This window comes from Leopardus geoffroyi, chromosome X (genome assembly GCF_018350155.1).
Source record: "Leopardus geoffroyi isolate Oge1 chromosome X, O.geoffroyi_Oge1_pat1.0, whole genome shotgun sequence".
NCBI lineage: Eukaryota > Metazoa > Chordata > Mammalia > Carnivora > Felidae > Leopardus > Leopardus geoffroyi.
Window position 1 is genome coordinate 37429959 of NC_059343.1, and position 72089 is coordinate 37502047.

Sequence of the window (72089 nt, forward strand, 5' to 3'; positions counted from 1 at the left end):
AAACCTGGCAAGCAAAAATTAACCAGATGCATAAAGAGACAAGCCCAAATGCCTTGGAATGGCATCTTTAAAAGGTTGAAAGAAACCCACCACCATCTTGGAATTCTGTACTCAGTGATCATTTCCTTCAGTGATAAAGGTGACAAACACATTGTTTTAGCTATCTATTGATGCATAACCATAGCACCACAAACTTAGTAGCTTAAAAATAACATATATTTATCATCTGATAGTTTATTGGGTCAGGAGATTGAACGTGGGTTAGCGGGGTCCTCTGCAAGGCTGCAGTCATGTGTTGGCCAGAACTGGGTTCTCGTTTGAGGCACTACTGGGGAAGAATCTGTTTCCAAGCTCGCCATGCGTTTTCATTCAGGCTTGAAGACTGAGGGTGTCAATTTTTTGCTAGCCTTCAGCTGGAGGCTAGAGGGTTTAAACCCATGTATCAAGAGGAAGGCTGAAAATCAATGAGATAAGCATTCATCTCAAGAAATTAGGAAAATAAAGGCAAATTAATCTCAGAGAAAGTAGAAAAAGAAAATAATAAAAAGCGGAAGTGAATGAAATAGGAAAAATACAATAGAAAGTATCAACAAGGATAAAAGTTGGTACTTTGAATCAAATAAAATTGATCAAAATCATAAAAATCACTGTACCTCCTACAGATATAAAATAATTCATAATTTCAAAATTTTAGATCAGCTGGAAAAATTTATAGAAAGATACAACATTATAAGCCTGACACAGAATAAACAGAGAACCTGATGAATACATTTTTAAAAATGGAATTTATAAATTTTTCTACAAAGAAAATTCCCAAATGACTTCATTAGTAAATTCTACTCAATTAAGGGAAAAAGAATGCCAACCTGTCAAAAATTCATCTGAAGTATAGAAAAAAAATGGAACATTATCTAACTCGTTTTGTGAGAGCAGGAGAACTACAGATACTGAAATCTAACAATGACATGACAAGACATAATACTTCAGGTCAATATCATTGGAGAACATACACGTAATATCATATCCAAACAATCTGATAGCCATTCAAATTTACCAATATATAAAAATATAATATATCCAAATCAAGTTGGGTTTATTCTAGAGAGGCAAGGTTGACTTAAAAATAGATCACGAAGCAGTGCATTTCACCACAGTAACAAGATTAAGGACAAAAATCATATGATTGTCTCCATAGATGCTGAAACAAATTTGATAACATTTTGTATCCATCTGTGGAGGTAAAAGCTCCACTGAGTGACCTAGTAATAAAAGGAAACTTTCTTAAACTGATGAAGTTATCTACAACAAAAATAGCACTTACAACAAAACTCTACTTCATCATAAATTACTGAAAGCTTTTACTTTGTGATGAGAACAAGACAAGATTGCCTGCCCTCACTACTTCTACTGGTCATCGTACCTTAATGCTCCATCAAAGACTTGGAACTGACATAGAGAACAGAAATAACCGAACTTTACAAGTGTGCTTGGCTCTACTCTTTGGGGGAAAGGGCATGACCAGGACTATCTTGTTCTCATTTTGGTGTATCTTTCTATTACATTTTGTGTCTCCTGAAGTTAGTTCTATGCAAATACAATAGAGTATCTGGTGGAATATCTAAAAATACGGTTAATGGCAATTTGAGTTGACTTCTAAGGGGAGGAGACATTTCGAATGGGCCTCTCTTTAATCTAACGGGGCTTTCTGAGGCCTAGAGAAAACCCCTATTTGTGCCTTATCCGGGCCAAAGTTGCTAAAGTATCTTCTTTTGCTTTCAGTATGGTTGAGAACAAGGTGGAGTACTGAGAGAATACTATTTTAGAAGACATTTTCTCTGGGGCTATTTTTTTGGTTAGGATGAAATCACCAGGACACCAGCATATGTTTGGGTACCTAGGACTGACTGATGAGTATTGTGACTCACGTACTCTTAAAGAAAATAACATGCATCCAGCTCTTACACGCATAGGAAAGTGCCTAAGCCTGGTAAGCTTAGCGTCAACAATTGGGATGGTGACAAAATAATTTATTTTAATAGTTGCAATTAGAGATGCTTGCGTGGCTCAGTCGGTTAAGTATCTGACTCTTAGCTTTGGCTCAGGTCATGATCTCTCAGTTTGTGAGTTTGAGCCCCACATCGGGCTCTGCGCTAACGGCATGGAGCCTGCTTGGGATCCTCAGTCTCTCCTCTCTCTCTCTGTCTGCCCCTCCCCTGCTCGCTCTCTCTCTCTCTCTCTTTCTCAAAATAAACTTAAAAAATTTACGATTACTAGACAACTTAAAGTAGCAGGGACGTTAGTGTTAGAATTAATGAAGGTCTTTGCATGTTAGACTGACAGGCCATGCAGATACAAAGGAAGCAATAGATGTAATCTACACAGACATCAGTGCAACTCTGATTATATTAAAATGATATTCTTTGCCAAAAAACAGGAAGATTCATCTGCTGTTCTTAGATATCTACTGGGAGGGTAATAGTCAGTAAAGGGTCATCGAGGTGGCCAGTGTGTACATGAAAATTATAAAACAAATAATGATTTGTCAAAGTCAGCATGACTATCCTCGGGAATGTGTTTATAGATCCTTCAGTGAATTTAGGATGTTTCCCTAGATGGCATTAGCATTGTCTCCTGTTTAGTCTGACGTAAGTGGTCACAACTAACCATGACAATTCTTTCCATTGATTTGGCTGTTGTCAAGCTGTATGTATGCAATGTCAAAAGAGCAGGGGCGCCTGGGTGGCGCAGTCGGTTAAGCGTCCGACTTCAGCCAGGTCACGATCTCGCGGTCCGCGAGTTCGAGCCCCGCGTCGGGCTCTGGGCTGATGGCTCAGAGCCTGGAGCCTGTTTCCGATTCTGTGTCTCCCTCTCTCTCTGCCCCTCCCCCGTTCATGCTCTGTCTCTCTCTGTCCCAAAAATAAATAAACGTTGAAAAAAAAAAAAAAAAGAGCAAAGCAGTTTTTAAGCTTAGCCGAAGTGGGTGATTGACTCACACCATCAGTTAGAAATATATATCTCAGTGTCTTCCACATACTGAAGTGCCGATCTTTTTTTTTTTTATTTTTTTTTTTTTACCGTTTATTTTATTTTTGAGACAGAGAGAGACAGAGCATGAATGGGGGAGGGGCAGAGAGAGAGGGAGACACAGAATCGGAAGCAGGCTCCAGGCTCCGAGCCATCAGCCCAAAGCCCGACGCGGGGCTCGAACTCACGGAATGTGAGATCGTGACCTGAGCTGAAGTCGGGCACTTAACCGACTGAGCCACCCAGGCGCCCCGAAGTGCCGATCTTTTAATTCATCTTACTTTTGCCAACACATACAGTGTCAGCCACACACCACTGAGAAGATGTGGGCATGGCCATGTGGTGAGCATTACTAGTAGTTATGGAATGCTTTTTAGATGTCTGTCTCCTTTGGGGCAGGCAACTAAGCCAAAGCTTCTCGAGATTTGATTTTGCGATATGATTTTAGGATTCCTCTTAAAATCATTCCTACTCCTCATTACACCTTGCCCCCAGTCTCTGTGTAAAGTTCAATTGTGCACCACACAAGGTTACCAGGGGGCATCATTCACATTGTGGACTTATACAGAATTAACTTGTATGAGAGCACTGCGGATGAGTGTAGACATTCCAGGACTCTTGGCTGAGCCCTGGGACAGCCAGAGAGCCCTCTATCCCATTATTCTTTACCCACACACCCCCACAAAGCCTCCACTCTCATGTTTACTCGGACACACCTGTGTCCACATGGTTGTGCCTTCTCTTGACTGTGTGTTGAGTGTCTGGATTCCCTCAGCAAGCAGTCCCCCTTATTCTTGGTCTTGTCACAGTCACCTCATTGTGGGATGGAATGTGTGCATCCCTTCCAGCTTATATACTGGGCAGGGTGTAAGTGCACAGTAACGCAGGGTGGGTGTGTACCTATGCACAAGCAACTGCTTTCCTCGGCTCTGGAAAGAGCACAAATGGAGCACATTTGAGTGGGCTTTGTTCAAATTTTAGTGGGATGCGTGTGTCTAGCTGATGACTTACAAAGCGGTTTAACTTATAACGTCACTGGATGCTACTGCTTCAGCCCTAGAGATCGTGTTCCACTCCTTCCTTGTCTCCTTCTCCTGGCCCCCGTCTCCTTTATGCAGAGGCATTTCTAGCGTCACTGAGGTAGCCTGGAACAATGACATCCCCCAAGGTATATACACTTCCTAATCTCAAGAACCTGTGAATATTACCTTATATGGCAAAAGATGTGATTAAGAATCTTGAGATGTGGAGTTTATCTTTGCTTATCCTAGTGAGCCTTAAATGCAAGCACAAGTATTCTTCTTTTTTAATGTTTATTTATTTTCAGAAAGAGAGAGAGCACGCAAATTGGGGGAAGTGACAGAGAGACAGAGGAGAGAGAGAATCCCAAGTAGGCTCCATGCTGTCAGCACAGAGCCCGGTGCAGGGCTCTATCCCAGGAACCATGAGATCATGACCTGAGCCGAATTCAAGAGTCGGATGCTTAACCGATTGAACCACCCAGGCCCCCCTGCAATCACAAGTATTCTTATAAAAGAGAAGCAGAGGGAGTTTTGAGACAGATAGGGTCACCTAATGTGGCTGGAGGGATCAACAGCTGGCTGTGGATGATTGATGAGACTGTGCATTAATACATGGGTTTGTTTTCTATCGTTGGATAACAAACTACCAGAAACTTATGGCTTATAATAACACACATTTATTATCTCAGTTCCTGTGGGTCAGGAGTCTGGGCATGGCTTAGCTGGGCCCTGTACCAGGCTGCAAACCAGGTATTGGCTAGAGTTGGGTTCTTATCTGGAAGCTCTACTGGCAATCGAGCTGCTACCAAGCTCTTGTGGTCATTGGCAGGATTCATTTCCTAATGGAGTGAAGACTGAGGTCTCTAGCTTCATGCTGGACATTGACTAGAGGCCACTGTCAGCTCCTAGAAGCTCCCCACAGTTCCTTGCTGTGTGTCTTTCTCCAAATTCTCTCTCACCACATGGCAGCTTACTTCTCCAAAGCCAACAAGGGGGGAAGATAGCAAGTTTTCTAGCATGACAGAGTCTTACATAATGTAATGCAATTACAGGAGTGACTCCCCATTACCTTTGGCATATTTTATTGGTTAGAAGCAAGTTACAGGCCCTGCCCACACTCAAGAAGAGGGAACCATACAAAGGTATGAACTCCAGCAGGCTGGGGATCATGGAGCCACCTTAATGTCTGCCTGCTACAATATACTCATTTATTAAGAAATTATCGAGGAAGAAGAACCTTTTTTCTAATCCACACAAACGTCTCTCACAGGTTAGTGGAGGCATTTTTTTTTCCATCCCAACCCTCTTTTTTGTTCTGGCCAAAGTGGTGTTAAAATAATAAGCCAAGGGACTGGAGTGTATTTTATCAGATGACAAAAAGTGACTAAAATCTGGGAGAATGTAATCATGGTATAGTTTTACAGGAGTTCCTTCCATTTTGATAACATTTACTAGAATGTGCCTGCTTTTGGAAAAGAGAAATCTCAATAACTAAACCACGACAACTGAAAATATCCCCTCTGGGCTCAAATTCTTTTTTCTTGTTTTCATCTGAAAAAATATCTCCCACACAGATTCTATAAAGTTGTGTATTCACCTTAGTGAATTTAGAATACAATCACTTTCTGATGAGGTTACTCATTAGTGTTGATCCAGTTTCTCTAGATTCCTCTAATTAGCAAGTATTATGAGCTATCTTGTGTTGGATAGGTAATTCTTGAAAATAACTTTATCCTTCTTCAAAACCTTCTTTATGGGGCGCCTGGGTGGCTCAGTCGGTTAAACGTCCAACTTCAGCTCAGGTCATGATCTCACAGTTGGTGGGGTTGAGCCATGCGTCTGGCTCTGTGCTGACAGCTCAGAGCCTGAAGCCTGCTTTGGATTCTGTATCTCCCTCTCTCTCTCTCTGCCCCTCCCCCACTTATGTGCATGTGCACATGTGTGCAAGTGTGCATGCTCTCTCTCTCTCTTTCTCTCTCTCTCTCTCTCGAAAATAAATAAACTTAAAAAACAAAAATAAAAAAAAACAAACCCTTCTTCATTCCCATTGGCCCAAGCAGGGATTAGGTGTGAGTTACTGCTTACCTTGACTGTTGCCACAGATTCCTGACTTCTCATTCTTGTCTACACCTCTCTGATTTGTTTCTCCTCTTGGCTTAAAGGCTTTTTGCAGTGCTTTGTTCCCTTCATCTTAAATTCTGTGCCCTTTTGCCTGTCCTCAAGGCCCTGTATGGTTCCCCTGCCAGCTAATCTAGCCTCATGGTCCATTTCTCCAGACTCTGCCCCAATAATCAGGGCAGCCATATTGAATGAGGATAGCATGTTGTTACATGCCATAGGCCTTTGTAGGTTCTGTTTCCTCAGCCTGAAATACAACTTCAATTCATTTCTTTAGTGCTTTGTCTTGTTTTGGTTATGAGTTTATTAACTTATATTATGAAACATTTCAACCATAGAGAGAAATATAAAGAGTAACATAATAAACAAGCACATCCCCACCATCTGTTTTAAAGATAGTGCTATCTTGCCATATTTACCTCAGATGTATATATTTTTTTTTAATTTTTAAGATGAACGTTTTCAAACATACAGGAAGTTGAAACACTAGTTCAACTACCCATATATTTGTTACTGAGATCCAACAATTGTTAATATTTTGCCATATTATTCCCTCTCTCTCCCATTTCTTCTATTACTACCTCTTTCCCTTCACACACATACATGAAACATTTAAACCTTCATTAAGTTGCAGGCATCATTCATGACACTTCACCCCTAAAAACTCCCACATACCTCTCCTAAAAATAAGTTGTTCTCCTACATAACTTTCATATCATTATTGCATCTAAGAAAATAAATAGTTCCCTTACCTCGGTGTAATATTCTGTCCATACAAAAATGGCAGTTTTCCCCAAAAGGTCTTTTTATCACTATTTTTTCTCCTACACAGGATCCAATCAAGTTTCACTCTTTACATTTTGGTTTGGCTTCCTAAAACTCTTTAATTCTAGAACAGCCATGCTTATGATTTGTTCTTAGGATATTGAGGTTTTTATTTTTTATTATTTTTTTTTTAATTTTTTTTTTCAACGTTTATTTATTTTTGGGACAGAGAGAGACAGAGCATGAACGGGGGAGGGGCAGAGAGAGAGGGAGACACAGAATCGGAAACAGGCTCCAGGCTCTGAGCCATCAGCCCAGAGCCTGACACGGGGCGGACCGCGAGATCGTGACCTGGCTGAAGTCGGACGCTTAACCCACTGCGCCACCCAGGCGCCCCAGGATATTGAGGTTTTTAAAGTTATCAGGACAGTTACTGGTGACATAGCTCACCATCTGGATTTCTGAATCATTTTCCTCATGTTTTTATTTAACATCTACCTTTATAACATGTGTCTCCTGAAAACTGAAAGTGTTCTTCTAACTCATTACCTTTTAGCCTAACGGTTTGGTTGTACACTGATGCCCGCATCAATGATATCATTTGTGGTTATAGAATGGTTATTTTCTAATTCTGCCAATTATTCTACATTTATTAGTCGCCATTCTGCTGCAAAAAAGAACATTCACTGATCAACGGGGAATGAATTTCAGCTCCTCATCTAGGGTGATTACTTCATTCTTCCCTTTTTAATTAGCAATTTTCAGAGTAAATCATCTCCATTGATGGCAAATGAGTTAATTTTTTCCCCTTTTTCTTATTTTGAGCATTATTATAGGCTCTCTTAATATGGATTTTCCCATTAGCAGACCCTGAGACAGGATGCAAGTACAGGTAGTTATTTGAGAGGTGATTTCAGAAACACTGGTAGGAGGGGCAGGGAAATGAGACCAGGAAGAGAGGGAAGATACTCAGGGAGAGCTGCCTACCCATTTCTCCCTGCAATGAGCTGGAGTCTGATCCTGCTGCAGAACCCAGAGACCAGTGTAGTACATGTGCCATAGAGTCATCTCATTTGAGAGGCATTTATCCACAACTTTTGTCAGTCATTCTTTGAAAGACTGCTCATCGGGAGCATAGATTCCTTGGCATTATCAGCCCAAAGGGCTTCGAGAGAAGCCCTCAGGCAAAGACAGATGGGTGCTGGCAGCCGAAGTTTACTGACTGGGGGCCTGTATGAGTAGGTCACCATCACTTACAGTCATTTGTTTTGAGGCTCAAAGTCCCAAAATTGACCAATGGGAACTCTTTGAATCCTGCTTGCCCTGTATCCTTTTGGCACACTTCCATTAGTTTTGAGCACATCCCTTCTGGCACACAATGAATCAGACTAACATTACAATCTCCCTGGCCCGGGGACACCTGGGTGGCTCAGTCGGTTAAGCATCTGACTTCAGCTCAGGTCATAATCTCACAGTTCGTGGGTTCGAGCCCCCCTGTCAGCGTGGGGCCTGCTTGGGATTCTCTCTCTCTGCCCCGCCCCCACTCACTCTTTCTCTCCCTCAAAATAAATAAATAAACTTAAAACTTCCCTGGCCCAGTCCTGACATTAACCATTTCTCCAAGGAGCTCTGATTCGTTTTAGGGGGGAAACCAAGATCTGAGAGCTAAACATGCCCATTGCTGCTGGATGTATGATCGCTTCTTGGCCCTTTTAGCGACCTACCTCACAAATTCACACTGCAGTTTTCTTTTTTTATTTTCTTTTAAGATTTTACTTTTAAATAATCTCTACACTCAATGTAGGGGCTTGATTCACCACTCCGAGACCAAGAGTCACATGCTCCACCCACTGAGCCAGCCAGGCACTGCCACATTGAAACTTTCAATTCAGATTTAACAATACAGATTTTTTTATTTAGTATCTTTGAACTTACCTTTGCTTTGGAAAATATGGTTTCTAATAACATTAACTTAAAATGTCAAAAGTACTATACCAATATTACTGCTCACTGAAGAAAGATTTTCATCATTTCTTTGCATTTCTCTTCGCTCTTACTATATCCCAATAAGGGTATACACGCAGAGCACCACATTCTACAACCACTTGCAATAATTTTCTCTCTCTTTCTTTTTTCTTGTTTAACCATTTTGACATACGTTTTGGATCATTTTCTTCTACTTGGTTTTCATTTTAGGGTTTTCCTGAATTCTGTTTTTGAATACAGCAGGACATTTACACAATTCATGCATCAAAATACATACAAAGAAGTACTCAGAGAAATCTGCCTTTTTTAGTTTCCTGGTTCACTTTTCCAGCAGTCATTTTTGCATATGTATTTTCATTTCCCCTTCTTTCGTATCCATATGACAGCCTACTATATATAGTGTCACATACCTTGCAGTTTTCTCTTAATACTATATCCTGGAGGTTATTCTACTTCGACTCGGAGAACTTCGTCATTATCCTCCAAGTTGTAGCACACTCCATTTTGTGGCTGCAGCATGGTTTTATTATACAGCCACTACTGAAGAACATTTGGATTGATTCCAACCTGTATGTATGTGTATGTGTGCATGCATGCATGTGCACGCTCGTGCACATAAGCGTGTACATGTGTGTTTATGGAGGTGGAAGGTATGACTTCAGAGTAGATTCTCTGATGTGGGATTGCTTGTTCAAAAAGTAATTCTGTGGGGCGCCTGGGTGGCTCAGTCCATTAAGCGTCTGACTTCGGCTCAGGTCATGATCTCACGGTTTGTGAGTTCCAGCCCCACGTCAGGCTCTGTGCTGTCATAACAGCTCAGAGCCTGGAGCCTGCTTCCGATTCTGTCTCCCTCTCTCTCTGCCCCTCCCCCCACCTCTCCCTCTCTCTCTGTCTCTCTCAAAAAAAAACACATTAAAAAAATTTTAAATAATTGTGTAAAAAAAGTAATTCTATAATTTGGTAATTTTAGGTGACAGTTCCATATTCCTTTTAGTAGTTGTGCATTTTATTCTCTCACTTTATTGGCCATAGCCTCACTGGTAGAGTGTGTTGTTTTTGATCCACTTGTTTATTCCGGTTATACTCTCATACTGTTTACAGAGGTAATGTCGCATTTTTCTTGCCAACATTCTTTTGCCTTCCAAAGTTTCCTTTTACCTAATTGCTTTGGCTAATACTTCCAATGCAATGTTAAGAGTAGTGGAAATAGTGGCGCCTGGATGGCTCAGTTGGTTGAGCATCGGACTCTTGTTGATTTCAGCTCAGGTCAGCATCTCACAGTTTGTAAATTCAAGCCCCACATTGGGCTCTGCACTGACAGTGCAGAGCCTGCTTGTGATTCTCTCCCTGCCTCTCTCTCTCTCTGTCAAAATAAGTAAATAAACTTTAAAAAAAAGAGTAGTGGAAATAGAAGAATGTTTGTACTGTTTCTAAGCTTAGTGGGAAGGCCTTCAATGATTCCCTATTAAGTAAGATGCTGGCTTTATTTAATTTTATTTTATCATAAGGGAGGGGCAGTTCCTATTGTATTAAATGTTTTTATAAGAATGGGTTTTGACTGTTGTCAATATTGTTAACATCTAAGCAGATAATGTAATTATAGAGATATGTTAACACAGAGCATTACATCAATGGATTTTTTTTTAAATGCTGAAACTTTCTTGCATTCCTGGAAAAAGTACTTGTTCAAAAAATATATACACTTAATTTATTATATGTAATATGTGTAATATGCATTTAATATTCTATATTAATCAATTAATATGTTAATAATATGAAAATATGTTTAATATTGCGTAGTTTCCTATGTCCTAATGTTCTATCTAGGATTTTTGCATCAGAGAGATTGGTATCAGCACCAGGTGTCAATGCTATATTCATCTCAAAATCAGACCTTAAACATTTTTCTAAGTTCTGGAACTTTTCTAAGTTCTAAAACTATTTTAGTAGCATTGGGATTATCTGACTTTTGAAGATTTGTAGAAATTCCCTGTGGAAACTGTTTGGTCTGCTGGTCTTTAGAGAAAAGTTCTGTAGTAACCTTCTCTATATGAAAACTGATCTTTTAAAACTTTGTGTCTCTACTGGCATCAGTTTGAAGGAATTATGCTTTTTAAGAAAATCACCTATTTTATGTAGGTTTTCAAATGTATTAATTTTCATAGAAATATACAAAGTAATCTCTTAAGATATTTTATAATTCCATTGGTTTCAATGATTATTGTCATCACATTTGATGTAGTTTCAGCCCTTTTTCTCTTGATTAGGTTAACCAGTTGTGGTTTTATTTTATATTGTAGTGTATTCGTGCTGTTCATTTTCTCAGTCCTAACTTATAATTATCTGGTTTTATATTTATAATTTCCTTCCTTCTGATTTCTTTGGCTTTATTCTCTTATTCATTGTCTATTTCTGTTTTCCTTCCTTTTGCATTTATTGTTAAATTAACTTGTTTTCTGTTTCCTTTTTACTGCTATAAATATTCAAGGCCATGAGTTTTCCTCTTAATGTTGTAGTTGAATCTCCTAGACTCTAATACATAATTTTTATTTTTCTGTCCCTCCCTTGAATGGTGGATCTATTTAGCATGCAAGACTTCCAATTAATACAAATAAAGGCAATAGTTGAGACATATGTTTCCAGGAATTAAGGCTCATCATCAACCTAGGCAAATTGCAAAGAAAAAGAAGATCTTAAAAGTAAAAAATGTTCGGGGGTGCCTGGGTGGCTCAGTCAGTTAAGCATCAGACTCTGGATTTCGGCTAAGGTCATGATCTCATGGTTGTAAGATCGAACCCTGCATCAGGCTCTGTGCTGACAGCACAGAGCTTGCTTGGAATTCTCTCTGCCTCTCTCTCTCTCTCACTCTCAAAATAAATAAAATAAAACTTAAAAAAAAAGTAAAAATGTTCTTTCATCTCTTACCTTTAAGATATCCTTTCTCTCCCCACTTTGCTTAGGTGAATGAGGACCGCTAATTCCCAGGAACATATGTCTCAATTATTTCCCTTGTTCAGAGTCAATGGAAGTCTCATGTACTAACAAAGTTGTGATACAGTTTTGAGCAAAGAGATACAAAGAGCCATGGAGTCTCCTTTTAATATGGGGCTCAGTATCCCTGGATTACCAGGCATTTTAGGAATATGTATTGTAATGTATATTTCATATATTTTTGAGGGCACAGATTTGATTGACTGATTGATTAATTGATAATTATTTATTTAGCTTTCTTTTTGTAATCTCAGCTCCTAGCAAAAATGTCTCGGGAGTGTTTTTCAAATTGTGGTATGAGGACCATGGAGATCAAAATCACCTACAGAGAGGAGAAGAGAGGCTGTTCAAATTCGGAGTGCTGGGCCCCATACCAGATACACTGAATTAGACTCTCTAGAGGGTAAGGCCTGGAATTCTGCATTTGAAATAAAATAACCAGGGAATTCTCTCTTTATTAAATGTTTATTTATTTATTTTGAGAGAGAGAGTACGAGTGTACCCTTGAGAGAGGTGCAGAGAGTGAGAGGGAGAGAGAGAATCTCAAGCAGGCTCCACACCATCAGCGCAGAGCCCGATGTGGGGTTCAATCCCACCGACCATGAGATCATGATCTGAACCAAAATCAAGAGTCTGGTGCTTAACTGACTGAGCCACTCAGGTGCCCCACCAGAGAATTCCTATACAATTTGCAAAATTCCTGGCCTATAATTTAGATCACTCAATAATCATTTGGTGAATTAAATCTGCTTACCTAAATGACAAATGCGGGAAATGAAGCATGTTGGAAATGTTAGATTCCTGCACCTTTGCTAAGACTTTTAAAATGGTTAAAGAATCCTGGCAACATCCTATCCCCCTGCCTGGTGGAAATTCAAATAGTTAACTTCTATAACACAAATCAACTTAAAATTATGGAAGGAGGCACTGGGAAATCACCTATAGATAGATGCTACCGCTAAATGTTTGGATCATCAGTCATTAGTTAATACTCGGGACATCAGAGTCCTTGGTTTTTCATTTTTTCCTTTGCTGTGAGAAAAAAATCCTTAATTCCAGAAATTAGCTGGGATCTCTTATCTGTTGGTGTGAGAGAAATTCAGTCCTAGCAAGTCTCACCAAAATTGATAAGCCATCGCTGATGTTTTTATTGTGGGGTGCAGCAACAGCCTGTTTCCGTGGAAACAGACGCCAGCTTGCTGAAAACAGAGGTAAGAACTTTAGCATTAATTACTATTTCAATTTGAATTCAATTTATTTCAGAATAAATCTGGAGACAACTTGGCAGTATTATTGTGAGTGGTGTAGACATGCCCCACGCCATATAAAACAGCTTAACAAATATAACAAGGCGCTGTGGGTTATAAAAGAGAACCAGAACTCAGTCATGAAGTAAGCATAAGAAAAGCATAGACTGAAGTCTTAAAAGTCAATTTTCAAACTGTATAGATGAATAAGTGACTTGTTTTTAATGAATCTAAATTGCCCTTGACAAAGCAAAATCATTATGGAATCAATCTTAATGTCCCTCCCACAAGCACTAAGGAAGAAAATACAAAAAGAGACAAAGGAAACAGAAGCCTGATTTTGGAGAGCTCTACGTTTGGCGCTATGGAGTTTGAGGCTGACAGCGTTGAGGTTCCTTAAATTATATTGCCTACCTTCAGCATCACTTTATTGCACTCCTTGGCTTCCTCAGCGTGTGTGTGTGTGTGTGTACACCAAAATATCAGAGATCGCTTATCAGTTTTGGTGCACTCAGGCTGGGACTTCCTGGCACCGAATTTCTCTAATACCAACAGATGTGAGATTCTAGCTTCTAGAGTAATTGTGGCATCTACCTATATATATTCAAGAGTTCTTACTTTGAAAGTAAATGTCCTTGGAAAGGGTTTATGTGTTAAGACATTATCCGGCTTGGCCAGGGAAGTGATAGGTTGGGCTTAGTTGTAAGTTGACTCAGAGCTAGAAGTGGGTACAGAATAAATAATTGGTGAGAGGTCAGGATGAGGGGCCCAAAGAAGAGAAAAAAGGAAGAGCAGAGTGTGCCAAAAGCAAGTTGAGACCATTAAACTATTTAACTGAAGCTCAACTCAGACTATAAAAGAATGTATATATATTTTTAAACCTAAAAAGCCAAGACAGAGACAATGTTGGCTAGCAGAATTCTATCAACTGGGACTTTTTAAAAGTCAGATTTCTCTCTAGAGAGGTATGTGAAAGGTGTGCATTTTTTGGTCACAGTTGCGAAACAGAGGACCTTGACCAAGCCAAAAGCCAAAGATTGCAAGATGGGAAACATTCAGGAGTGAGAATTCTAGAGTAGGCATACCGAAAATAGAAGAACATTGTTAGGACCACACCTAGATCCCCTCTGTTCCATGTACCGATTCTCTGAGCCTGTTCTCTAGCTTCTGAGTGCTTTAAACAGCTAACCTCAGAGACCCTCTTCCCATTACTGTGTTTTGGGTTAATGGAGCTGTTTCCTTTACATAGGGAGCCAGAAATGCCTACGAGTTTACATACCATGCCAGTACCTTCCCGTTGTGGGACTATGAAAGCCTAGATCCCTTTTCTTGGGGTGAGACGGACTTTGGGGTGTAATTAACAATCCAGAGTTCACTGCAGAATCAGGCTGAGGCTGGGACTTTGGCTGAAGTCTTATCTTTGCTTGGCTTTTACCTCTTCTTGCCCTGTGTTGTAGTCAGCCTCCAAAATGGTGCCCAACAACCCTCATCTCCTGATATTCATGCCTTTGTGTAGTCCTGTCCCACACTGAATAGGGCCAACCTATGTAACCATTAGGATATTGTGAAAATGAAGGTGTGTGACTTCCAAGGCTAGACCACAAAAGTTATCGTGTCTTCTACCTTGCTCTCTCTTGGGTTGTCCTTTTTAAGGGAAGTCATTTTTCATTCGAGGCAGACAGTCAGATAACTCTATAAAGAAGTCCATGTGACAAGGAGCTGAGCCCGCTCATCAGTAGCCAGCACAAACTTGCCATTCATGTGGGTGAGTCATTTTGGAAGTAGATCATCCAGCCCTAGTCAAGGCTTCATATGACTACAGCCCCAGATGACATCTTGACTGCATTTTATGAAAGATCCTGAGCCAGAACCACCCAGAAAAGCTGCTCCTAAATTCCTGCCCCTCGGAAAACGTGTGAGACAATAAATGTTAGTTGTTATTTTAAGCCACTATATTTTGAGGTACTTTTTAAATGTGGCAATAGAAAACTGATACATCCTGCTTCCCACCCCCCCCCCCAAACTCTCTTAGTAATTTCTCTGGGTACTATTTGCTTAATAAATAAATCTCATCTCAGCAACTGCTTCTGGTGAACCTTATCGAAGACATTTGGATTCAACCAACTCTGCCATCTATTAACTGTATGACCTTGGGCAAGTCACAATCTCTTTTGTGCCTCAGTAAAATTTTGTGCCTTGGATAATATGAGCGCTGACCTCTTAGAGTTGCATGAAGATTGAAGGGCTCAGGGTTTGTAAAGTCCATAGCAGAATTCCTGACACGTTGTTAAAGCTCATTAGTGTTCATCCTTATCATGGCAGTAGTATGGGGTGGCACTCGTCAGCCACGAGGTCTGACCAAATGGAATTTTTTTCTCATGGCCTCTGTGACCCCAGTCATCCATCTTGCTGGTTTGTGACCACAAGGAACTATGAAGAGGAGACCGTGGATGCTTCAGCCCAATTTGAGAAAAAACAATTCATGGCAGCAGGTCAATAGTGGTAGGTCAATAGTGTCATCTTTATAAATGAAATTCAGACCATTGCATTATTGTGATAAGATCTGCCATTTTACCTTAGGTAAACAAACCGTGTGTGCTGCCTGATCCGTCACTGTTCCTGCCACAAAGAAGGCATAGAACTGAAGCAGCTATTTCAACAGCTAAGTGACACTGTTTTTCTGTTGGAAACTGAAGACTAGACACTGCCCCTCCTCCCATAGCTTTTTAAATCCAGGAAAAAGTGTAGAAAGCAATATCCCAATTAAGAATTTTTATAAAAGGAGATTCTTTTCTTCCAGTATGCCTGATTCAAAAAATTCTCCATGTAATATTAACACATACATATGAATAGATAGTAGGCAATTGTAATAGACTGGAGGAAAAGATTATCATGTTCCGACAGAGAAGATATAATGAAGAGAAATCAGAATTCTGTGAGCAGACAAGGAGTGCGAGATGAAGAGATTCTGGACTTCAGACTCCAGTTAAGTAACGAATGAGAAAGAATTCTGCATTAATGAGGGGTCTAAGGGAAGAGCCAGATGAACTGGCTGCACACACAGGGCCTCCAAGAGAGCTCCCAGTTCCATTCATTTTTCTACCACGGCTGAGAAAAACACCTCCAGCAGTCCCAGTGAGATTTTAGAGAACGTTTCCTTCTGAATTTTGTTTTAACCTCCGCAGTCTATGTAGTAATTACCAGCTGTGAAGACTTGTTGATTATTTATTGTGAGACAAAGCACTTGGAGAATTTAAAGATGAGAGGTAGAAGTAGGAAGCGTGGTTGGAGAGAAGGCCAAGTACCACAAAGCGTTTTGAGACTTGACAGTATGTGGGTCCATAACAGTTTGCTCTATTTCCAGGATTCTCTGAGGAATACTCCCTTAAAACAGGCCCTGCTGGTTATGTTGGTTATTCAGAGCCTTTCTTGAGATTCCTGTGGAATTTGTGATGAAGCCAACACATGAAACTGTCAACTGATGCCAAGAGAGATGTTCCTTTTGGCTCAGTAATAGCTCTGTTTAACACATGTTGGCAAAGCCTGCCAATAGTCATAGAAATGATGCACTGGAATTTGAAGAAGGAACCTTCGATTGAGAGAGAAAGTCACATAAGAGAGCTTTCCTGAAGGTTCTTGGTCAGCTCAACAATTGTTCTTTAATGGTACAGGGAGAGGGAAATCGTGAGCAGCTCTGACCTTTTATCCATCACGATGAATTGACCATCCCTGGTTGCATCATTGACTTTCAAACTACTTGTTAAGCTCTTGTTTATACAGTACTCCCTCTAGCAGTTTGCACAGACTGGCTTAACTGGGCACTCTCACGCACTGTTGGTAGGAGGAAAAATGACTATAGGCTCTTGATAGACAATTTAGGAATATGTATCAGAACTTAAAATGCATGGCATCAGTTAGGGTCTTGGCACGAAACAAATGGCACTTCCAATCTGGGTGTCGAGAGCACACGGTACAGGCTTAGGGAAATCAACAAGGGATGATACAGTCCCTGTGGCTGGCCAGAGCAGGACACTGTTGCCACCCTAGGACTGACGGGCAAGAGGAGGGAGTGGTTGACAGAACTTGGAGCCGCATGAAAGGTTATGCCTCCAGGAGCTATGGCCTTGAGTAGAAGAATGCAGCCATATTTCCATAGTTTTGCTGGCAGGGAGAGTTCTGAGACAAACAAATACATCAAATTCACTCTCCTCCCTTCTAGCAATGTCTCGTCAACACCTTACAGTAGCAAAACTCAACCAGAAGCCAGAGGCAAGGAATGCCATGGTTACAGTCCATATGGGTTCATCTCCTTGGGCAAAGAACAGGGTGCAGAATGGGTCTTTGGGAACAAACAAAAGATCTAGCACATGCACATACCTTTTGACTCTTATTTTTACAATACTTTCTTTTTTTAACGTTTATTCATTTTTGAGAGAGAGACAGAGCGTGAGCAGGGCAGGGGCAGAGGGAGAGGGAGACCCAGAACTCAAAGCAGGCTCCAGACTCTGTGCTGACAGCACGAAACCCAACCTGAGGCTCAAACTCATGAACTGTGAGATCGTGACCTGAGCCAAAGTTGGATGCTTAGCTGACTGAGCCACCCAGGTAGACCTACAATACTTTCTAAAGAAATATTCCAACAGGCTTTCAAAAATAACCAGCATAGGGGTGGCTGGGTGGCTCAATCATTTAAGCCTCCGACTCTTGATTTCAGCCCAGGTCATGATCTCACAGTTGATGAGATCGAGCTCCATGTCAGGCTCTGAGTGCTTACAGCACGGAGCCTGCTTGGGATTCTCTCTCTGCCTCTCTCTCTGCCCCTTCCCCACTCTTGCTGTTCTCTCTGTCTCAAAATAAATAAATAAACTTAAAAAAATCAGCATAGCATTTCTTCATGAAAAAAACTGGAAAGTACCTAATTTTCCATTAAGAGGATAAAGGTTAAAAAAGGCATATTCATATTATGGAATACTATGTAGCTGTTAGGAAAACTAAGACAGAATCTATATGAGCTGATATGGAAACACGTCCAAGATGTAGTCATGTTTTTAAAAAAAGGCAAAACCAGCAAACAAATGAAAACCCAAGTTGCAAATCAACGTATAGAGCATGATCCTATATTTTTTTTTTTTTTTTTTGCTAAAGAAAAAAGAAAAAAAAACCCTAAGCACTGACATGTGCGTCTAAGTATTTACACACATACCTGATTGTGATGAGTAGGTAAAAAGGAAATTTTAGTATTTTTCTGAGATACATTTTTATTGTTTGAGTTGTGTGTGAGAACATATTTATGAATCACTGCTGTCGTTAGGTAAAGCGATAAGACAGAGCAAGTGAAAAACTTGGGTGAGGCATAACCTGTAACCCCATGGGAGGCAGAAATGAATCGCCTTCTTAATGCCTTTCCTTCCTTTTCTTCCTGCATCCACTCTGCTTTGTGGGCATTGAGAGTCTTTGATGTTCAGTCTTAGTCATGCCCTTTGCCAACCCAATGCTTGGCAAACCTGGACAACTAGGCTGCATTTTTAATTCTCCTTCAGCCTATGGGGCATAGAATATGCTCACTGATCCGTCTCCTTTCTCTTTGACCCTTACTACATCAGCTAGTTCCTAAACCCAAGCATAGTATGTGGAGACTTAGGCCCATACTGTAGCTGGAATCTTTGGCCTTCCAATCTGAGCCTCACGTCTTCTCTGTGGCACATTATTCCTGATTGCTGAAGTGTTACCATTTGGCATCCACACAGTTTGGGTGCTCCAGTTTACCACTGTTGCTTGCTGTCATTGTTTCCTTCTGCCATTTGGTTATCGAGCTTCTGATCACTTGCCCCTTTGGCCAGATGGAGATGCCACTGCCTTTGTTGACAGCCCTGCCGGGTATGGCCCCCTTTCTACCCCACTCTATGACTTTGACCTCAGAAGGCCAGGTCCAGAGCTCTTGCCTTGGTTTTCGAAAAAAATTAAGTTTATTTATTAAGTTTTGAGAGAAAGAGAGAGCGAGTTGGGGAGGGGCAGGGAGAAAGGGAGAAAGAGAGAATCCCAAGCAGGCTCCATACTGTCAGCACAGAGCCCGATGCAGGGCTCAAACTCACAAGACATGAGATCATGACCTGAGCCAAAACCAAGAGTCAGATGCTTCACTGACTGAGCCACCCAGGTGCTCCTCTTGCCTTGGTTTTCTGATGCAGTCAGGTTCCTTTGGGTCTGTGGTTGTATCCTGGTCCCAGTTTGCTTGGTTGGGACCTGCCTATCTTGCCTGGATCCTACTGATGTTTTCTCACCAAAGGACTTTGCCTTGCCTCCTATACATCCAACTTCTTCTGTCTTGCTCTAAATCAAACAGACCGGGGCTCCTGGGCCTCTCAGTCAGTAAAGTGTCCAACTTTGGTTCAGGTCATGATCTCACACTTGATGGGTTTGAGCCCTGCATCGGGCTCTGTACTGACAGCTCAGAGCCTGGAGCCTGCTTTGGATTCTGTGTCTCCCTCTCTCTCTGCCCCCCTCCCACTCATACTCTCTCTCTCTCTCTCTCAAAAATAAATAAACATTAAAAAAAACATAAAAAGAAAAAAAGTAAATCAAACAGACCACCTGGAGATACTCCCGGCAAATTCTTAAGTCTTATTATTTTTTTTAAGTTTATTTATTTTTTTGAGGGGGAGGAGGGGCAGAGAGACAGGGAGAGAAAGAGAATCCTTAGCAGGCTCCACACCATCAGCATGGAGCCCGATGTGGGGCTCAATCTCACAAAACTGTGGGATCATGACCTGAGCCGAGATCAAGAGTCTGACGCTTAACTGATTGAGTCACCCAGGCACCCCTTAACTCTCATTATTAAGTGATTCTCAAAGTGTCCGCCCCAGACCAACAGTGTCAGTATCACCTGAAAACTTGTGAAAGAATGCAAATTCATGGCCTCACTCAGGCCTATCCAATCAGAACTTCTGGGGTTGGGGCCTAGCAATCTGTGTTTTAATAACATGATCACTCTGCATGCCAAGAAAGAAATAATTTCTCAGAGGATTGAGTGATCACAGTGGACTGGAAAATGATCTGGGAAAGGTGGGCTGAAGAAGGCTGGTGGGATTTAGATTACAGGCTGAAGGATATTCTAGCCAGAAGACACGTAGATAAAATATGCATTTGTTTGTGGAATGATAGATAAACTAGACTTTTCAAAGCAAGGAAACCAGCAACATTGGGCTCCTAAACCTCGTTCTATGAGGTCATGGGCGCTCCTAGTGCTACTTTCATTTGCTCAACCATAATCTGGTTCCTGTAGCACTCAAACCCGTTGGACACCAGGCATCCACCTACTGACTTGAGCCAATCAGTTACTTCTCCTTTGGGTCATCTCTGCTGGTAAGAAGTGTACCTTCCAAATCGTTTTTTTCCTTCTCTCACACAGTTGCACTTTGGGGTTTGGTTATTCATATCCTCAGAGATTGCACGAGGTAAGAAAACTCAGGTTTAGAGCTCTCCTAGGATCAGTGTGTGCTTGGGGTGGGGTGTAAACCATAAGCTCCAAAATTCCACATGCATTCCCTCCTTTGGGGCCCAGACATCCCCCTATTCATGGAGCCCCAGGGCCTGCCTGAGGACCCCAGGGCTTCCTGAGGTGTGCATGCAAAATAGACCCAAACAGTGACACCAAGTGACACTTAATTTTTATTTGAGTTTGAGTACCTCTTTAAAATAAATGCACATAACATTTAGAAGCACCCCCAAGGGATTCATTTTAACTATCTTTTCATGGAAATAGCTAACAGATATTAGAGCTGAATATTTTAAGAAACAATTTCAAGGCAGGTTTCTTGGGTTTGTTTTTCCTTTCTCAAGGACATTGTTGTGCTCTGCGTAATTGGTAAATTAGATACTATGAAAGGGAAGAAGAAAAAAAGATCAACGAGGCCTGTGAAATGCCAAGAGGGCAGAAGTACTAGCAACTGATGGTGAGGGTTATTTCACGGGCTTGCATTGTGTGGGCACACTTCCTTTTCTAAGAAGAGCCCGTAAATTATGCTGCAGAAAGACAAAACAGGCAAGTGAGAGCATTTGGGTGTTGGTGGATGCTTTGCAAATACATATTTAAAAATTTTTTAATGTTTATTATTTATTTTTGAGGGAGAGAGAGAGATCAGGGGAAGGGCAGAGAGAAGGGAGACACAGAATCTGAAGCAGGCTCCAGGCTCTGAGCTGTCAGCACAGAGCCCAATGTGGGATTCAAACTCACAAATCATGAGATGTGGGATTCAAACTCACAAATCATGAGATCATGACCTGAGAGCCGAAGTTGGATGCTTAACCGACTGAGCCACCCAGGCGCCCCTGCAAATATTTTAAGTGCTGCATTTTTTACTCCTTTTCTTTTCCAGGGCTATCACCTTGGTACTATCATTTATGTGATATTGCCAGGCAGCTCTCTGAGGAATGACACCTTGTTAGACGGGGCTCCACTGGCAGAAATGTGCCAGTGACAGACATTCAGACTTCCGTGAGAACTCTCAACCACAGAGAACCAATATGATCCCCAGGGCTGGGATCAGAACAAGACCCACTGTGTGCTCATCCAGTACTGCCCGGTTTCCTGTAGTAGTCACAACAGGGCTTGTGTTTCTAATGACTCAGCTTTAATGCAACCAATGTAGCTCCTTTCAAGAACATTGCAACCACTTTTTGCAAGGAAAAAGAAGCTGCTAGAGAGGGAACCTCAGATACATGTGGGGAAGCATCAGCACATTGGGCAATCAGAGTCATGGCTGCAAAAGGAGATAAGGAGTCAAAGTCAGTTTAGGTTTAAGAGGACTCATGATGTCATATATTCGGAGCCAGTTCCCAAGGCCATTAATCCTTGCACAGAAGTTGTGATTTGTAAAGGATAGTTCCCATTTGCCCCAACTGTGCCCACAATCAGTGGATGAGGATCCAAGTGCCCTGACAAATGAAACAAACCCAGGCTGTAGTCAAGTTTACTTTGGGTTCATTGTGATGATAGGTTTTGACTCCATTCAGTTTCAAACTTGAAGAATCAGAAATTTTAATAATTTTTATTTATTTTGAGAGAGACAGAGAAAGCATGAGCAGGGGAGAGAGAGAGAGAGAGAGAGAGAGAGAATCCCAATCAGGCTCTGCAGGGTCAGCGCAGAGCCCAACGTGGGGCTCGAACTCAGGAAACTGTGAGACCACGACCTGAGCCGAAATCAAGAGCCAGAGCCACCCAGATGCCCCAAGGAATCAATAATTTTAAATGGAAGGATAAGCAATCAGATATGAAGTATAGACCCCTCTAAAGGTAACTTGATTTTTATGTGTCTACCTGTTCAATCAGACTGTGAACTTCTCTGGGTAGGGGTGTGTTTCATTCACCTCTATAATGCCAGGCAATAGCCCAGAGTCTGCCACATAAAAGATGCTCAATAAGAACATTTGTATCAATTAAACAAGTATATAAATAAATGAAGTAAAGAATATTGGGAAGAAAATATGCAGAGACCTTGCAAATGTTTTGGGCTGTCAGGAACTATACAAAAAATCCCTGAGATCTACCTGATGGTAGATTGAACAACTGGGTTAAATACTTGTTCTTATGACCCTTGAACTTTTGGGGAGCTGGGAAAAGTTTCTGAAGTGGAAGAATTCTAGCCAGGATAAATGTAATTTCCCCACTTTAATTCTAAGTAATGTTTTGCAAATTTGTCAGTTTCAGATTTACTGTGGACTCCTTAGGATATTGACCAGGCTTGTCAATATCTGGTAGGAAGAAAGCTCTTACACTTAGGATTTGTTTACTCCTTGCCTTATTCCAAGGTACGTGAAAGGGTGTACTTAAGGAAAAATGTAAGCAATAATAGGAATAATCTGCTGAACAGGGAAATGGATTAATTTATATGTTGAGATAATAATCTTTAAAATTCTTTGAAGGGAACGGTTCCTTTTTTTTCTGGTGCCAGTCTGGAGGTGGGGCGGGGGAGGAGTTCCCCACAGGGGACATTGTGTAGGGGTATTAACTGATAAGCAGCTTGTGCAGAAGCAACAGTCAAAAGGTTAGATATTTTTTATAGTCACCCATGCTAAAAGTTGAGAGCGTAACTTTAAAAATAAAAATTCAGTGAGAGCTATTCACCAAGAAGCTAGACACTAGGCTCTAGAACGAGGTGCAGTACTGCCTAGTGGCTAAGGTCCGAAGACCTGGAGTTGAACTTGTTTTGGAGAAGAAGTCCAGCTCTGCCTTTTACCCGCAAAGAGAACTTATGAAAATTCACCTCCAAAAGACTTAGTTTCCTCAACCAAAACAAGGATAATCATGTATTTCCTAAAGAAGCCATGATGTTTAAGGGAGGCAATATGTGAAAAGCTCTTAGCCTACTGACTGGCAATATAATTGCTCAAAAATGTCAGCTCTTAATATCCTCCTTCTGGTCTCAGTGATCTTGGTTAACATGTAGAATATCCAACATAGAAAAGAAGTAAATAGTGTATCCCGGGAATGTTATCTTTGCCCAGTTCTGCTATAAAAGGAGCATATTATAATTTATAATTTAAATTTACCTAGGCTGCATCACCTATTGTGTTGAACCATGTTCTCCAAGCATAAAATCTTCCCTCCTGGGCATAGATACTGAAAACAATTTATGGAAAATACTTTCAAGGCTAATTCCTGTGAATCAACACAGTACTTTAGGAGATGGAAATGCAATTTATTTTTTCTCAACAAGTAGCCTTAGAGTAACAAGTGTCCTTGGGTAACACTGAGCAAAAATCTCTCCAAGGCTCTATTGTGACTGGGAAGGTAAGAGCAATGGAAAAAAAAAACCAACAACAGTAGTGCAATATTCTATGAATATCACTCATGCTAAACCTTATTGACTCCAATTTTCTTGGAAAGTTTTATTTCATTTTAAAAGAATCAACCTCGGATTAATGGCAAACATGCCTGTTCTGAATTGCATCTTGTTTTTGTTAAATTGGGCTTATCTTCAGGTTTTCTGGTTGCACTGTAAAAAGCCCTAATGTCTATTTGTTACTGGTTTGGTGTTTTGTGTAGGTTATCATAGTGTATTTCACTGAATCTACAATGCCATTGGTTGTAAGACATGCCATTCTTTTATGTAATGGTAAAATGCTGCCATTTTAAGTGAGGGCATAAATCTGTATTATCACCTGGAATTTCTATTGATACCATCTGAAAGAAGTCTTCTAGACTTATGTGAATATAGATTTTATCATATATCACACTTGTGCGTGCATAAAAGGGGGAACATGAGTGAAATAAACTGATTAATATATTCCTAAAACATCTTCACATTTCGAGAAAGTCTTTTGAGTCACTTCTTGGCTCAAAGTTACTGGTGTCCGCACTTACCTTTCCAGTCATAATAGAGCCTTGGAGAGAATTTTGCCCAGTGTCACCCAAGGACACTTGTTACTCTAAGGCTACTGTTGACCGGAAAAAATAAATTGCATTTCCATCTCCTAAAGTACTGTGTTGATTCACAGGAATTAGCCTTGAAAGTATTTTCCATAAATTGTTTTCAGTATCCATGCCCAGGAGGAAAGATTATGTGCTTGGAAAACATGGTTCAACACAATAGGTGATGTAGCCTAGGTAGATTTAAATTATAAATTTTCCTTCACATAGTAATGTCCTCTGTGCCAGCTGGCACAGTGATGGTGCAAAAGTTTTGTACAGGTGCACTGCTCTATTGTCTTCAGAATTTTCTTCCAAAGCATTACACACATTCTGTAGGTGATGATTTGACCATACAATGTCCATGGAAGATTTTTAGACAGCAGCCAGGACTCGTATTCCTTACTCAGACGGTCTTTAAACAGCCTGTTGTTTGACCTGCCAGAAGGTTGGAGTTGTCCGGTCACATCACTAGGAAAACAACCAGGTTTTCCCATGTACGGATAATGACAACTGCATTGCGAATGCGGCCTGACAGCAATGGTAAGATGCCATTTATTATGGGCTATATCCAAATTTCAGAGATTGTAAAATATGAAACATTGCATCTTAATATCAATAAAGCATAGTAATGACAATAATGTTTTTAAGCAGACTATTGCTAATATTAGACTTTAAATATTTCCATGGCACCGCACGTGTCTCCTTCCATGTGGCTCTGTAGCCTAGCACACAATTCTATGCACAAAAGGACTCAATAAATGCTGAATGCCGGTGCCTAGATGTCTTCCAGATTTTTCACCTTTGTATTTCCACTGAGGAGCAATTTGCTGTGATGAACGATTGGAGTTGAGGACGGCAGAGGTCTGAATGTTTATTCCCCAACCCCCAACAAATTCATATATTCAAATCTGAACCCCCAAAGGTGGTGAGTTGGGAGGTGGGGCCTTTGGGAGGTGACTGAGTCATGAGGGCAGAACCCTCATGGATGGGATTAGGAGTTCTGAGAACTCCCTTGCCCCTGCCACTAAGGGAGGATATAAGAAGAAGGCAGCAGTCTGTGATCCAGAATATGACTCTCACCAGAACCTGACCACACTGACATTCTGATCTGGGATTTCCAGCCTCCGGAGCTATGAGCAACAGATGTCTGCTGTTTATAAGCCACCCCGTCTATCTATGGTATGCTGTTTTAGTAGCTTAAGCTGACAAAACTAAGGAAGGTGGCAAGCTTTTAGTTTAAGTCCTTCAAACAAGAGGAACCACATAAAACACACACAAACACACAAACACACACACACACACACACACGCATACACGGTTGAGTGCATTCATCTGATCTCAGAGTCAGGCATAAGGAATTTATGCCAAAGACAGCCAAGTGGAAGCAAAACTTCTTGGCTTGTTTTTCAGAGGTGTCTGTTCTGTACAACCCTTGTATCATTCATTATCTCCTCCCTGACCCCATCACTTCCTCCTCCTGTCCTTACTCTTCCCCTATTTTGTTGTTTTTCTTCCTATGTCTTTCAATCACTGTCTAATATTATTACATAGTGAAATATACGTGATTGGAAATACACTCTATCAAAGGAGAAACCATCTTTGCCAAGGTTAAGTCACATTCATGCTCCATCACGTTTATTTTTTGTATTAACCTAAATTAATTATGTTGATATTTTGCTCACCATTTTTGCACAGAGAGGCAAAATGTCCTGTAATATTTCTGGAAGAACCCAAAGGAGAGCAATTTCATAAGCTTACATTAGAAAATTTCAAAGAATTCTGGGTTCATCTGCTGAGTATTCATCACTCAACAAATACTTAGTTGACCACCTAGTATGTGCCAGATACACTGTTATAAAATTCCAATTATGAGCAAAAAGAGATGTAGTGTCCTCTGTCATGGAGTTTATAGTCTGGTGATTTCAAGTTCCATCCCTAATCTGATGAAACTCAATATTTCCACCTGAATACCACCTGAAGGTCAATTTGTCCAAGACTGGACTTATGAACCTGAATTTATGGTCACTCTCCACGATCTTTCAATCAAGAGAAGTAAATGTATCTATCTGTCTTCCAGACTTTTCTGTCTTAGTGAATGTTACCTTTATCAATACGGGGTCTCAAGGAAGAAACACAGAGATAGAGATTATGCTTCCCTTTCCTCACTCCAGTTTTGGATCTACAACCAAGTCCTGCTGATTTTTACCTCTTAATATCTCAAAGCTCTGTCCACTGCTCTCCATTTCACCAACCTCACCATCACCCTAAATTAACCCACTACCATGTTGTATGTGAACTGCTACAAAAACTTACAGACTAATTTCTAGACATCAGTGCTGACCGCTAGCCAATCCACTGGAGCCCACATGGACACAAATGTGATCATGTATTTTTTTCATTCATTGCTTTATCCTCCAAATCTAGAAGAGTATCTGGCAATGGTAAGCACTCTCAATATTTGCTGAATACATAAATAAACATCTCCTTTCCCCTTAAGATGTTAAAGACCAATACCTTTGACATGGTCTATGTGATGCTACATCACTTGTCCCTGTCTAGTGCTCCAGAAATATCTCTCATCAGTGTTCCTCCTCAAGGCTTCTTATTCTTTGTAACACACACAGTAACTCTGTGCTTCAACCAAATAGGGCTTTAAGCTCCTCAAAGAAGCCCTGCTCTCTGCAGTCATAGGATCTTGGCGCATACAGTCTCTTCAGTATGGATTTGTAGTCCTCCTTAACTTAAGAGTTCTTACCCTTCCTTCAGCTCTTAGGTCACATGCTGCCTCCTCAAAAAAGCCCACCTTTCTGCACCCCCAGGTTGCAACAGGTTTCTTTGTAATTTACCAAAAAGGCCCAACTCCTTTCTTTCGCAACGTTTTTCTCTATTTAGAGTTATATATTCATCAGCATAATCAATTGATTCATGCTTATCTCCTCATTGAAATGGTAAGTTCCAGGGGCACCCGGGTAACTCACTTGGCTGAGCGCCCACTCTTGGTTTCAGCTCAGGTCATGATCTCACATTTCATGGGTTTGAGCTCGGCATTAGGCTCCATGCTGACAGTGAGGAGCCTGCATGGGATTCCATCTCTCCCTCTCTCTCTGTCCCTCCCCTGCTCACACACACACACTCTCTCTCTCTCTCTCTCTCTCTCAAAATAAACAAATAAGCTTTCAAAAAAAGAAATGGAACCTCCACAAGCACAGGGAACCCCTTCTTTTGCTCGTGAGCATTTAGCACCATGCCTGGCCTGTAACTGGAACACTATAGAAGTTTACTAAATGAGGCAAATTACTTTCTTGAGAAACTCATCATTAATTGTAACTAAATGTATGATATTTCATAAAACTTCTAAATGTTATTGCAAATAAAATCACAGTTTAGGCACAGTTATGGTGTTCCCTACCTTTGCCATCACTTCTTTCCTCCTGTAGAGTGCAATCTGCTATGGAAGGTGTTGTGTGTGTGTGTGTGTGTGTGTGTGTGTGTGTGTGTAATTGAGTTGTTTATCACCTTCGGGAAGACAGTAATGAAAGTATTCATTTAGAATACAAGCTGTAAACAGACAGAATCCTGACTCCTTCTATGTTTATGGAGTTCAAACTTAAGAACTTTCTCATCTATAACTGTCACCAGGTAGCAAAACACTTTTAGTTCACATTTCAGGACCTAAGAGAAAATGTACTGAGTAAAAGCAAACAGAATCAGCCATGAAGTCGAAGGGCTTGATTTTGCACTCTGCCAAGTGTCTGAGGGGGGAATTATTTAATTCAGCCAGTGAGTCAACAAGTCAGTCTAATTCTCTAAATCTGGTTATTTTTCTTTGCAAAATGTACTTGTTCTCTCTACCACAAAAGCATATTTGCAGAAGGCGTTGACTATGAAATTCTCTTTGCCACAGTTATTGAAAAAGAATATACAAAGCCCATAATAATTAGACAATTGATGTTTTCAAAATAAGATTAAGGCTCTCATTCCCATTCAAAGTCATTCTTTGTCAACTAAGCTATAAAAATTCTCTCTACCCAGAAGAAAACCAAAAGAAGAGAACTTGTAAAGTTTCTCTAAAGTAAATCCTGAAAACTTATGACAATTTTGTCATTTGGTGATGTGTTCTTGCTGAAAATATTTGGAATTATTAAATATTATTTCACTGTATTTCAGAGTTGAAAGCCCCAACTGTTTCCCCAACCCTCCATATGTATCAAATTAAGAAGATTTTTTTATGTGAAGGTAAAGAACTATGTATTTTTCTTTGTGGGCATCCCAGGTAATCAATATGCTATGTAATAAGAATTTCCATATCACTTGACAATTTACAACACACATTGCCTAATTCGATCCTCAGAATAATCCTATGAAGACAACATTCTTATTCTCTCCTGCTATTCCCACATGGCAAAGCTGAAGGTGTCCCATCATTATCAGATAGTAAATGATAGAGCTGGTATTCCATTCATGTCTTCAGATTTCAAGTCCCATGCTCTTTTGCTCTATATCATCCTGAAGAGAAAAGCTATCAATATGTTTAAGCTGTTGAGAGAATAAGCCAGAATAAATTGCTAAAACTTCCAGTATCTTTAAGCTTCAATAAGGGAAGTCTGTGAAGGGTGATCGTAATTTTCAGAATAAGAAGAAATTCCCAGAATAAGAAGAAATAAATTTATCTAAAGATTAAGTCAAGACCAGTTCATTTACTGAGCTCCCAGTATATGCCAGGCACTGTTCAAGGTGCTGGGAATGCAAAGGTGGGAAAGACATGGCCCTTGGACCCTGCAATCTCACAGTCCTTAGGAGGAGATGAACGCATAAGCAAATAGTGCTAAATCAATGTGGTTAATGAAGTGAAAGGAATATGTAGGACTTTGAGAACACAGAGAAAACCATCTACCTTGCCCTGCAGTATGTCAGAGAGATGTCCTGACTGAAGATAGCCCAAAGGCCACCTAGACATATTCTCACGATGCTTTTGGACTGTCAGGTCTCCTTTCACTTGTTTTTGTATCCCCAGCATCTAATATATGACTGGGGCTCAGTGCATTCGTGTGTTTAACGACACTGAACTGCTAGGGTCAGAGATTCTGAGGACACTCATGAAATGCTGGTCCCCTCCCTTGGAATATGACTCTCAGGCCACATGATAAATGTCTTTTCAGTTCCTTAGTTTCTGATCTTTCTTACCATGAAAGATTTTCAAACAGTGATATCTTAAAAAAATTTTTAACGTTTATTTATTTTTGAGAGACAGGGAGAGACAGAACATGAGCGAAGGAGGAGCAGACAGAAGGGGAGACACAGAATCTGAAGCAGGCTGCAGACTCTGAGCTGTCAGCACAGAGCCCAACGCAGGGATTGAACTCACGAAGATGTGAGATCATGACCAGAACTGAAGTCGGCCGCTTAACCGACTGAGCCACCCAGGCACCCAACAGTGATATCTTAAGGAAACTTGTGACATTCCTTTCTTTTACAACTTTGGGCCACAGATTTTCTCCTTTTCCAAAGGTAGCCCTACGTGAGAGGCAAGCTCTCAAGGTTTTCTGCAGCCCAATGATCTGTTGACTCTTGGTCCGGATTTCTCTTACTCAATAGAAAAAAAAATGTTTTTGTGTGCTTCTTGCATTGAATGGCCTCACATGTTGTCAATGCAGTTGATAACACCATAAATTAAACGACCTCCAATTTAATCAGTTGCTAATTCCTGTCCATTCTACCACAAAATTGACTTCTGAATCTCTCCTTTCTCTCTCTCTCTCTCTCTCTCTTTTTTTTTTTTTTAAATTGATAGTAACTAGTCATCCTCCTTTGCCTAGAGTTTTGCATTAACATTCTAATCCCATGGCCACAGAGCTTCCAACGTGATCTCCGGACTTTCTTTTTCAAAAAACTTTGATAGCTCTTCACCGCTAAGGGGATAAATTCAATGCCCTTTTAGCATAGTTTTCCAGGCCTTTATGCCCTGAAAAGTGATTGGGTTGGAATGAATTACAGTGTATTGTTTGTAACCAGGGCAGTCACAGCCCATGATCAGTTAGTTCTTTCTCTAAGTTGAAGTCAATTGATAAAAACAGTCTTGCATATCTGAATTCCTTACCCCACCAAATACAGAGTTGCAAAACAGTTACAAGACGTCTCTGCCTGGATGCTGAGAAGATTTTCTCCAAAAACAAACAAACAAAAATTTTTAAAAACCCAAAAAACAAAAACAAAAAAACAAAAAAACCAACCAACCAACCAAACAAAAAAACCCCACACCATTACTCTCTTGGAGAAGTGGAAGCTATGAAAATAACAGCTTTTTCAACTGATGGAAGGCCCTATGCATCCTATGATGGTGATTTAGAAACAGTTATTTTACTAGAATTGAGATTATAACCATTTTCATGCATCAACAGAGGCTCAGGTATCAGCCTCTTAAATTCTATTGTCAACTCTACTGTCAGTTGAACCTTGCCTTTAGGTTCTCCAGGGTCTGCTGGAACTTTAACTGCTGAAAACTTTAGAGATATTGGCTCATTCAAAAATCCTATATATTCATCAGGGTAGGGCTCAGTGGTAGAGCTTTCGACTACAAAAATACTATGCAGGACTTGCTGTGCTGGTTTAAACACCTGTGTGTGTGTGTGTGTGTGTGTGTGTGTGTGTGCGCGCGCGCGCTCGCGCATGTGTGTGTAAATTCTGTTCTTCACACTCCACTAATGCGACCACTGCCTCCAACAATAAGGAAAACGTGTCTGAACTGTGGTCTAAGCAGTTGTGGTACATCGTACTGAATTCTCCACCTTCTCCCCTCTCCGTCAGTCTGGTTTACCTGTAGATGACAAAGAGATTCTTTCAATAAGGAGGAAAATTGTCTACTGAGTCAGACAAAATACACTGATTAAACTCAAGCCTCTTATTTTTGAAGCTGGAGTTTGTCTGGCACAACAGCTGGGGCTTAATTCAGAGGTGATGACACAGTGGTTTGGGTCTTGAAAAGTGAGTTATTAAAGTTCCCTTCTGAAAAATATCTGTTATTTCCGTTTGTTTCTATGCCTTGGCTCTTGTTTTTTTACTGTTCCAAGGTAATAGAAAAAAACCAGTAAAGGGTAAGATCAGTTCATATAGCTCTGGGAAATGTAGAAACGAGTGAGGTCTCTTCTTGTCTGTTATGCTCCTATGCTCTGCCAGCAGGATAACTGTGATGGTCTAGATATTTGATGCCTGATTCCTCCATAAATGCCTGCGAAGTTGATTCACCCATGGCAAGAAGGGGTTGTTGGTTGATATTGGTGAGAGAGTCTTTGTCTCTGATAGTCGCTATCCTGTGATCCATTCCTATAACCCTAATAAGGATCTCTCTTTGGATAATGAAGAAGTCTCCCGGCCCCCTGGCCTCCTTCACAAATGAGTAGAAAAGATAAAAGAAGGGGAAGAGAAGGAGATAGAAAAATGCAACTTGGGCCCTAAGAGCCTACCTCCAATTCTCTCTCATTGGTGCCTCTATGGGCTTCTCTTATCAAGCTTCCTGCGGGACTCCGGGACTCCGTGGAGTTTCAGGACTAGGGCTGATGCTGCACTTCCCAGGGAAACAGCCTGCAGCTTTAGTTTAGGGGCAGGGGGAAGAGTGGGCATAATGGCGGAAAGAGGAAGCAGATGTTTGTGTCAGATGGTAGGTCTGCTGAAAGGTGGAGCTCATGATTGGCACCAGAGGTAGAGCAGAACTTGAGGTGGTCAAGAATGAAAAACACCCTTGTGTTGACCACAGTAATTATCAGGTACTGAATAACTCACTGTGTGCTGGGAACTTCTCTAGATACTTTAAATGTGTTAACTGATGGAGTCCCTCAACAACCCTGTGAGTTGGTATGATTAATCACACAGTACATACGAAGAAATGGAGGTTAACTAAGTGACTAAATAGCTTGCCTAAGGTCTTATGACTAATAAGTGGCAGAAACAGGATTCAAACTCTCATATGACTATATTCTTAACCACTGTACCTTACACTGATCTTACATGGCCATGATCTGATTTTCCCCTTTATCAAAAAATCGGGATGATAACAGACGTTGCTTAAAACAAATGGGGTTTAGAAATCACTCATCAGAAACTCTCTGGCCACCTGGATATAGATATGCAAATATTGGAAATAACTAAGAAAGAATCTGCAAAGTGTGTGTATAACCATGAATATGAGCAGACTGTGGACGTCCCTGGGAATGAGTTGTCAGGGTCCACAAGCCTTTTGCTGCTAAATTCTGATCACTCTGATCCATCCAGAGGCTCCTAGTTAACTCCATTAACTCCTTTATTCACTTATCTATAAATTCATTTCCTCAACAAATATTTATTGAGTGCTAGATGCCATACCTTATTTCAGGTATGAGGATACATCAGTAAAAAAAAATAGTCAAATATGCCTTCATTTATGGAGCTCAAATTCTAGTACAGAAAGACAGGAACAAACAAAATAAGTAAAATAAGAGGGATATATATATATATATATACACACACACACATATAAGGATATATATGTGTATATATATATGGGTATATATATATATATATGTATATTGTGTGTGTGTATATATATATATATATATATATATGAAAACAACAGGTGCTATTGAGAAAAAATAAAATCGGAAAGCACTGAAAGGGTATTGTACTTTTAAATAAGATAGTCACGGAAAGCCTAACTGAGAAAGTAACAGTTGAGCAAAACCTAAGGAATGTGAGAGCCAAGTGTATATCTGAGGGAAGACTATTACAGGCAGACAGACTCGATGGCCTTAGATGGCAGTGTGTGTCTGTATATATAGGGAACATTAAGGGAGACACAGTAGCACTGGAAAAGAGTAAGCAAGGTTAAGAGTAGTAAGAGTATGGGCCAGAGTAATAATAAGGGATCAGACCGTGACCTTAAAGGCCATTGTAATGACTTTGGCTTTTATTCTGAATAACCTGAAAAACCACTGGGACATAAGCAGACAGGTGATGTAGTCTTACATGTTTTTTTTTTTAATTTTATGTATTTATTTTGGGAGAGAAAAAAAACACACACACAAGTGGGAGAGGGGCAGAGAGAGAGAGGGAGAGAGAGAGAGAGAGAGAGAGAGAGAGAGAGAGAATCCCAAGCAGGCTCCGTACCGACAGTTAGATGTGAGGCTTCAAACTCATGAATCTCGAGATCATTACCTGAGCCGAAGTCGGACACTCAACTGACTGAGCCACTCAGGCACCCAGTCTGACATGTTTTAAAAAGACCACTCTGACCTCTATGTTGAGAATACACTACAGGGGGATAAGGATGGAAACAGATAGATCAGTTAACTTGAAAAGGCTTTTGCAATAATCTAAACAAGAGATTATGGCTGTATTAGTTTCTTTTTGTTACTATAACAAATTATCACAGACTTAGTGTCTTAAAGCTATCCAGATTTATTATCTTACAGGTTCTAGGTCAGTAGTCAGGTACAGGTATCACAGGACAAAAATCAAGATGTTGGCTGGCTCTGTTCCTTTCTGGAAATTCTAGTGGGTGAATTTATTTCCTGCTCATTTGGGGTTGTTGATGGAATTCAGCTCCTGTGGTTGTAGGATTGAGGTCCCTGTTTTCTTGCTGACTGTAAGTTCAGGGCTATCCCAGCTTGTAAAGGCCTCTCTCCAGTCTTTTCACATAGCCCCTTATATCTCAGAACCAGCCACAGCGTGTTGGATGTTTCTCATGCTGCCATCTCTCTAACTCCTCTTCCACTGTCACATCTTTCTCTGACCCACCTAGGAAAGATGCATGTGATTAGATTGAACCAACTCAGACAATCCAAGTAATCTCCCCATCTCAAGGTTCACACTCTTAATCACATCTGTAAAATCCCTTTTGCCATGCAAGGTAACATATTCATAGGTTCCAGGGCTTAGGGTGTGGATATCATTGGAGAGGGGGTAATTATTCTGCCTATTACAGTGTCAATTTGGATCACAGTGTAGTGGTAGTGATGGTGAGAGGGAGTAGATTCTGGAGATATATATATATATATCTGTATATATATATATATACATACATATATATATATGGGTAAATTGCAGATATATATATATATCAGTATATATATCAATTTATATATATATATATATATATATATATATATATATATATATATATCAATTTACATGTGATCCAGATCTGGACCATTCATTCTCAATATCTGAGTGTTTGTTCAATAAAGGACAAATAATGTCCAACAAAGAGAGATGGAAGATGTTTGGGAAAAGAGGAACTGATGAAGGACCTCTCCTGCAAGTTGGGAGAGGTGGGCGCTGAGATGTCAAAGCATCCAGAAGGAAGAAAGATACGTGCTCTTCCTAAACAAGACAGAATGAAGTTGATGACTTTAAACACAAACATCCTCTGAGATGGTAGAAAGTGATAGGTGAGGGAATGCAGGCTGGATTGAAATTCCAAGAGTGTGGACTCACCTTTGTTCATGTGCTGCGTTCCCTAATTACGTTATTTACTTCAGTTCTGTAACTCAGGTCCTTCATATTTTAAGAGAGAATTTCAGGCTATAATTCCATATTTCCCTTGGTGGTGGGAAGGGTGAGGAGTAGGTTTGGGGGACTCTGGCTAAGTCTTGGATGGATGGAGTCTTTTAGTTTTTTCCACCTGCCTCAGAGTTTCTCAGGTATTTTCTTCCAAAGCGATGCCTTTTCTAACAATACCCTTGTTCCTATACATGGATAGAATCAGCTATGAGTCTTCCATAGCCCTGAGAAGAGGCATTATCGCTAACAAAACCACTTGATTGCTTCTCATTGTAAGCCCACATTTTGTCTCTCCTGATGGGAAGATGCTCCCCTGGAAACCGGATTTCTTAGTAAGTATGAAATCCACCGAAGCATGGTACAGCAGGCTGGGAATATGGGAGCCGAACACCTTCCCATTGTGCTGTCAGGCTTGTCTTGACCAGTGTCTAGGAGAAATGATGTGAGTCACCTTTGGCAGAAGCTTTAGGAACCCATGCGAGGCTCTTTTTTTCCCTTCTGCCCTGGTGACTGGCAATATTCTACATTAGTGGCAGCTCCATCAGCCTGAGACTCAAAGTGAGGCTGATGGTAACAGCATAGCCCCAAGCCATCCTTCTAGAATGGTCACAAAAATGAGAAATCGACCTTTAGGCTACTGGGGCTGGAAGGTTGTTTATTACTGTGGTGTACCCTGGTTTATCTTGATTGGCACAAAACTCTTCTATTGAGTGCAGGATTGTGTAACCCACCAACTCAGCAACCAACTAAAGAAATGCTATAGATGATGCCCCCCGCCTTTGCTGCTTTAATTTCAACATAAGGTGATATATTTGCAAAGACTATGGTGACTTTCGCTTCATTTCCCCCCTTCCCTTCCATTGTTCTTTCTCTATCTTCTACCATACCTCTTCATCTATCACGTTAGAGATGTTAAGACTCTTTCTTTTATTCTGTAGGAAAGCGTCACCCATGCTTGGCCCAAGGATCTGCAAAATTACATATCATCTCTTTCATTACAGGCATTGAGACATTTTTAAACGCATATTATTCAACAAATGATGGTCTCAGTTCCAGTGCATAATAAGAAAATGGAAAACCCAATGCATTTTCTGCCTATGCCTGTAGAAACAGACAACCAGTGATTTATTTTATCATAATAAAAAAGTATTTATGCTGTGATTCATGTCTCTAATGCGGTGTCATTATTCTGTGGCTGTGCTAACTATAGAGGAAGAGTTGTTTATAGTCACAGACAGAGCGTCAGACTGAGACCCAAGAGTTATTCCAAGAACGGTGACAAGAACAGCGTGTGTTAGAAGAAACTGCCCAGCTGGAAGTAGGATTGTGCGAAGTAGAAGTAACCTAAATATTCTTTCTATTATCCTCTGTGCTTTTCTTCTCTCAAGGGAGAATTTCTTTTGTGTGGTCTTTATCAGAGCAGCTAGCTCTTTCATATTCTACTCCTTAATGGTGACTTTTAAAAATATCTAAGTTTGTGATGAAATCACTCTCTAAAGATCCCTTTGGGATTTCCACAGAAAAAGGAAGTACACATAGCTAGCTTGAGAGTATACACAACAGCCTGGACAGGTCTGAACCAGCCACAGAACATGAACATTCAGTGTGTATTCTTCCTACTTGACCTCTTCTAACAAAGCCTTAGTATTCTCTTCCCTTGAGACAGATAGAATAACTATGTTTCCAGAATAATGCTAGGCGACTTGAGTTTTCTTTAGAAAGTCATACATTTGGGGCACCTGGGTGGTTCAGTCGGTTAAGCGTCTGACTTCAGCTCAGGTCATGATCTCACGGGTCCACGTCGGGCTCTATGCTGACGGCTCAGAGCCTGGAGCCTGCTTCAGATTCTGTGTCTCCCTCTCTCTCTGCCTTTCCCCTGTAGGCAGAGGCCATGACCGAAGTTGCTTTGACCCCTTCTCAATTTTCTACCCCAATGAAAATGAGATGAGGGTATAAACAAACATTGGTGTTTATGCAGCTGGTATCCTGTTGGCATCATTTTAAACTTTTTGATTAAAAACAACGTAGGGGTTTGTTGTTGTTTTCGATGCTGTTTGAAAGTCGGGCATCTCTGAGAGGCAAGGGCAACAGGGTTATTTACTGTATATGTTTGCTGACATGACTTTGCCTTTGACCAGAGTGGCGCAGGACTAACTGACTCAAACTTGTGTTAAGAGTGTATTTGATGGGGCGCCTGGGTGGCTCAGTCGGTTAAGCGTCCAACTTCGGCTCAGGTCAGGATCTCATGGTTTGTGGGTTCAAGCCCCGTGTCGGGCTCTGTGCTAACAGCCTGGAGCCTGCTTCGGATTCTGTGTCTCCCTCTCTCTCTGCCCTTCCCCCTCTCACGCTCTGTCTCTCTCTCTCTCTCTCAAAAAAAAAAAAAGAAGAATAAATAAAATGAAAACATTAAAAAAAAGAAAGTCATACTTTTCAAAAGAATGATATATAACAAACACCCATATTATCATGTCCCCAATTTTAAAACTGTTCATAATTTCTATATTTCTTTCTGACCTTTGTATGTGTGTGTATTTTTTTAAACACGTTTTATGTGCATCTTTTATTTTTAGAAAAAAAAATAGTAAGATGTAAAATTCCCCTTTGATCTTATCTCCAAACCTGTTGTTTTCTCCATTTCCTAGAGACAGCCACTATGATAAGTTGATATTCATCCATTTGAGTACCTTAACATACATCAATAGAAATCCAGAAACAAGATGTAATATTTCTAGGGATTTTGAAAAAATTATATAAAGAGTCATTCTATACATTTCATTCTGCAGCTGTTTTTTTTAAATTTATATTTAATAAATATAATAATATTATAAACATAATAATAAATATATAATAAATATCATATTGGGGCACCTGGGTGGCTCAGTCAGTTGAGCAACCTACTCTTGATTTCAGTTCACGTCATGATACCAGGGTCGTGGGCTCGAGCCCTGCATCAGGCTCCGTGCTGCATGTGGCACCTGCTTAAGATTCTCTCTCTTCCTCTGTCCCTCTCCCCTGCTTGCTCTCTCTCTCTCTCTCTCTGTCTCTCAAATAGATAATAAATTTAATATTAAGTGTTTTAGACCTCTTCTTATTGATTCACATACCGGGGTCCCTTTCTTTTATATAGATAGCAATGCATTGCATGAAGATTTCTTTATTAATTGGCATTTGGGCCATTCCTAAACTTTTTGCTGCTTCCAACAAGGGTGTGATACACATCTATTTGTGTGTCCTCCTGTGTGCATGTACAGATGTTTCTGTCGGGTGTGTACCCAGAATGGGAAATGCTGGGTTACAGGGTTAACACCTTTCTCATTTTACAGTCATACTGGTGTCCCAAGTGGCTGTGTTCCAGGTTACATTCCCACAAGCCCAGTATAGGATTATCTGTTTACCCATCCTCCTCCTGTATACTGGTGATTGAATGTTATACTTTTTAATTATGGTTAGTCTGGTGGGTAAAAGATGCTCTCTCATTGTCGTTTTAATCCATGTTTCCATGATTACTGGTCAGACTGAGCATCTTTTCATATATTTATTGGCCATTCATGTTTCCTCTAAATTCATTGCATGTCTACATTATCTCTGCCGATTTTTTCTGGCACACAAAATAAGTACACTCAAAAAGCATTTATACATAAGAAGAAACCGAAGAAGAGGGAAAATAATCTTCAGTCTTGTTTATTAGTGCGATTCTCCTGCATTTATCTGTAAAGAGTGACTGCATTGTACAATTTCATCCTAGGAAGAGAACATTACATCATCACACTCATTGACTGCCTAGCTATGCTATTTAGTCACAAAGCACCTTCAAAATGGAACAAAAAAAAAAAAAAACTGTGTAACCTCCTTCAGAATTAAAACATTAACATGCTTTAAGTACACATCACTGTGTAATGACGAAAACATGGGCTTTGAAGTCGGAAGGAGGTGACTTCCTCGTTCAGCTACCTCGTCAATTTCTTTCTAGGGAAAACTTGGGAAGAGCACTTAGCATCTCTGAACCTCCGGGATATTTTCTTACTTTACTTGGTCTTTCCAGCACCTGGCTCAGCGTTCCCTCTCCATCCCCTTCTTTGTAATTATTCCTGGTGACTTTACCATCCATTTTCATGATAATTCTACAGCCTGGCTTCACAGTTTTTTTTTAAGTTTATTTATTTATTTTGAGATAGAGAAAGCACAAGCAGGTGAGGGCAGAGAGAAGGAGAGACAGAATCCCAAGCAGCTCCCAGCCATCAGCACAGAGCCTGATGCGGGGCTTGAACCCACAAACCATGAGATCACGACCTGAGCCGAAGTCAAGAGTCAGAGGCTTCACAGACTGAGCCACCCAGGTGCCCCCTGGCTTCACAGTCTTAAGCTTTTCCATTTTGACACCCTTTGTCTCTCTGATAGTTTTGCCAAATACAGAATTTTGGGTTGACTCATCTTCCCCCCCAACCCAGCAACTTAATATGTCCTCTCTCTGTTTTCAGGCCTCCTTGTTTTTATCATAGAAAGCAGTTGTTAATCTTATTGAGGCTCTTTGTGTGTGATGATTGACTTTTCTCTTGCTGCTTTCAAGATTCTCTCTTTGCCTTTGACCTTTGACAGTTTGCTTATGGTGTGTGGAGGTGTGGATACCTTTGAATTTATGCTACTTGGATTTCATTGAGCATGTCGGATGTGTATTTTAACCTTTTGCATGAAATTCGTGAAGTTTTCAGCCATTATTTCTTCAAATAGTCTTTCATTCTGTTTCCTGTCTCCTCTTATTTTGAGACTTCCAGTATGTGTATGTTGATGTGTATGATGGTGTCCCACACCTCTCTAAGGCTCTGTTCAGTGTTTTTGTTTGTTTGTTTGTTTGTTTTCATGTTTATTTATTTTTGAGAAGGAGAACAAGAGGGGAAGGGGCAGGGAGAGAGGAAGACAGAGAGTCTGAAGCAGGTCAGTGCCAAGTGTGATGTGGGGCTCAAACCCACAAACTGTGAGATCATGACATGAGCTGAAGTCAGACACTCAACTGACTGAGCCACCCAGGTGCCCCTGTTCAGTGTTCTTAAATTATATTTTTCTTTCTGTTCCTCAGACTTGAGAAACTCAAATGGCCTTTATGCAAGTGTGCTGTTTTTCTCTGATACCAGCTCAGACCTGAGGTTGAGCTCCTCTATGACATTTTTCATTTTCAGTATTGTACTTTTCAACTCTAAGTTTTCTATTTGGTTCTTTTTATTAAATTTTTTTTAACATTTATTTTTAGTTTTGAGAGACAGAGAGAGACAGAGCAGAAGCATGGGAGGGGCAGAGAGAGAAGGAGACACAGAACCCGAAGCAGGCTCCAGGCTCTGAGCTGTCAGCCCAGAGCCCGACGCGGGGCTCGAACCCATGGACCATGAGACCATGACCTGAGCCGAAGTCAGACGCTTAACTGGCTGAGCCACCCAGGCGCCCCTATTTGGTTCTTTTTTTAACATCAACTCTATCTCTTCGTTAATATTCTCTTTTTGGTGGGACATCATTCCCATACTTTCCTTTAGTTCATTTCTCATGGTCTTCTTTGGTCCTTTCAATATGTTCAATGTAGCTGATTGAAAATTAGGGGAATAGGTCCAATGTCTGAGTTTCCTCAAGGACAGTTTCCATTGACTGTTTCTTTTCCATGTATGGGCCATATTTCCTTGTTTCTTCTCACGTCACATAATTATTTGTTGAAAACTGGAAATAGTAGACTGTGGTAACTGGAAATCAGATTCTTCCCTCTCCCCAGGGTTTGTTATTGTTGTCGCTACTTGTTGTAGTTGTTATTGTTTGCTTAGTCCTTTTTATAAACCAATTCTGTAAAGTCTGTCTTCTTTGTCATGTGTGGCCATAGACGTTTCTGTTCTGTGGGCTTAATATTCAGCTAATGATTAGACTGAAATTTCCTTAAATGCCTGGAGCCAATAATTCTCCTGGTCTTTGCAGACGACTCTGTATGTTTTGAGCTGTGCCTTCAACACTTAGCCAGGTGTCTTATGATGTTATCACAGCTTTCACTTTCTGCTTGTACAGAACTTCAATGCCTGCTAAAGGTGAGCGTTTGTAGCCTTCGCAGATCTTTCCTGGACGTGAGCACACTCTTGGGATTATACACTGCCCCGTGCATGTGCATGGCCTTATAGATTCTCAGGGAAAGTGCTGGAGCTTTTCGAAGTTCCCTATGACCATCTTATTCTCTAACTTTTCTTTTTTTTTGTTTTTTTGGCTAGCTTCTTGTTTGCTCCAATTGTCATCACTACCTCCGCAGCCTCATTGTTCAACAATTGCTGCTGATTATTTTCACAAAGGCCTCCAGGGAAAAGGCTGTTTGCACTTAGTGAAGTCTGAGTCAAGCCAAATAAAGACAAGCTCTGAGAATGGGGATTTCTATGTATCTGCCAGACAGATCAACTAATGACAATTCTCTGAAAATGGTGTTTTGAAGGGGTTCCTAACACAATCTACCCTGTCCAGTGTATGCGAGGCTGTTGGTTTTCCTTATGATTGTGTGGCTGCTGGAATGTGAACAGTGAAAATAAATGTTCTTCAGATAGTTGCAAGCCTTTGGTTAATTTCCAGAGTTCTGCAAACATTGATTTTGACTTTTTAATTTTACTTATTTATTGAGAGAGAGAGAGAGAGCGAGTGTGAGCAGGGGAGGGGCAGAGAGAGAGAATCCCAAGCAGCTCCACGCTGTCAGTGCAGATCATGATCTGATCTGAAATCAAGAATCAGATGCTTAACCGACTGAGCCGTGCAGGCGCCCCTTGACATTTTTGCCAGAAATCCCACTACTTTTATTGGGGGAGGGGGATTGGCTTTGTGGAGGTCCTTACACTCTGCCTTTCTTACTGGCATCATGACCGTTCGTCTAATATTGATTGATTGCTACATCTGTGTTCCCATTTCACTTGACCTTCACCCGATTTTCCCTCGATGCTTACCTCAAACTCAATATATTTTAAATAGAATAGTTTCTTTCCACAAATTTGCTCCTTCTTCCCATGTCCCTGTTAAAAGCTTCACTTCAAGGCCAGAGAAAATTAAGTTGGCAAAGCAGATGGAGGAGTCATTAGAATGATAGTAGAATCTAATTATAATTATCTGTTTTAATCTGGCACTGCTGGGTGTGAAAAGAATAAAAAGATTAGAAGTTGAAAGTTTAGGAATGTGACTCACAAGATTAACACCAAACTCTCCCCTGCCCTCATACTCTCTGACTCAATTTAATAATTCTCTCTCCTGTCTGATTTTTTGCTCCATAGACCAGGTGACTTGTGACCCATCTCATTAAATCCCAGGAACATAGCAGGTGTTCAATAAAGGACTTTTTAATAATACTATAAAATTTAAGTAAATAGCATAAATTATTTATTATTTATTATTTGACTGTGGTTATTTATATTTATAGCCATATATTTTATTTTAATTGTTTTTTATTTATTATTTGTATTTTATTCTGTCTCTCTCAAACCAGAGATCTAGCCTCATTCCCAGCTAGAAACTTCCCCCAAAAGTCATGAATATAATTACCTCTTTCAATATTTCATTGACATGTCAACCTGAATTATATACCAAAAAGAGCCAAAATTAGAATTTGGTATAAGACATAAGTTCTAATACAATTTCATGCCTCCTTATGGGCATTCAGTAAATATTAAATGTGCTGGGAGTCCAACTAGCAAATGATGGCAAGTTTGACTCCCAACATCTTTGCTATTATCCAGCTTTGACATTTCATAGAAATTGACATAGACCACTGGAAATCAAGGACAGGCATCTGCCCAGTGAGATAAACGACAAAATTATTAAGCAGGGAACTTGGTCCATGGTGCTTACGTAAAAAAGCAAAATCTGTCACTTAGGTCTTTAAGAAAAATTTGCATTGAGAGTCTGAAGACAAACTCATATGACATAAATATATCTAAACTGTTTTCATGGTGGAATTTTTTCACATTTCTTTATTATTTCCATGTATGTGTTTGCTTCTATGCATGAGAGAGAGAGAGATTTGAATATGTTTATCTTCTGTATTTTCTGTTCAAGCTAAAAGCTATAAAGGCTGGGGCGCCTGGGTGGCGCAGTCGGTTAAGCATCCGACTTCAGCCAAGTCATGATCTCACGGTCCATGAGCTCGAGACCCGCGTCGGGCTCTGGGCTGATGGCCCAGAGCCTGGAGCCTGTTTCCGATTCTGTGTCTCCCTCTCTCTCTGCCCCTCCCCCGTTCATGCTCTGTCTCTTTCTGTCCCAAAAATAAATAAACGTTGAAAAAAAAAAAAAAGCTATAAAGGCTGACAATAGAACATAAGAAAAGAATGGAAATTCATTAACAGACACCTAGTATAAAATACTTAAAAGATTTAAACACTACTTGGATTTATTTTGTTTCCTTATAGCTAAGTAAAAAAGAAAAATACGTTTTCTGAGGAAATGAATTCTTGGAAAATAATAAATTAGTATTTATTGCATGAATGAATGAATGAATACTAAGCAAAACTTTTTGCCTTAAAAAGTAAGTGAAATGGGGCGCCTGGGTGGCTCAGTCGGTTGAGCGTCCGACTTTGGCTCAGGTCGCGATCTCACTGTCAGTGAGTTCGAGCCCCGCGTCAGGCTCTGGGCTGATGGCTCAGAGCCTGGAGCCTGCTTCCATTCTGTATCTCCCCCTCTCTCTGCCCCTCCCCCGTTCATGCTCTGTCTCTCTCTGTCTCAAAAATAAATAAAACGTTAAAAAAAAAAAGTAAGTGAAAGGATGATACTGCATGTTGGTAATTAAGTAAATAACATTTTGGTCTTTTGCAAAAACATAATCAAATACACTGTTTAGTATGTTACTTAATGTCCTTTATTAAACAATATATTTCTTCTTTTTAGCCCCTTATAAAAATTAGGGCTATAGTATTATATATTAACTGGCTGAAGACATGTCTTGCCAAGGTCCAAGCACACTGTTTTTTAAATTAATTTTTTAAAACTAGGTATAATTTACAAATTGTAAAGTGCACAGATCTTAAGTGTATACAACTTGATGAATTTTTTACCCACGCTAAGATATAACACATTTACAATGTTTCATTAGACTCCCTCCTATTCTCTCTGAGTCAAAAACCTTGCCCAAAGGCAACTGCTTTCCTGACTTCTTGTGATGTAGATTAATCTTCCCTCTTTTGGAATTTTATATAAATGGAATCATACCTTATTTACTCTTTTGTGTGTGGATACTTTTACTCCACAATATTTATATTGTTGTGTGTAGCTGTAATTTATTATTTTTTTGTTGCTGTGTTATGCTCCACTGGATGAACATAGCCCAAATTACTTATCCAATCTACTGCCGATGGACAGTCGGCTTGGTTTTCAGTTTTTTACTGTTTCGAATACTGCTCTATACATATTCTTGTACATATCTTTTGTAGATATAAGCACACATTTGGGGGGGTTGGACCAGAACTGCTGTGTCAGAGGGTATGTGTATATTTTGCTTTAGTAGATACTACTAAACAGTTCTCCAAAGTGACTGTACCAAATGTTCGTTTCCATCAGCAATATATGAGAATTCTATTGCTCTACATAATCCGCATTGTTTTTTAATGATGTAACTCAGGAACATAGGTCCTCTTTATTCGTTTGAGTTTTATTAGAAGCAAGTTTTTTTTAAAGTCACATTTCAACTCATTCTAAACCTATTTCAGTTGATGGTGGTAAAGGCATTCTCCCAAGTATAGTAAAACCTTGGATTGCGAGTAATTTGTTCTGCAAGTGTTCCGCAAGATGAGCAAACATTTCTAATAAATTTTAACTTGATAAACCAGCGATGTCTTGCAATCCGAGTAATAGATGATACCAAACATCACATGATCACAACTGAGCCAATGATTCTTGAAATTTGCTTTGGATTACAAGCATGTTTCTGGAACGAATTATGCTCACAAACCAACGTTTTACTGTATGTGACCCTTTTATAACTGAGAAACCCAGATCCCTTTTTCAATGGAAGTGATGATACAGACTTCTACAACAGATTGCTTTGTTCCCCAGGTCTGTGAATGAGAACAAAATCCCAACTGAAATTTCTGTTTAAATACCCAGTCCATTCAAGGAAAATAGATACATTGCTTCATATGCATGAAATAAAACAGCAGACCAATCACCTCTTTGTGATACCCAAGTAAACAGTTTGGAGAGCAAAACCTCAAGCATGACGTTCTCTGGATTGGGCCCGGATCTCCTTGATGCAGGTCTCGGCTCTTCTGTTTGCTTTTTGTTCATCTCTCAGGCAAATCCTTTTCAGGGTCAGTAAAGAATATGCAGACTTCACACTTTGCAGCTTCTTGAGTTCTTATCAGGTCTCATGGGAGTGGTTGAAGAAAACCAAGCACAGGCTCCATCGTGCTGGGATCTTCACTTAGAGTCATAGCAATTTTCAGTATATCTCATAATGAAAGCATTATTTTTAATCTGGAAGTTTTAGGTCATTACCACCAATCAGGCTCCTTATAGTCTAGCTCCAACTGTTAATAGGTACTAGTGTTAGCATAATCATTATTTTTGCTCGCTTTAAACAGTATACACTATAAACAAGAGTGTATCTAGTTAATGCTTTGAAATGTATCAGCAAAATTAGACAGCATTAAAAGATAGTTCCTTCTGAAGAAAACGTGTGGCTTCACACAAGAGTGGAAAGGTAAAACTGATTAACAGATTAAACATGATTTCATGGTTCATGGAAAACAGAAAAGCAATGCTAAATTTGGACATAATTCATAAACTTTTATATTGCTCCTGTAATCTGTATTTTCTCTTAATGATTGATGATTATAAATTGGATGCTTATGTTTTACTTTATAAATTACATCGTAATGTGTAGGATGATCAGGCCATGCACATGTAGACAGTTACAATGGCATGAAATTGTATTTTGGGGCTTGTTTCATTCAATCAGTTAACACTTGTTCATCTATCAAATGCCACTCGGTCATGTCCTGTGTGTGTATAACATTGGCCTTGTCAGTATAATGTGGAAAGTCTGTGAAGAATCCCTTCCTTTCCTCATGAGCTTGGCTTTTAAATAGAAGTGATGTCTTCCAAGGCTCACCAGAGTCACATAGTATCCAGTAGTACTGAAGGAAGAATGGTTTAAGGAGTATATCATCTTTAATACTTCTACGTGCTAAATTCTGCCTTTGAAAATCAAGACAGCTTCAAAAGATACACACAATTTGGGCTTCAAAATGCCCAGCTTGCGTATGTCCCATAAAGATCCCAGTTAACAGTTTATCTCATTAACAGCCCTTTGTACTCATCAGTTCAGGCTGTGTTTTCCCACTGGGACATCATTTACAGTGCCCTAAACATATTTTCACAACATTCACCTGACAACATCAGCTGAGAGAAAAATCTTCAGACTGCAGGGAAACATCAGGAGGCCATGAATTCTTAAACAACACACCAAATTACAAAAATGGTTTTGTGGATCTCTTTGAAAATATCCTTAACAATAATTAACCAGGAGAAGAAACAGTAGATAGTTCAAGGACTTTGACTCAGTCCCCCTCCCCAATTGAGAGGATATTGGCGGTGTTTGTGTGGTGGTCAAGCTTCATGCTTCCTGTCTACCTTGGGGTGAATGGTCCTTTCAAGTTCACATAGAAGCAAAAATAGACTAATCAAGTATCATCTGGTATAAGGTCTCCTTTAATGAGCAAATCCAAATGATTTATAATTCGTGTATGTACATGCTTTTTTAATGAGTCCCCACCAAAAAGCAATCCATTCCCTTAATAAGTAAATGAATAATTTCTCGTCTAATCTTCTTTAACACATTCATTTGTTCAATAAGTTCCTTTCCCATTGCTTTATACAGTGACCCTTCAGCTTTCGTCAGAGTTTCTGTATTGTATGTTACTCAAATTGCATTTTATTAAACTGAAAACATGGAGATGTATGATGTGGTAACTTGAAGTGTGCATTTAATCTATGGGAGTATCCCCTGGAGATGTGATTGACACCCAGTTATTGGATAGCATTTCATGGTGATCTAAGTCCTTGCTACCAAGACTGACTCAAATGAACGGTATTCAGACCATCAACATTAGTATCGCTCGGGAACTTGTTCCAGTCTCTAGGGCCCTTAATCACATCTTCTAGATGGCAATCTTGGGGGGAGAGAGAGGACCAGTTATCTTTATTTTAACAAATATTCTAGGAGAACCATCTGCATGCTAAAATGTAGGAAGCACTTGTTTAGGACGTAGCTTTCATTGTTTTAGAATATTTATTCTGCCATAGTGCCTCACATCTCTTTACCTTTGGATGGGCTGTTCTATCTGAAACTCCTCTTCCTTTTTCTTCTATAGAAAAAAGCCCACGAGCCCCTTTGGTAGCTAGTGCTTATCCACTGTTAGTAAGTTTCTTCAGGGAATCATCTCCACACCCTGAGATGCACCTTTCCTTCCCTTGAAGTTAAAGTAGATGCCTTTATGCTCACTCCCGTGGCATTCTGTGCACATGACAATAACCACATAAGCCCATTGCCAATTGTAACACAATGTAAGTTCCTCCCTCCCTCCTTCTATGGTCGACTTCTGGAAGGCAAGCATTAAATCTTATTTTGTTTGGTATCCCTGATGCTGAAATTAAAGCTTGATTTTTTTTAAAAAAAATTTTAACGTTTATTTATTATTGAGAGACAGAGAGACACAGAGCATGAGCAGGGGAGGGGCTGAGAGATGGAGAGACACAGGATCCGAAGCAGGCTCCAGGCTCTGAGCTGTCAGCACAGAGCCCGACACGGGGCTCGAACCCACAAACTTGGAGATCATCACCTGAGCCGAAGTCGGACGCTTAACCGAGCCACCTAGGCACCCCTAGAGCTTGAGTTTTAACAGGAAGGAGAAAGAATCAGTAAACTGGAAGACAGAACAATAGAAATTCCCTAAAGAGAACCAAAAGAAAAACAGAAAAAAGTCATAGAGTTCCGGGGACATGTGGGAATATAACAGAAACTGTAACATTTACTTCACGAGAATCCTAGGAGAGGAGGAGGAGGGTGGGGCTGAAAAGAACTAGAAGAAACAGTGGCTGGAAATGTCCTATGTTTGGCAAGAAACACAAACCTACAGAGTCAAGAAACTGAGCAAACCCCAAACAGGAGAAGCCCAAAGAAATCCATGCCAAGACATGGCATAATTAAACTTCTGAAAACTAAAACAAAGAAACAACAATCTTGAGAGTAGACAGAAAAAGTATACCTTGCTTATAGGGGAGAAACCATTTGTATGCCTGCAAATTTGTCTAAGCCATAGAAACAAGAAGGAAATTGAACAGTCTTTTTCAGGTGCTGAAAGAAAAGAGCTGGGAACCTGTGTATGTTCAGAGCAACTTTATCTGTAGTAGCCAAAAATCAAACACAACCCAAATGTCCCACAATGGGTGAATCACACACAATAAGTGGTACAATCCATACTATGGAATACTACTCACCAATAAAAAGAAATGAACTATTGAGACTTGCAACAACTTAGATGGATATCAAGAGCATTACGCCTAGTGAAAACAAAAGAAACTTCAAAAGGTCAGATGCTGTATGATCTCATTTGTATAATATTCTTTACATGACAGCATTATAGCGAAAAGATTCATGGTTGTCAGAAGCTAGGGATCGGGGAGGAAGGGGAGCAGGTGTACCTACAAAGGCGTAGAGTGAAGGAGGGTCTTTGTGGCAATGGAAGAGTTCTGTATCTTGATTGCAGCGGTGGCTACATGAATGCACACGCATGCTAAAATGACAGAGACCATGCACACACATTGTATCAACATCAATTTCCTGGTTTTGCTATTGTACTAGAATTACATTAGCTGTAACCACTGTGGGAAACAGAGTGAGTGTATGTGGAACTTCTCTGTACTGTGTCTTTGCAACTTCCTGTGAATCTATAATTGTTTTACAACAAAAAGATTTTTCAAAAAACCATTAGGCTTAATAGTTGGCAAAAGACAACGAGAGAGGGAATGGAATTGAGGATGATGGCAGGACTTCTAGAACCCAAGTGTCCAGAGCCAGAGACAACTCAAGAATGTGTGAAAACTGACTTGAAACTCAGAGAAGGAATCCCAGAGAAAGTTAGGGGAGAAATTTTCTTTCTGTAAGTCATAGGATGCAGAGAAGCCCCCGACTGGACTGTGAAATCCTCCAGGGCCATGATCATGATGTATTTGACAGTTGTTCAAAACAAAGAAAAATTATTTGTGGACTGAACAAATGAATAAATGAGTCACAGGGAATGGCTTGTTGGCTGCAGTCGCTTTGGGGAGGATGGAGCATTCCAGTAGGTTTCATAGAGGTGCCTGTCAGAAGCTACCCTTTAACCTTAACCTTAACCTTCTAGATTGCTGAATGTATGGTTTCTAGCATTCCAAACCTGGAGAGTGGGAAGGAATAAGATCAGGTCCTGAGTTAATACGGTCAAAGAAGTTGATCTCTGGCTAGACTTGTAGTATCAGGATCAGGAGTCTGTACATTGAGATGCTTGTTATCCTTCTGTAAGTTCTCCATTCCCCTTAGATTCATGGAAGAGTTATTTAGAAAGTTTGAATTTGTCACGAATATTATGAGGTGGAATGAACTGCTTATGTCCTGCAGAGCTCAGGAGACAAGTATAAAGACTGCATCATAGAGGTGTGGGAGATTTTCAAGCTGCACATCAGGAAGAAATCTAGGGGAGACGGTGCAGTTAATGAGGTGGACCTTCTGAGGCAGAGATAGATAGATAGAGAGAGAGAGAGAGAGTTGTCAGAGAAAGCTGTGATCTCTGTTTTCATCCCAAGAAACCTGGTCATTTCCACTGGTCCCAGGAATTGTTCAGTGTATAGATATATTAACATCATCTGATTTTCTTAGGCCTGTCTACAATAAAAGTACACAACAAGAGGATAAAATATACTTACAGCACTGTTACCCTTCTCCAGCAGGGATCAGCATGCAATTCAGAGAACAACAGATAGCAAGAATGTCCCATAAAATAGTCAACAACCTATAAAATCACTTCATGAGGAGTAACAAATAAGGCTTGATTTAAAAGCCACAAAGCTGCAGTGGCCACTTGGATTTCAAAGCTAACACAAAGTGTATTAAAAATCCATCTTAAAACATTTTTGAAATAAGGGGTGCCTGGGTGGCTCACTCAGTTAAAAATCCGACTTCGGCTCGGGTCATGTTCTCATGGTTCATGAGTTCAAGCCTTGCATTGGGCTCCATGCTCACAGCTCAGAGCCTGGATCCTGCTTTGGATTCTGTGTCTCCCTCTCTCTCTGCTCCTCCCCTGCTTGCACTCTGTGTCTCTCTTTCTCAGAAATAAATAAACATTAAAAAAAACTTAAAAAAACATTTTTGAAATGAATACTCAATCTACGTAAATTCAGTCAGTCAATGCTTTTGTAACAGTCATGTGAACTCTAGGGCATCAAACAGTCAGATGTTTGTTGAATGCCTACTGAGGCAAAGGATTTTATGTCTCAAGGATCATAGGAAGATGTAATGTTACTTGAGTTTTTCAAAAGTGTGTGTGTGTGTGTGTGTGTGTGTGTTTGTGTGTGATGAGACCTTCCAAACTTACTCCAACCAAAATATTCTTTCCTCTACCTCTGCAAACCTCTGCCCGCACAGTCTTAAAACTCATTTATATGCGACCTTAGTCCATTTAGATACTCATTCATTCTCTGAGATTGTATACAGCACTAACTATATGTCAGGGATTGTGAAGTGACAAAGGGTTCCTAAATGACGGAGAAGAAATATTAAGGAAGAAAAGTACATGTGAGCAGGTGAAGGGAAATGCAGGCCAGGGGACAGGACACTGGAGGATGGAAGCATGAAAGGGGAAGAGACAAAAAAAAAGGTGATATGTTTGGACTATCCAACAGAAGAGGGTTCTGAAGTCTGGAAAGAGATATACAGGTAACAGCAAACGTGAGTTATCCAGTGCCCATCTGAAAGGACTGTGAGTTTCCTGAGGTTGGGAATTATGTCCTCTTTGTCCCCTCCTGATTAGCCTATGCCTAGAATAAAAGTTTATGCATAGTAAACATTCAATAAGTATTGATTCGACAACAACAAAAATGAGTGAAGAAGCAGCACCTTTTTTTCTGGGGAATACAGAAATGTTTACATACCATCTGACATGGCGTATTGTATGACACTGCCTTCCTACAGAACTTGTCAAGACTTTTCAAAACCCTTGGCTGGTACCCAAACAAGAAAGTAAAAAGGGATAGAAACACCCCTGAGCCCCAGAGTCCTGTACTTCCCCTGCTCGTTCACAGTATTGCTTTCAAAGTCTTTAGAGAAATTCTTCAATTTCTTCCACGGTAAGTGGGTAAAGATGGAAAACTATGACTTTCAAAAAGAAAATGATCATAGCCTAGTGTCTTCTGTCTTCGAGTTTTTGTTCTTTTTTTACTTTTATTTGTGTATTTGGAGAGAAGGACAGAGAGTGGGAGGGGCAGAGAGAAGGATAAAGAGGGAATCCCAAGCAGGCTCCACACTGTCAGCGCAGAGCCCGATGTGGGGCTCAAAGTCATGAACCATCAGATCATGACCTGAGCCAAAACCAAGAGTTGCATGCTTAACTGACTGAGCCACCCAGGCACCCCAACTTTGAGTATTTGGAAGACTACTATGGAAAATTAGAACGTACAGTAGGTATTAATATACATATTAATGTATAGTAGGTTTTGGAGAAACCTCAGGGCTGAATGTTGGCATTTAGCAGTTCCCACCTAGAACTAGAAGCTGGAAAAGAAGCTGCTTGGGATATTTGAGAAACAGGTCACTCTTCCTGCCAATCAAAAGACAGTTACTTCCCTTTGCTCTGTGTCTGTGTAAAAGTCACTAGAACAAAAGAAAAGAAACTCTCTTAGTAGAGAATTTTGAGCTGGACCATATGACCAAATGGATGTAAGCCATACATGCTAGAACCTTCTTGCCTTTTCCATCCCACCCCATCCTCTTTGTGATACGTTTTCTGGAAGATTTTCTTTTTAGAGAGGGGCAGGGGCAGAAGGACAGCAAGACAGAATGTTAAGCAGGCTTCACACTCGGTGTAAAGCCCAAAGTCTTGGCAGCTCATGACTGAGATCATGACCATGATCAAGAGTCGGATGCTTAACCAACTAAGCCACCCAGGTGCCCCTCGGAAAGATTTTCTTGACTTCACATTCCATTGTCCACATGCGAGAAAAAAATTCAGCAGTCATTGTCTTCATTTATTTCGTAAAGCTGGTGCTTGCTCTTTCTTCTTTTTTTGCTGTCTTCTTTTCCTGTTTCACCAATAAAATAGCATTGTTAATCTTTTAAAAATACTAAGTGCTTTTGCTTTTCAACTTGTCTCTTTTCTCTGAGGTTTATTTTTGTTGTTGCGCATGTATCCTGATCTCTTTGCTTTACTCAAATACCCAGTGATGTGTGGTAAAAGGAGTCAAAAGAAAAACGAATAAAAAGCAGATTTGGAGATTTCAGTGTATTCAATTCGAGAGTAGAGAGCTATTTATTTATTGATTTATAAACATAATTCCAGCCACAGTCCTTGCTGGTCACTGGCTTGTGACAGGCTGGCCACAGAAGGATTTTATCTGGAGTAAAGAACTTGCAAATCAGTGTCAGATCTCTACTTCTTTCTACAAGTTCTATTAATGTCTCATTTACTAATGATTGTTAGACGATTGCACTAGTTTAAAAACGTCTTGCTTGCTAAAGATGGCCTAAAAGTGTTTTGACAGGAACATTAATTTTGCTGAGATAATCCAACTTGTAGTGGTATGGCAAATAAATATAATGTGTTAATGATGCCAGTTACCTTTTTCCTATATTGCAAAACTGAATCATCAGTCTTGAATAATAAAACGAAATAATCAGCTACATAAGAAATAGCAAGCTTGTTGGTTCATGTTCAAAATTTAAAACCAAAATACCTTAGTGTTTCCTGTTCACATTTGCTCCCTAGCTATACCACTGTGCTCTCCAGCTGTACATCATAACCCTTGTTTTCTCTAACGTGGAGTTCTGACATTCTCTAAAACCCTCCCCGGAAAGGGTGCCTCTGTGGGAGTACGGGCTTATTGTGACCCTGGAGTACTCTGAGAGGAGATGGGGTTTGGGGATCCTGAGATGCTGACTCTGCTCTCTCTCATGAAGATGAGGATGTGACCTTGCTGTTGTGGAGTGGGTTTTTTTGTTTGTTTGTTTTCTGTTTTTGGTCAGAATTTCAGCAGAATAAAGGGCATAATTCAAACTGGGCAATTTGGGGAGAGTTTAATAAAAGGGATATTTACAAGTACATGGGCACAAGGGATAAGAAAATCAGCAAAGGGTAGTGTAGTTCACTACATCTGGCAATAGTGAGACCTATAACCACCCTTTGGCCTAAAAAGTCAAGAGGAGGGCACAGCTGTTGGAACTCAGAGAGGAGAGCTATAGGAAGAGGGCTTCCTGACAGAAGCTGCGGGCTTCAGGAGAGAGGAGCAGTTGACCCATGGTGATCCTGTAGAAAGGAAGACCAAGAAATAAAATATCCCATCCTCATTCTCCCATTTTCCCATTTCAGCCAGCGTCCATTTGGCTGAGCCCAACGTGAAGCCAGAGGGTAATGAAGCCCATTGGTACAGTTCGTACAAGCCAGTTTCCTGGGAAGCAGACCAGGGCGGGGTCAGAATGGATGTGGGTCAAGCAATGGAAAATACCCAGCACATCATAAAAATCTCATGTTTGTAAAATAAATTTCTTAAATAGAGTAATTGGTGTAAGTTCTTCTGGAATGTAACATAAGGACATAAAATTCAGAAGGTAGTAGTATAGCAAGATCCGGCTTATTTCTCAATTCTGGAAGAATTCTACCTGCATGGAGAGTGACATAGGCAGTTCTGTATCCCATAGTAAAGCCAGAATGACAGGAAATCCATGTAAACGTAAACTGCATCTCTGCTCGTGCTCTGTGTGGTCACCTTTTTCTATAGCCTCGGTAGAATAATTAGGAACATCTATCCTAATTGTATGTTTGTCTGTGCACTGTTTCCACCCATCAATTCACAACCTACCTGAAACACTACACCTGCATATTTCTCAAACACATGTTTCATAGTACGTATATAGTTGTCCTTTAATCATGGAAATAGATATTATTTAGTTTTGCTACGGGTTATTCTTTACAAAATACAGGTGGAGTATAATTCCTCTGATGACTGCTGACTCTAGCATTTAATCTTCATAATTAATATCCATAATCATTGAATCATTGAATGTTAATAAAACGATTTGAAATATCTTTGGATGCAGAGGGAATCCTGGAACATGACCAGATGAAGACAGGAGAGATAGCTGGGAAAGAAGGAAACTGATAAGGAAAGCGGAAGTATTTAAAGGGGAAGTGTTACATTTGTATTCCTGTCGAGCCACTCCCAACATGGGGACATGGGCGCATTACCTTGGAGTGAGAGTTATTGGCCAGAGCCAGATCTAAGATCCGTGGGGCCTGAAGACTATTGTGTCATTATTACATTACAATCTCTGGCCTTGCACTGGCATAGCAGTGCCAGGAGTATTTCTGGAAGCCATTCTTACTCTTGACTGGCTAACAATACCTTAACTCTACATGGCACTGACTGTCCCATATATATTCCCACATAAATATACTTCACTAACTCTATATTAAAATTAAGCCCAACTCAAGTTCCCTCTAACAGAATTCCCCAAAATGTCTGTGGCCACTCCATTGCTACCTGGCATGAGTGCAAATGTGACAGAAGGAAAGTTGTCCTGAAAGGAGTCAATGGCTTACCTGACTATGGTTAAAATAGCTTATTTTGCAATTTTTACTAAAATACGGGATGTGAATATCTTGCTCAGGCCTCTTCTATGGACTTGGAACTGTGCAAGCTTTATTAGCTTCATGATAAATCCACATTTAGGTAATTGAAATAAACTGGACAGGACCTCACCCTCCACCCACCGAGGTAATAGGAAGAGGATCCAAGGCCAAGTTAGTTCTGCTGCTTTTTCCATAGAATGAAGGTAGAATCTGGAAATTCAAGTTCTCAGTCCTTCCTTTTCACCACTTATGGTAGCTTAGATCAGTGGGTGTGCGGAGCGCCTGTGGCTAATGGCTATGGTAACTTTCTCTTGTATTCATTTATTGAACAAGTATTTTCTAATTGTCTATTATGTGCTAGCTACTATTTGATGTGATGGGGATAAAATGGTAAGTAAAACAGACACAGTCTCTTGTCGTCAGTGATCTTAAAGTCTAATGGAGGATATAGACAACTTACTTACCATTACGTCTTTATGCAAAACAGGTATGTGAAAAGTCATGGAATAATTCATCTACCATCCTGTACATACCTTGGCACCAGAGCACTGGTGATCCCTGAAAAGTACTTCTCTAAAGCCCCATCTATGGCCTTGGTATCTCTGATCTCTTCTTATTCCTGAAAAATGAGAGAAAAAGAAGACAAGAATTTCAAGAAGTGGATAATGTAGAAATGGAGAAATCAACTTCTCTCCAAATCTTTGTTCTTTCTTTTAGAATATCTAGTCTTGTGCTCCTTTGGACTATGGACAACATAGAGGAGGTATAGTCTTCTACACTCAACCAATCATCAGTGGTGGATAATAAGAGAATAGGTACCATGTGAGACGTCTTCTTTTAGGCTCTCATATCATTCCTATCGGAGTGGCTGCAAAGCATTTGTAGGAAATGTAATGGCTCTCATTATTGAATGGCATGAAAGACAAAGACTTCACTCACTGTTCACCCGTGCCTCAGACTTTTAGAAAGCCATCTAATTTCTTAGTACCTCGTGTGCATAGCAGTGAAACAAGGTCAACTATACAAATTTCTTACTTACAGCTGTGCATTAGCACGATTTCCAGAAGGTTTGTCTATGGTTGGGATGAGTTAAGCACCACTCCATGGGCCATAAGAAAGAATAACCATACAAAGGTGTACGTAACAACAACAACAACAAAAAGCAATGAATTAAAGAAGGAAATCTTAGGGCAGGAAGAGATTTAATTAATATTGAATATTGAATCAATATTAACATCAACACTTCCACTGATCAAGTCATGCATTATCTATTCTCATGGGTCTTTGACTGCTTGACTATTGTCTGTCTTCAGATATACCTTCCCAAGAATGTTGGTATTCTGGAAATGGTGATGGGAATTCCACCGTCAGGTAAAAATTGTACTGATGTCATAAATATGAAAATGATTGTTTCTGCCAAGCATCCTAAGTTTCGGAAAGTCTGTTAAACTCTCTCTAGGCCAAACCTATATGATCTTAAGAAGCACTAAAGCATGGGAAAAGAACACTGAGTCTGAATCCTGGCTCTGCAAATTTCTGGGTGTATGTGACCTTGGACGAGTTACTGGACATCTTTGAAGTACAATTTTCCTAACCTATGAAGTAAGGTTAACAATAGCTCTTGCAATAGAATTGTTTTGATGATTTAAAAAAATTTTTATATTCACTTAAAGCATGTGCCATAAGGTAGGTGAAAAGGGAATGGTAGGTATTACCAATTATAAATTTTAGCACAATAATAAGCTATTTTTTTATCATTTGTTATTTTGAGTGCTTAAACGTTGGGCTAAGAAAGACTTTCTCATAAGATTATTATGATCTGTAAACGTGAGCCAGCTTCTCTATAGCAATTATTTTGCTGGGAAGTAAGCAAGGTCATAAATCAATAATGACTCTTGCAACCTCAGGACTTATTGATCTTGCTGTTTATCTTCTGTAATGTTCCTGGAAAACCCAATTATTTTGGGAAGTTACCCAAACTAGTTTACCCATTATTCTGTATTAGTGTTATTAGTAACAAGTTATGAAAGCATTTGATTGATTTTCTTGAAAAAACAACCCCTTTATAGTACAACAGAGATGTTATTTTATCCAATAGATTGCTTGACATATTATATATTTTTTAAAAGAACAAATTGGGATGAACATCTAGAGATTCTTTTCAGTGCATGTATTTATGATAAATTCTGCTTTTCTGGGCACTGCAGTTGAGCGTTAAAGAGTGTGTTAGCTAAGAAAATCTCTAGGAATACATGGGCCCAGTTCATCTTATGGGGCTGGCCACTGGCAATGATTTCAAGTAGAAGTATCTTAAGAGTCCTGGTTTTGTGGGTGCCTGGGTGGCTCAGTCGGTTGAGTGTCCGACTTCGGCTCAGGTCACGATCTCATGGTTTGTGAGTTCGAGCTCCGTGTCGGGCTCTGTGCTGACAGCTCAGGGCCTAGAGCCTGCTTCGGATTCTGTGTCTCACTCTCTCTCTCTCTCTCTCTCTCTCTCTGCTCCTCCCCTGCTCACACTCTGTCTCTCTCTCAAAAATCAATAAAGATTAAAAAAAAATTGAAAAAAAGAGAGTCCTGGGTTTGTTCCCCAATACTCAGTGTAATGCTTGGTGTGGAGTAAATGCCCAGTAAATGTTTGTTGAATGAATGAGTAAATGAACAAATGAACAAATAAAATCACGAAAACATAAAGAGTTACCAACTATAAATTCTTGTGAGGGTGGTGCTACTTCCCTTCCCAGTGCAAATGTTGTCTTGGATTTATAGACATGTTTAAAGGTGTATGTCTTTCACACTGGATTCTATTGACAAATTCAACTGCCTCTCTCTGTTCCTTCTTTCGGTTTAGTTCATTGGTTGACAAGCGGTTGTCTCTGACACGTACAAAGCTTTCTTTTGTGATTGTGAGGTACCTTGAATTTGAGCCTAGTATTTGTAAGGCCAAGGGGAGCTATTTATTAAAACAAAATGCGGGGGCGCCTGGGTGGCCCAGTCGGTTGGGCGTCCGACTTCAGCCAGGTCACGATCTCGCGGTCCGTGGGTTCGAGCCCCGCGTCGGGCTCTGGGCTGATGGCTCGGAGCCTGGAGCCTGTTTCTGATTCTGTGTCTCCCTCTCTCTCTGCCCCTCCCCCGTTCGTGCTCTGTCTCTCTCTGTCCCAAAAATAAATAAACGTTGAAAAAAAAAATTAAAAAAAAATGCGGTATGAAGGAGGGTAGTAGTTTCCCAAACTGGGCTAAGAATCATGGGACATATATGTTAAAAAATGCAAATTCCTAACCATCATCTGAGAGTCTCTGAAGGCAATATAACCAAGTGCTTCTTATGACCAGGCAGGTTGGTCAAAGGCTAGGATAGCAGACAAAATCATCTACCTTATCAGAAGACTGATGGGGCTTACTTGGGATAACGATCTCCCTTAGCTTCTGTTTTCTGCTATTTAATATAGAGATACCAATATCTCTCCAGACCACATCAAGGAATTTCTATGAGAATCACAAGAGGTTGAATTTTCAAACCTATATATTTCATGCAAAGTTTTGAAAACTATCCTACAGACACTAACAAATCTATTAAGATTGCAATGCTTCTACTGATGAAGCACTAACTAATTCACGGTTTGACAAGTACTTTGTAGCAACTTTCTTATGCGACCTTTCCAAAATCACTGTGACAGCCCACACTAACCAGTAGATCCCAAAGTGTGTGTTACTGTTTCCCTGAAAACAGGCTAATATATATTTTTCCACTTAAAAAATATTAAGTCTAGAAATGAAAAATAGAACTACTATTTGATATAGCAATCCCGCTTCTGGGTATGTATCCAAAAGGAACAAAACCATCATCTTGAAGAAATCATTGTACCCCCATGTTCACTGCAGCATTATTCACAATAGACAGGGTCTGGAAACAACCTAAGTGTCTGTCACTGGATGAACAGATCAAGAAAATGCAGTGTATACAAACAGTGGAGTATCATTCTGCCCTTAAAAATGAAGGAAATCCTGTCATTTGTACAACATGGGTAAACTCAGAGGGCATCATGTTAAGTGAAATAAGCCAGAGAGAGAAAGTCAAATACTGTGCAGCATCACTTACATGTGGAATCTAAAAAAACATTGTTTTTGTTTTAATTTTTAAAAAGTCAAGCTCATAGAAACAGAATGGTGGTTGCCAGGAGGTGGGGAAACTATGGAGAGATTGGTAAAAGGGTGCAAACTTTCAGTTATGAGATGAATAGCTTCTAAAGATCTAATGTATAAAATGGTGACTATAGTTGATGACACTGTATTATATAATTGAAATTTACCAAGATAGTAGAACTTAAATGTTCTCACCAAAATAAAATAAGCGAAGTGATGAGTGTGTTAATTAACTTGATGGGAGGGGCACCCGGATGGCTCAGTCGGTTAAGCATCCGACTTTGGCTCAGGTCATGATCTCACAGTTTGTGAGTTCGAGCCCCACGTCAGGCTCTGAGCTGTCCTGCTTCTGATTCTGTGAATCCCTCTCTCTCTCTCTCTCTGCCCCTTTCCCATTCGTACTCTGTCGCCCTCTCTCAAAAATAAATAAACATTAAAAAAATTTTTTAAATAAATAAACATTAAAAAAAATTGGTGGGAGACTCTTTCCACTATATCTATCTATCTATCTATCTATATATATATATATATATATATCAAGTAAAAAAATATATCAAAATGTGGAAAAAATGTATATCATTGCTTTAAAGGAGAAGAATTGAGTCTACTCCCAAGTTGCCATTAGGCATTAACTGTTTGAATTGGGCTTATTTCCTTGGCTAAACTAATATTCTGTCTTTAACAAGTATTCTACAGTTATATTGAGAAGAAAATAAAAATAACTGTTGTCATTATATTAATGACCATTTTGGTATTAATAACTTTTTCAGCTCAATATGTATCTGGGCATTTTGGCTAGAGGCAGGAATTTACATTAATAGAATAAGACTTCTGTAAAGTAAAGGAGATAAACACAATATTAATCTAGCCAAGAAAATTTACTTGGCCCCCTCATGGTTATTGCCTGTTAGGAACCAGGCACTAAGAAAGATTCTCACTTTCTTTAAACAATAAAAAATATTATTAATACCAATATTATGGAAAAGCCCTGAGCTAAGTGCTGTACATGCTTTATTTTTCTTAAATGTCATGGCAACCTTCTGGAGTAAGTATGATTATTATCAACGTTCTGCAAATTAGTACACTGAGACTAAAAAAGTTATAACTTTGGCACAAGTCTTGCAGTAGTAAGTGACAAAGTCGTGCTATGTACTAATCTCCATCTAACTCCAGAAGCCAAATATGTAATCACTATTATGTACTGATTCTTAACCAAAACCAAATAGAAATTTGATAGTCAATATTTCTGCTTTGCAAGGTAATGTATCTTCATTTATTTACACTTTCCGCTTGATTTAAAAAAAAAAAAGAACAACTCAAGAAATCAGAAAAGTACCACTATCAGTGGCTTTTAGGCTAAAATTTTTCTTTATTTAAACATCTCTTGCTAACTTCTTTTTTTAATGTTTATTTATTCTGAGACAGAGCAATCAGGGGAGAGGCAGAAAGAGAGGGAGAGAGAGAATCCCAAGCAGGCTCCACACTGTCAGTACAGAGCCCAACATGGGGCTCGAACTAACAAACTGTGAGATCATGACCTGAGCTAAAATCCAGAGTTGAATGCTTAGCCAAGTGAGTCACCCAGGCACCCCTCTCTCACTAATTTCTACTACAAATGGATGTGCATGCATGTGTGTGAAAATGTATTCATATCGACGCAAAAGTCATAAAATCTAATTATGAAATCTGTTATCTTTGTTCTGAAGCCTTTCTTCTGGGTCTTTCCAGCTTCAATATTTGTCTCAAGAGCTGCTAGACACTAGTAGGTGGTGAATGATGCTGGGTTTGTGCCCACATTTGAGCAACCTTCCCAAGAGATGACAAGATGCCTTTACCTGGGTTTAACTATCAGTGTTGATGCACTTTGGATTCTCTGTAAGCGGGCGTCGACATAGAATTTGGCACGAGAGGTACTTGTTAGGAAGGGGAAGGAAGTGCGAGTCAGCAGAGGGAGAGTTGAACAGCAAAGCACACCTGACAAAGTCTAGGGGGACCCACCAGGGGCTCTGGACACCATAGGGCCCATCAGAATTGCCCCTCATTTAAGACTGCCAGATAAAGCAAATGACAATATGGAACACCTATTATTACCTTTGAATTTCAGATGAACGGCAAATAACATTTTAGCATAAGTATATCCCATGCGATATTTATCCCATGCAGTATTTTGTCTGACAACCTTTCCCCAGGTGGACCAAAATGTCTGGGTCTTTATACCCCACTTTTGATCAGTCTCTATCTGTGGGCCAGCCCAGGAGAGAAATGAACTTGGGAAGCGTGGCTCTCTGCAGCAGACCCTGCTCGGACAGCCCTCTCTCACATAGATCCCGAAGGAGTGGGGAGCCGGGGCACAAAATCTTCCTGGAAGGGAGATCTTGGAGGCATACATCCATGTTCCCCACCAATTCACAACAGTTAAGGAAGGGAAGCCTTCGCGGAACTTAAAGCTTCAAACAAGGGTTTTAGAAAAGGAACTCTAGCAGCTTGAAACTTGGCTGCTTGGTACCTCGCATTGGAACTGCCAATGAATAAATGAACGAGAGAGCTCTTTTCAGCCAACTGTGCGAGCATATATCCACGGAAAAAATTACGATAACCTGAGAGGTTCAGAGCAGGGCCAGCTTATGCGTGTGCTACTCTTGCAGTCACGCAGGGCTCGTGCTCAGCAGGGCCTTGCACTTGGCTTCATGCTCTGCAGTGGTTGTCTTGAAATTCGGAATAATTTTATCTTCCATCTTTTATTTTGTTAGTGAAGTCTGACGGGACAGTGGAGCGTGCCTGGGAACAGAAGAGGTGCACACATCATATGTGTGTCCGCCGATTCTTGTGTCCCCATTCATGAAAGGTGTGAGATGACCCGAGAGCGTGGAATTTCAGTGGGCCCACTCTGCTTGGGGGTTCAGTGAGACTCAAAGTGAATACAACGTTAAGTAGGCTACATCTATGACTGAGAAGCCGGGGCACTGACAGCCTCAAGGGGCCATGTTTTCTATTTGAGTTAGAACGTTCTTTGAATGCAAAAAGGCAGTAGCATTCTGGGAAACACAAATGGCCAAAGAACTTTACTATATTCTTCCTTACATTATTTCCCTGTGGTAGCCAAACACTTATGCTGAAAATGATGATGTAGAAGGAATGGGACAGATGGGGCACTCCATAGTTATTTTTCCCTTCCTCTCCTCTTAGACCTTCCTAACTCATCAGTAAGCAGAAGGTAGAGTGTTGGTAGAATATATGTATATCAAGAAGTGAAGGGAAAACAGTGGAGTGGCTTTGTACAGTGTTCCCACTATTCTGGAAGGAGTGAAATATATATGTTATGTATGAACTACAAAACATGAATTGTGTCATTTCGGTGATTCTGCATAAGAGTTAAACGCTCTTGTGCATTTAAAACCAGCACTGCACAATGTAAACCTGAAGAGTAAAATTCATAGCAACAGTTTGAATTTTTTGTTTTTCTTTGTTTAAAATGACATTAAACAGCTGATAAAAAGAAGTCATGGCAAGTCCAGAGAGAAACTGCAGAAGAAAGGAAAAAGCTTTATCTTTTAGCACAGGCATTTTTTCTTGTGTTTTGAACCGGGGGCCCTGTATTTTCATTTTGCACTGGGGCCCACAAATTATGCAGCCAGCTTTAGGTCAGAGGAATTAGCAAGTACAAATGGAGTAGCAGGTATGAATGAAGTGGAACAGGACCCCAAAAATCAGTTTCAGGAGAAAACACTGGCCTTCCAGGACCATGAGTGTGATTTTATTTCCTTATTTTCTTATCCATTTATTGAATATTCATGGAGAGTCTATTATGGAGACAGCAATGTGCTAGGAAATATGAAAGAAAACCAAGTGACCTTGGACTGCTGAAACAGTAAACATCAGCTACCTTCAAGGAGCTTGCTTTTGAGTAATGGTACTTTTCAGAACGATGTTTATTACCACCATCACTATCACCACCCTGAAATGACTGGGGATCTGGGAAGAAGAAGGATCTTCTTCTGATATATACCTATACACATACACATATACATATACATACACAAACACACACTCATACCTGCCATTTTCATTTTCTCTTCTTTTCTTTTTTTTTTAATTTTTTAAAGTTTATTTATTTATTTTGAGAGAGACAGAGACAGGGCAAGTCATGGGGGAGCAGAAAGAGACGGAGAGAGAGAGAATCCTAAGCAGGCTTCACACTGTCAGCACAGAGCCCGACACGGGGCTCGAACTCATGACACAGTGAGATCATGACCTGAGACGAAACCAAGAGTCGGATGCTTAACGGACTGAGCCACCCAGGCTCCCCACCTTCCTTTTCTTTCAATCATATTTTTGTTCCCCTTCTTCTTCCCAGATCCCCAGTCATTTCAGGATGGTTATGGTGATGGTGGTAATAAACATCGTTCTGAGCACTTTGCACTTATTAATTCAATTAACCTTCACAGTAGGCCCTGTGACATATGTGCTATTTTTATCTTCATTTCACAAATGAAGAAGCTGACGCACAGATAGGGAAAGTAATTTGCCCCAAATCGAACAGCTAGAAACTAGATGAAGCAGGATTTGAACCTAGGTAGTCCCTATTATGCTGCACTCCAGACTTGCCCCAAAGTTTTGGGCAACAGTGATTTTGACCAGTAGGCTTCAAATTTACTTATATGGACTGTGGCAGAAGGGAGGTACTGAAAATTCCAACAGAGTTAAGGGATGGATTTCCAGATCCTCAGCCTCACTGAGCTCTCTTTCCTAAAAATGGTCTGCCTAGCACAAACTTGTAGTTGAGGCTGGTTCCCTGTCCCACCTCCCCTTTCGCAATAGCCATTTTCCCTTTTTCCAGAAGAAAGGCCCTCATACTGAAATCTTACTATGGTTCACTGCCCTGGGGTCTAAAACAGTCCAACGTGCCAACCACAGGGTCATTTAAAGTATCCGTAATAGTGTGGAGAAAGCAAATGATTTCTAAGACTGGGGTCTTAAATTTATAATGTATAGTTTATAATTTAGGGGTTTCTAATCCTTCATTATCAATCAAAATAAAGGAGACCTAAACAGATTATTGGCTGATAGATTATTAAAAAATGACTTTTGATGACAGATCACTAATGTGAATTTTGTCATACAACTTGGAAGGAATTATAAGCATTGCATGGCAATTTTATAACAAAGCTCGTTCTATTCCCATTCTCTTATTGAATTGAAGAGACAAATTTTCTTAGCATATAAATAGAACAGAGCAAGTGAATTTATGCCATCTCCTATTTTATCCTAAGGATAAGTATCTTTCATTCTCGGATATATAAACTATGTAAAAATATTATTTACTTTATTAAGAAGTGCCACTTTCATTAAGATTTTAATTTATGTTTAATAATTATGTATCAAAACCTATAATATATTTGCTGTTTCTGATCATTTTTCTAATAGTAACTGTAATGACAATTCAAACCTGAAAACACTTTTAATATGTAATGTTACCTGATCAAAGGAAATTTTTAATATTGAAATTAGATTTCCACTTAAATACATGCATTTATTGCATAGAAGATAAGTATGTTGGTAAGTAAAAGACTTTCAAGGATGAAATATATTATGGTAGGTAAAAATTCTGAGGGAAACGTAACTGGAAAAATAAAGTGAAGAAGAAGAAATACTATAAAGTTTTTGACAGTTAAAAAAGAGCTTGTTCACATAATTTTTTAAAATAGATGATGGGGAATGGCACTGTTGTAACAAATTCCATTGGGTACCTTCAGGAGTGATGTAATAGCTTGTTTTAAAATGTCAGAATTTGGGGCACCTGGGTGGCTCAGTCAGCTGGGTGACTGACTTCGGCTCAGGTCATGAGCTCGTGCCTCGTGACTTCGAGCCCCACATTGGGCTCTGTGCTGACAGCTCAGAGCCTAGAGCCTGCTTCGGATTCTGTGTCTCCCTCTCTCTCTGCCCTTCCCTCACTCGTGCTCTCTCTCTCTCTCTCTCAAAAATAAATAAACATTAAAAAATATTAAAAATGTTTTAAATGTCAGAACTTAATGGAGCGCCTGAGTGGCTCATTTGGTTGAGTGACCAACTCTTGATTTCGGCTTAGGTCATGATCCCAGGGTCGTGGGATCGAGCCTCACATCTGGCGCCATGCTGAGTGTGGAGCCTGCTTAAGATTCTCTCTCTCTCACTCTATCCCCCTCCACCGTTTCTTTGTACATATTTTACATTATAATGAAAAAAGTTAAAGGTCAACTTAAAAACATCTGAAAAAGTATTTAATTTAATAAAGCTTTATGAAGATACACTAACATAAACATTGGAAGACCTCATGACCTGAAGAATTGTCTTGTAACCTAAGTATATTATGTTCTATTCATCTCCATTACACACTCCTTCAGCTCTTTTTAATGCCCAGAGCATTCTTTGAAGTTGATGAAAGCCTTGTGCCAGGAAAGAAGGAAGAATTAGAGAAAGGAGTGATAGAAATTCATCAATTGTAGTGTCTCCAGAGGGGATGTTTAAATGAGTAATCAATTTTATTCTTCTCTTCATCATGTTCAGGGAACTTTTGGCCTGCTTACTTATTCAATTTCAAAATTGCATCTCTCATAATTGCTTTTGGGCCTCCATACAGCATTGATGAGTAAGAAAAGTATTTACCTCACAACTTCCCACTGGAATGGTTCTAGAAAAAGAGAAAAGAGGGTAAGATTTTATAAGTGAGAAAATGAAACAGGACAATTGCTTTCACCTTGGAAATGGAAAGTGAGATGACCAAAAGAGGTGTAATCATGATATAAAGAATGAGGAACCAAATCATTTGTGACCAGCTGTGTGTGCTTAAAGTTAGTTATTTAACCCCTCTGAGACTTAGTTTCCTCATAAGAAAAAAGGAATAATGCATGTCCTAGAGATTTTTGTCAGGTATGAGTGAGAATAAGTGTGCAGAGTTTGGCAAAATGCTCAATCTAAAAAATGCAACAGAGTGAAGTCACCAAGATGGCGACTAAGTGGTTCTTGACTTTGCTTCTCTTCACAAGAACAACTAACACCTATCCAAGAACATGATGCCACTGAGAGAATCCTAGAACACAAGGGTGAGTCTAAAGCCTTCCCTGCACCACAGAGACCAAGACAGACTGCATTAGAAGGGTAAGAGAAGTGGCTACATGTAGACCACATTGGCCCTCCCCCAGGCCACCACAGCACCATTCAGAGAACCCTCCCCTGCACTTCCAGTTTCTGTGGGAAAAGAGAATGGGGGACAGGGGGACACAACTAGCTCCCCCAGCATTGTGGCTTACTTTGCAGGAACCTCTACTCTGATCTCATACCATGGGATTGCCGAGGAAACTATGGAGTCCAACTACTGGGAGTCTAACTGATGAAGCTTGCAACAACCAGCATAGGGATCTTGACAGACCAAGTTCATACCTGTAGTGTCCAAGTGGTAATCCCAACCAGTATCATTGCCCCTCTGCAGGATCAAGTCGCGGGTGCACTCTGACCACAGAACTTGTCTGTGTACAGATCTACGTGATTTGGATCCCCAACGAGAAGTTTGCCAACCCTAGAGCCTTGTCTGCCCACATCCAGGCAAGGAGCCAAGTCATAGTCTCACTGTGGAGAGTGCTTTCTAGGTCTATCTGACCAGAAGGACTGGTGACAGCTCCCGGAAGCTGTGTGGCCCAGTAGCAGTTGAGCCTGGGAGGCAGGCAGATGGAACTGATTGCCCCTGGAGCAAAGCCAGTACCAGGCATGGGGGCTTTTCATGCCATTCACAGGCAGGAGGATTAATTCATAGCCAGGCCTAGGGTAAGTCCTGATCCTTCCAATCAGAGAGCCTGTTTGGGAAATTGAGAATAGCCAGAGCAGCTCCCATCCCTCCACCCTCACAGCCCCCTCCATAAAACTCCGAGAAAAAAAAAAAAACCATAGGAACAAAGCTGCTTGACATGAGTCTTGGTAATGACGTCTTTAGATGTGAAACTTAAAGTGCAAGCAACAAAATAAAAAATAAATGAGGGAGACTCTATCAAACCAAAAATCTTCTACACAGCAAAGAACACCACCAACAAAATGAAAAGACAACCTATGAGATGGGGAAAAATATTTGCAAGCCACACAACTGATAAGGGCTTCATATCCAAAACATATTTAAAAAAGCTCACAACAGCCAACAAGGAAACAAATAAAAAACTCAATTAAAGAATGGGCAAACCTGTGGGAATGCAAGCTGGTGCAGCCACTCTGGAAAACAGTATGGAGGTTCCTCAAAAAACTAAAAATAGAACTACCCTACCCAGCAATTGTACTACTAAGTATTTATCCACGGGATACAGGTGTGCTGTTTCATGCACCCCCTTGTGTATAGCAGCACTATCAACAATAGCCAAAGTATGAAAAGAGCCCAAATGTCCATCGACGGATGAATAGATAAAGAAGATGTGGTATATATATATACAATGGAGTATTACTCGACAATCAAAAAGAATGAAATATTGACATTTGCAACTACGTGGATCGAATTGGAGGGTATTATGCTAAGTGAAATTAGTCAGTCAGAGAAAGACAAATATCATAGGACTTCATTCATATGAGGACTTTAAGAGACAGAACAGTTGAACATAAGGAAAGGGAAACAAAAATAATATAAAAACAAGGAGGGGGACAAAACATCAGAGACTCATAAATATGGAGAACAAACTGAGGGTTACTGGAGGGGTTGTGGGAGGGGGGATGGGCTAAGTGGGTAAGGGGCACTAAGGAATCTACTCCTGAAATCATTATTGCACTATATGCTAACTAATTTCGATGCAAATTATAAAAAAAAAAAAAAAAAGAAAGAAAGAATGGACAAACCTGAATAGACATTTCTCCAAAGAAGATACATGAAAGGCCAGCAGGTACATGAAAAGATGCTCCACATCACTCACCATCAGGGAAATACAAATCAAAACCACAATGAGATACCACCTCACACCTGTCAGGATGGTTAAAATCAAAAAGGTAAGAAATAACAAGTGTTGGCAAGGGTATAGAAATAAAGGGAACTCTCATATCTCATGCATGGTTGGCAGAAATGTAAGTTGGTGCAGCCACTATAGAAAACAGTATGGAGGTTCCTCAAAAAACAAAAACAAAAATGAAACAAAACAAAACAAAAACTAAAAATACAACTCCCCTGCGGTTCAGCAATTCCGCTTCTAGGAATATATCCAAAGATAGCAAAAACACTAACTCAAAAAGATATCGGCACCCCCATGTTTATAGCAGTGTTATTCACAATAGCCAAGACATGGAAACTTCACAAGTGTCCACTGATGGATGAGTGAATAAAGATAATATATATAATATAATATATATTATATAATATTATATAACAACTGATATCTATATTGGAATATTATTCAGCCATTAAAAAGGAAATACGGGGTGCCTGGGTGGCTCAGTCAGTTAAGTGTCTGACTTTGGTTCAGGTCATGATCTCACAGTTCACAAGTTCTAGCTCTGAGTCAGGCTCTGTGCTGACAGCTCAGAGCCCGGAGCCTGCTTTGGATTCTGTGTCTCCCTCTCTCTCTGCCCCTCCCCCCCCATCTCAAAAAACAATAAATAAACATTAAAAAAAATTTTTTTAAAGGAAATACTGCCATTTGCGACAAAATGGATGGACCTTGAAGGGCATCATCTTACGTGAGATAAGTCGGACAAGAAGAAAGACAAATGCTTTGTGATCTGACTTATATGTGGAATCTCAAAAAAGAAACTGAACTCAAGGAAAAGAGATCAGGCTTGTGGTTACCAGAAGTGGGAGGTGGGGGGGATTGGAGAAAGGTGGTCAAAAGGTGGAAACTTCCGGTTATTAGATAAATAAATACTAGAGATTGAATGTACAACACGATGACTATAGCTAACACTGCTGGATGATATATAGGACAGTTGTTAAGAGAGTAAAAATCCTATGAGTTCTCATCACAAGGAGAAAACTTTTGTCGTTTCTTTTTTTTCTTTCTTTTCTTTCTATTGTATCTATATGAAAAGATGGATGCTAGCTGGGTGTATTGTGGTAATCATTTCATAATATATGTAAATCAAATCATCATGCTGTATACCTTAAACTTCTACAGTGATATATGTCAATTATTTCTCTATAAACCTGGGGGAAAATATAAGAAATCTGTGAAGTTGCCCATGTACGGAAAGAGTCTTCTTGAAAATATAAGGCCAGGGGATTCACTTTAATATATTAGAGTTCCTTTTCTAAGTAGTGTCCTTTAAAAGCTATATTATTATTTCAGAGATACTGTCATTGCTAAGACTTTTCAGTAATTTCTCTTTGGGGATTATCTTCAAAACACAGTAATTTAGAATATCCTGTGGTTTAAAGATTTTTAAGAAAGTTTTTATTTTGGGATAATTGTTGATCCACACGCAGTTGCAGAAAATAATACAAAGAGATCTTGTATATCCTTTCCCCTGATTGTATAACATCTTGCAAAAGTACAGTGCAATATCATAACCAGGGATATCAATACTGATACAATCTGCTGATCTAATTTACATTTTTCCAGTATTATTTGTGCTTGTGTGTGTGTGTAAGAAGATATTTAATTTTGCAAAAAAAAAGCATAGATGAAACCTTTAATAATCTCCAATTATGAGGCCCAGCCTACTTAATCAGAATCTGGATCAGAATCTGAGGACTCTTGAAAAAGAAAAACAGATGGAAATTCACAGAAGCTTCACTGCTTGGTAAAATGTCATTATGACCCTGGGAATGAAAATGGCTTCTTAATAAAATACAAAATGTACAAAACTTAAAGGAGATTTGTGGTGAGCATAGCAAAATGAATAGACTTGTCAAATCACTAAGTTGTACATCTGAAACTAAAGTAACATCATGTGTCAACTATCCTTCAATGAAAAAAAAAACCGAAAGGAAAACTTTGATATATTGGAATATATCAAAATCAAAACCTTTTGCATAAGAAAATATACACTAACAAAGTTTAAAGGCAAGATAAAGTCTGGGCAAAAATATTGGCTACAGATTTAAGAGAAAACGCCCTAGTATCAAGAATATACAAAAAGAGGAGCGCCTGGGTGGCTCAGTCCATTAAGTGTCTGACTTTTGATTTCAGCTCAGGTCAGGACTTCACGGTTCATGAGTTTGAGCCCCTCATCTGGCCCCAGGCTGACAGCTCAGAGCATGTTTGGGATTCTCGGTCTCCCTCTCTCTCTGCCCCACCCCCCAAAATAAATAAATAAACTTAAAAAAAAAGAATATACAAAAAGATTCTGTAAATGAATATGAAAACAAAACCACTATAGAAAAATGAAGACCCTAGGCTAGTACCTGATTCATAGAAACAGGAATATAAACGGAAGTATAAGTGAGAAAATGCTCAATCAGGGAAACGCAAGTTAAAATAACAAAAATAGTACTTTTTATTCTTTTTAGAAATTGGAAAGTTGACAACATAAAGTGGAAACGGGTAGTAGTGATAATAATGCTAATAATAATAATAATAACATCTATTAATTGAATGCTATGTGTGAATGATCACATTTAATCCTCAAAACAGAGCTATGTGGTACGTGATGGCAGTGCAAATCGGATCCGCTGCACTGGAGGGCAGGTTGGTAGTATCTATTAAAACCAGAAGTATGCATGCCCCAGGACTCAGCAATTTCACTTCTTAGCATCTACCCCGGAGCCGTACTCGCACATGCGCGCAAAGAAGCGTGTTTGAGGATGGTTGCTACAGCAGTTATCTGTAACAGTGAGAGATTGGAAATGAACTAAATGTCCAATAACAAGAGAATGGCTAATTGTCTATTCATACAGGAACTCAAATGAGTGCATAGAGTTATAGATGCTGACGTGGATAAATCTCAAAATATAATATGGAGTCGAAAAAGCAGCTTATAGAATCGTACCATTTATGTCAAACACATACATGAGCACTATATATTTTACCACACTATACGTATATAAATATATATACAAATACATACAAATCACTTGTATTAATCTTAATAAAACTTAATCTCCATTAAGAAGAAACTAAAGCTCAGGGAGTCTAAGGAACTTTTTATTTGATATTTATTTGATATTTATACTTTTTGAGACGTCTCAAAGGATTGTGATTACTAAATGCGGCAGCGGGATGCACACGAATAAACCAGGCTTCTAATCCCGGTTCTACTACTAACTGACTGTATTATTATTGATGTCAGTTACCCTCTCTGACTCTTATTATTCCCGTTGAAAAAATGCCAATAATAATATCCACCTCTCGTATAGGATTGTTTGCAGGAGAAAATAAGGTACCATATATAGAGACCTTAGTACTGTACCCGGCACAGAGTAAGCCCTCAAAACATGGTAGCTATTCTTAATAACATTGTGGAAGAGAAAGAAAAACAGCACCAGTGATTAACTCTGGGCATGTTCAGCATTTGTTAGGAAATAAAATCTTAGTTGAGATTTTTTCATAAGGATAGAAAGCATACCTGCGTACTGGGGTGCATGCAGTCAGAGGTGTCAGGGAAACGGAGTTTGGGTAACGCTGTGAAAGAACTTGCTAGCCTTGCTATGCTAGTTGGGGTTAATTAATGCTATTGATTAAGAGGAGGCATTGAAGGATTTGAAATAGAGTCATGGTTTGCCCAAGACAGGAGAATTGAGTGTGTACTGTAGGGAGAACTAGGAGGCTGTAACTGAGGAAGTAGCAGCAGGAGGGGGAACCTAGCTAGAGTCTGAGTAACAGGTCCACACCAGTCATTAAAGGCAAGGTATTTGGGGAGCCTGGGTGGCTCAGTCGGTTAAGCCATCCAACTCTTGATTTCGGCTCCCATCATGATCTCACGGTTCCTGAGTTCGAGCCCCACGTTGGGCTCTGCGCCGTTGGTTGTGGAGCCTGCTTGGGATTTCTCTCTCCCCTCTGTCACTGTCCCTCCCCTGCTTGCTCTCTCTCTCTCAAAGTAAATAAATGAACTTTAAAATTTTTGTTTA

At 39.9% G+C, this 72089-nt stretch overlaps 1 long non-coding RNA gene across 2 annotated transcripts; it reads right to left on the reverse strand.

Moving 5' to 3' along the window:
* Positions 1 to 34115: 34115 nt before the first annotated feature.
* On the reverse strand, positions 34116 to 56344 carry LOC123594746. Of its 2 annotated transcripts, none has more exons than XR_006710866.1 (3): positions 55992 to 56344; positions 55486 to 55571; positions 34116 to 34328 (listed from the first exon to the last, which is right to left on the reverse strand). It is a non-coding gene; the product is annotated as an uncharacterized LOC123594746 (long non-coding RNA). The 2 variants fall into 2 exon arrangements; XR_006710865.1 differs by lacking the exon at positions 34116 to 34328 and adding an exon at positions 51702 to 52409.
* Positions 56345 to 72089: the final 15745 nt, after the last annotated feature.